Genomic DNA, 60948 nt, shown 5'->3' on the forward strand with positions numbered 1-60948 from the left:
ATCCATCTTTAGTGAAACCAGTTGCCCTCTTCTGGCCTGTAGGCATACATTCAGGCAGAATGCTGTACATAACAAATGAATAAATTTTAAAATATACAGAGAATCTCTGTACTGAAAAGCCAAAAAAATATAAATAAAATATTAAAAAAAGATTGGTAGCACAACTTTCAAGCCAAGTTTGAAGAACAATTTCCTCCGAGACAAAAATCGTCAACAATCACATGAAGAGATGTCAAATGTACTTACTTATTGTGATGAAAATCAAATTCAGGAGATACTACCTCATCCTCAGTTTTGTACAGCTGTAGTTAAAACATTCAGATATTATATAGAAGAATTCCATGGAACCAGAAGCCTTATGCACAGCTGCTGAGCTGTAAATAACGTAGCTACTTTGGAAAACAGTCTAGTAGTTCTTCAATACACGAAGCAGGTAGTTACCATTGATTTCACAGTTTCTAGAGGGGAGCCCATGATGAGGAAATGTGTTTCCGCACCTTGAGCATAAGTGTTGGTAGTGGTATTGTTTATAATGCCCAGGAGACATGCACAGTACAAACTAATGAATACTAATCTAACAGACCATATCCTGAAGTTCTTTCCTGTGGTTTAGTTAAGCATAAACAACAACACATGTGCAGAGGCAACCTTTGTGAGGACAACCTTTGTGAGTAGCTTCTCTTTGTCCACCATAGGGGTGGGTCCCAGCAATGGAAATCAGTACTTGCCTACAACAAGCACTTTGCCTACTGAAAAATTTCTCCTTCCTTCCTTCCTTCCTTCCTTCCTTCCTTCCTTCCTTCCTTCCTTCCTTCCTTCTTTCTTTGCTTCCTTACTTCCTAGTTTCCTTTCTCTTTCAGATTGCCTGTCTTCCCTCCCCTCTTCACATCTCTTCTGCCTTCCACTTTCATCCTCCTTTACTCACTACCTCTCTCCCCTTACATGTTACACCTGTTTCTCTTTGTTTTATGTGTCCATATTTGGCCTAGCCATCCTGCCAATCCCATTGCTTCACCACTCAAGTGATGATACTACAGGTCTGGTCATAACAGTCCCAGTCATTTGGGAGTATTTCTCTACTGTGCCTTCTGACTTGGACACCTGCTCTACATGGGACCTTGCACATACAGCCCGTAATCTGTGGTATTTTGGCTGTTTCCTTTTTTTCTTTTGTTTTAGCAATCAACAGAATGGTTTCCTCTCTTTCTTTTTGTTTTTATTGATACTGGTTGTCTCTATATAGGACTAGATATCATGGAACTTGCTGGGAAGATCAGGCTGACTTCAACTTCACAGAAATCCACCTGACTCTACCTCCCATGTAATGAGACTAAAGGCATTTACCACCTGGCCCTGGCTCAGATTCTTTCACTGGCTTTTCTTTTATGCAGATTTATGATGTTCTGTGGGTGAAATACCTATTCTTACCTCAGTGATGTGTCAATCACACATAATTCAAATCTTCCTTTTGTTTATTCTCCATCAATTCTATTTCTTTCTTAGGTATGTTTTTCTTCCTCTGTGTTTCTGACTTTGTTGAGAGTGTTCTGCTTCTTATTGTTGACTAGCATGTATTGTTTCCAGAAATCATGAGGTGCAGGAGGAATTACCCAGGGCTTGTGTATCATCTGCACTCTCCAAACCACCAGAGATTCTCCAAGGTTCCCAAACCTCTGACAATGGCCTACCTGCCACAGGGGTCTGCTTTCCTTGCAGTGCCTGGCCAGTAAGTCACCAGCTGGCAGCTAAGGTTCTTCCTATGCCTGATGTGCTGGACTGGGAACACCCAGAAGCACCCACTTGAATGGCACAGTGGCTTCCTCCATTCTGCTGTGATTTCTCCCAACATTCCCATCTCATCTGGCTGACATTTCTGAGGAATTCCTCTGTATTTCTAGCTGGCTGTAGACACCTTCTCTTCTTTTTCAGTTTCATTAGGAACCTATCTGTGTAAATATGTACAAATTATTTCTTTTGCAGATTTTCAGAAAGGTTTCTGAATAGTCAGGGGCAAAATACTACTGCTGGCAACACAAGAGCACAACTTCTGAACCAAATTTGGGATGCAGTTTTCAATCTGTAATTTATTCTTAGGAAATGTCATCCTGGTTCCTAAAAGTGAGACTATATCTGAGGGTTTACTTTATTGAAAATGACATCTGCCACAGCTGGCTGTTTAACTCAGTGTGACAGCACTTGCCTAGCATGCGTGATACTCTGGGTTCAAGCATCAGCAAAGAGAAAAGAGACAAGGATCTGAAGTCATAAACCTTAAAGAAGAGAATCTGTCAGTGAATGGACTTCTCAGTTTCAGAACATCTATTTATTTTGTCTTGTACTTGGTCTTGACAATCTCATATATATATATATATATATATATATATATATATATATATATATATATTGATCATTACCCCTTCTCACCCTTTATGCATGGTACCTGTCCTTTCTCACTGCCTCTTTCTCTTTCCTAATTCTGCTGTATAGCTGACTGATCTATAGGGTTTGATCTTACATCAAGTTCATAAGCCACCATGTCATTTTTGGAAGATAGCAGTTTGTTTCCCTTATCTCTTCCTTGAAGAAAGGATTCTTTCCATGCAGTTTGCAGGTGCCATTCCTCAGTGTTTCCTCATATTGAGAAACCAGTCAAGCCCCTGACACAATATAGACACAACCAGCCAAAATGAATAGACAATACTGACAGATATAAAAGGGACCCAAAGGAAAGCTGGGATAAATGATCTGTGCTTTCTAAATAGAAACAAAAACACACCCAGAAAGCTCTGTGTCTGTAATACCTACATCCAAATATATTCAAAGAGTTATTGCATATTGATTGATATTTGAGTGGCAAGATTATTATCTAAAGCTCTTCAGGTAGGCATTCATGGCTCACCTAATTACTTCCAGACTCTATAGCCTTCAACTGTTGATTCCCTAAACATCTGAAAAAAGCAAAATATGCTGGATCCTTTTTACATAAACTATCAACATCCTCACACAGTAACGGGAGGATTTGTAATGTTCACAAATTCAATCACTGAAGGGAAGTTAGTTTATATTTTTGTTGTGTCTCAGTGTCTGGTCTGGGACCTAACTCTGCCTAGGGAAACAGCTGGAGTTTACTCAGAGACCCACTCAGACCTTCCCATATTCAGGTCTTTCCCCCCACATATGCTTCTAAAGATTCAATCTGCTATACATTTGCTAAAGTCATTTTCTTTGTATTTTTCAGTCATGATTTTTGGCACTTTTGTATTGCAATTCCTCAACTGTATTATCCTACACTAGAGTAAATTGAATATCCACAATTCCAAGGCAGCAGTAATTGAACATGTTATATTGCATTTATTGACAATGAGAAAATGAGGATTAACATTCTATATTTAATATAAAACAATCTATATTACATTCTAAAAAATTCAAATACTGAAAACAAAAGAATAGTTATATAAAAGCTATATCAATACAAGTTCAATATACTGACCCATAAATTATACAAAAATTTATGCTGTGATACTGAGTTCGATGGTTATCAGTAAACTTGCCCTTGAATGTGTATTCATTTTAAAAATTATTTGTGCATTCAACTATTGTCAAATTTATCCTGTATCATTTTAATACATGGTTGCAGTGTGATTATGATAAATACATTGCTGCATATGTAGATGGTTTTCCAAGAATCATTTTGTGAATAACTGTTTCATTTCTTGGGAGAATGCTTTTAAAATTACAATGATCATAAGCCTGAATAATGTCACTCATCTAACAGTGAATAATGTTGAACATTTGCTAAAGGTTTCCTTCCACTACGCACAGTATAACAAACCGTATTTATGTATGAGTATTTGTGCATTAACTCCCTCTTGACTATGTCTCTTTCATGAATTTTCAGATGTGCTCTAAGTTTTGAGCTTCTTTTAAAGAATTTTTTTTAAAAAACCCTGTACATTTGTTAGTTTTTATTCCATTACTGATGCTGTGTTGGGTTTGATGATCTGAGCACTCCATGAAAATTGACACATTTTTAATATTGTGAGTGTTCTTTCTAGTATGGATTCTGTAATGATAGTTAAGATGCAAGAACCCAGAAGAGGATTTCCTGCAGGCTTCTCATTGATAAGCTTTCTCTCCTGTATGGATATAGTGAGTTTTTGTAGAGATTGATCCATGGGAAAAGGACTTAGCACATAACACAATCATTAAAATATTAAGGATTCTGACTTCTATGTGTGTGTAGTGCCTTAGAAGAGGTGAATCATGGGCAGAGAACTTGCTACAATTTGTATATTTTTAACATTTTCTCTGTTATCTATTCTTTGATGAACTTGAAGTGTTGAATTATTAGTAAAGGACTTGCCATATACATTTCAATTTTAAGGTTTCTCTCCAGTATGTATTCTTTGATGAATTTGAAGTGTTGATCTCTTAGTAAAGGATTTCTCACATACATGACAATGGTAAGGTTTCTGTCCAGTGTGTATTCTTTGATGAATGTGAAAGGTGGAGTCTGTTTAAGGAACTTTCTACAATCTGATCATTTGTAAGATTTTTTTCCAGTGTGTACTCTTTGATGAACTTCAAGATTTGAACTTTTGGTAAAGGACTTTCCACATTCTTTACATTCATAAGGTTTCTCTCCAGTATGTATTCTTTGATGAACTTTAAGATTTGAGCTTTTAGCAAAGGATTTGCCACATACTTTACAATTGTAAGGTTTCTCTCCACTGTGTATTCTTTGATGTTCTTTAAGAGCTGAGCTATCAGAAAAGGACTTGCCACACACTTTACAGTTGTAAGGTTTCTCTCCAGTGTGTATTCTTCGATGAAGTAGAAGATTACAGCTTCTGGCAAAGGACTTGCCACATACTTTACAGTGATAAGGTTTCTCTCCAGTGTGTGTTCTTTGATGTTCTTTGAGTGTTGAGCCATCTGTAAAGGACTTGCCACATACTTCACAATGATAAGGTTTCTCTCCAATGTGTATTCTTTGATGAACACGGAATGTGGACCTTTGTTTAAAGAACTTTCCACAATCTGAACATCCATAAGGTTTCTCCCCAGTGTGTATTCTTTGATGAACTTTAAGAGTAGAGCTTTCAGTGAATGACTTTCCACATTCTTTACATTTGTAAGGTTTCTCTCCAGTATGTATTCTTTGATGAACTTTAAGATGTGAGCCTGACTTAAAGGACTTTCCACATTCTTTACATTTGTTAGGTTTCTCTCCAGTATGTATTCTTTGGTGAACTTGAAGGTTTAATATTTTAGTAAAGGAATTGTCACATGTATTACATTTGTAAGGTTTCTCTCCTGTATCGTTCCTCTGGTGAACATGAAGTGTTGAACTCTGAGTAAAAGCCTCTTCAATAGCATATTTCTGTCTCCACAACTTTTTTATGTGTATTTTACCAGGGTTATTACTTCCAAACCATCGTGACATTTCTCTCTGGCAAGTATCCTGTGTACATTCTTTTGGGAACATCTTATGAATTTGGTAGCAATACAGAGCTGGAAGAAATGAAAGGCAATTATTGTCTGACTGTGTGGAATTAGGCAAAAATTTTATAGAAATTTATACATAAAATTACAAACGTGGACTGAAGCAAAAAGATGAATAAAAAAGCCTTCAGCACTTCTGCCATAAGGGAATAAATCTCCAATGTAACGAACATGGATAATGCAATTTCATGAAATTTTATTATATTATATCAAAAATTTGTAAGGGTCCTCTGTAAACATGTCATGCAACCAATAACTATAAACATGAATATGTGTAATATAACATGTTAATTGGTTTAATTTAGCCATGCCATTGTGAACATACTGTATTCTGTATCATAATTGTGCATGACTTTATTTATGAGCTAAATAAATGAATGGAAAAAAAAGAATACAAAATCAAACATTTAGTCAGTATTAAAAATTTTCTATTTACTTATAAATTGCATTATTAATTTAGATCAACATTGTCTTTCCAAATACATGAATGATAAAATGACAGAAATGAAAAAAATCGTATATATATATATTTTCTAAAATTGTTATTAATACACATTAAGATGTAGCTATTCAAAGAGAATGATTATTAGAAAGAAAACAATAAAATGATCATGAAAACCAAATATACAGCTGGGCGTTGGTGGCGCACGCCTTTAATCCCAGCACTCGGGAGGCAGAGGTAGGCAGATCACTGTGAGTTCAAGACCAGCCTGGTCTACAGAGCTAGTTCCAGGATAGTCTCTAAAGCCACAGAGAAACCCTGTCTCGAAAAGCAAAAAACCAAAACCAAAAACAAAACCCAAATATACCTATATAGTCCACAGTGCTTCATAATCACATTGTAAATTCTATAGAACTTCCATTTCTTCAGATAGCTAAGAATACATTAAATTGGTAGAAGACTATCTGGATAAAATTCATATTTCCAAAGTTTAGTGAAATATAGTATTTCAAAATAAAATATCAGAAATCGGTCTTTATATGTTAAATTCACTTTTTAAAAAATTTTAATGTTTTTTTATTAGTTCAAATTAGGAACAAGCTTGCTTCACATGTCAATCCCTTATCCCTCTTCCTGCCCTTAAATCCACTATTTTTAAATGTAAATTTAAGTAAAATGTAATTATTTCAATTCACATCAGGCTTATTCCAGTCACTTTCGCTCCAAATGTTCCCATGTTCCATGAACAACAAAATAACCACCATTTGATAATTGTTATTCTTACATATATATTTTCCATATATATATATATATATTATATACTCACCATATGTAAAATCTATAACTACAGAATTATAGTCCGGGGTTTTTCTTAATGTTATAATTTCTCAGGTCTCACCATGTTACACTAGACAAGCAATAATGGAAATAACTCATGGCAGATGGTAATTTTCTTGCTCACATCATTAATTAGGTGCCTAAAGTTCTTTGATTAGGGATTTCACAGACAGGGACACTATCAACTGGGAAACAGAAATTCAGGAACATTCTTCAGTTATGATGGATGGAAAGTCAGTACAAAAAAAATGAAGGAATGAGAGGCAAGTAACACAAAGCTTGTCTGATAATTCCTCAAGAATGTACATTCATTATTTTGTACTTTCTTGCAATATTACACCATATAAATATGTGACATATTAAAGAAATAATGACTTTTAAGGTAACACTACTACACCAAAAAAACCAAAAAACAAAAAAAAAAGGAGAATAACTTTAACCTTAGTACCAGGCATAATAATCTTCATTTAAAGTTACTTGTATAAAATAAATTTTAGTGTATTATGGATACTGACTTTTTTCTTTACTGTATCCATTTAGAATCATACTTAAAACTTGAAGTAGACAACAGAGCAGGCATGGAGAGTGTGGGTATTCTCTATTTTCTCAATTATAGAGGAAATTTTTTGACATATCTCCATTTAGAATTATTATTTTGGTTATTGACTTGCTAAAGTCATATTCAGTTATATGTCAATATGTTCCTCCTACTCCTGAATTTTTCTAATGAAGGTATGTTTTATTTTGTCAAAAACATTTTCTGATTGTAATGAAATGATCATTTAGTCTCTTCCTTATACTTGATTCTCCTGATGCATTATGTAAATTGATTTACTCATGTTGATCTTTATATGTCTTCCTCGGATGAAGCCTTTTTGGTCCTAGTAGATAATGATTTTGATGTGTTCTTGAAATAGGGTTTGCTCTTCTCTGAAGTATGGTGAGGTTCTGTACTGAATCCATCAAGTCATCATTAGTTGAATTTTTATTGCTCCTTTTATTGCGGATATGTGTTACACTAAATTATTTATTTCATCTTGATTTAATGTTTTTCAGATTACACACTAAGAAATTCATCCACTTGATTTTCATACTACACATCTTGTTGGTAAACAGATAGACCTGAAAAGAATTATCCCAAGTGTCTTAGGATAATAACACATGTTTTCTCAAATTTGTGGATTCTAGGATTTAAAATTTTGGTCTCTGTGTTTTCTGTGGGCTGTCAATAGAATTTAGCTAGCTAGTATGGAGCTAATGAGGATGTGGGGTTTTTCTACAGAAAGGATAATTAAAACTAGTATTGTTAAAAACAAAGACAGAGGAACTAAAACAGTATGAAGAATAGAAAGGCTACAGTATCGTAGAAGAGCAAATACGAAGAGGAATAATTAAGACTACAGGCCTTTTGTTGCATAATTAAAATATTATATTTATATAATTATTGAATGTGTGTGAGTAAGTATATATAATTTGATTGTAGTATTCAGAACACTCTTTCTACTGTCTGAATTGGGGATTAAGCTGTGGTTACAGGATTCGAGGGGAAGCATCTTTATACACTATGTTACCTCTTTGGACATCAGGACAAATCTTTTGAAGAAACGTAAGGAACTGTGCTTTTGTAGAAGCTTCTTAAAACATTTGCATGTCTAAAAACAATTTAAATGTCGTTACTAATAGATGTTGTAGTGATGGGGGATGTCCTTCAGTATGCTGTGATTGTTTGTTTCTCTGGTTTTTGTTTATTTTTATTTTGAAAACAATCTTATTTACCTACCAATCCCAGTTCCCTCTTGCTCTCATCCTCCCAGTCTCCTACCTTCTCCCCACCCCACCCCCATCCACTTCTCAGAGGTGAGGCCTCTCATGGGGAATCATTGATATCACACCATTCAGGACAGGACCTATGCCTTCCACCCTGTATCTAGGCTGTGCAAGGTATTCCTCCACAGGGAACTGGCTCCCAGTTCTTATACGAGGGTTAATTACTGGTTCCACTGCCAGCAACCCCATAAACTGCCCAAGGTCCCCAACTGTCACCCACATTTAGGGGGCCTATTTCAGTCTTATGCAGTACCCCATTTGCTAATCTGGTGTCATTGAGGTCCCAGTTGCTGGGTTCGGCTGTTTCTGTGGGTTTTCCCACCATGGTCTTGACCCCTTTGCTCATATCATAATTCTTCCTCTCTACAATTGCAATCTAGGATTTTTATACAGTGCTTAGCTCTGGATCTCTGCATCAGCTTCCATCAGCTACTGGATGACAGCTCCTTGAAGGTAATTAAGATAGTCATTAATCTAATTATAGGGGAAGATATGGTATGCATCCTATGCTTAGATTCTACACTGGGTTCTTTCTGGGAATTTCCATAGTGCTAGGTTTCTTGTAAACTGCATAATGGCTCCATTTATCAGAGTATCACTTTCCTGTTCTCCCTTTCCGTTCTTCTCCCAGCTTGACCTTTTTAATCCCTCAAGTTTCCCTCTTTTTTCCCCTCCCCACTCTTTTACTACCCTTCAACCTTCCCCGTGATCCCAAGTTAGTCAGGAGATCTTGTATATTTCTCCATCAGGGGTACCCATGTATTTCTTTTATTGGTTGACAAATAAAGCTTTTTTGTAGAATGGAAAGGCAGAATTTAGCTAGGCAGCAATACCAAACAAAGAGGTACTGAGAAGGAAGACAGTATTGGGAGATGCCATATAGCCACCAGGGAGGTAGCATGCCAGGGTATCACTTATGTGAGCCAAAACCACAAATTAATAGTAATGGGTTGACAAGCCAAAATTCCAGGACCATATATGCCACCACTGGTGCCTTGTCTCCACCCCCACGGAAAGAGGTGAGTGCCTCCCCACACACTGTGGCTCCCGAACCTCTAGGTTATAATTGCCTGGGGTACATTGAGGGCCCCACCCCTGCCCAACAAAGCCCCAGAGATCTGGGCACAGCCTTCCCACAAGCCATGCCTTCCAGTAATGTATCTGCTGCAATGAAACTTTTGTCCCACCTCCACTGGGAAAGATGAGTTACTGGGAGCACTCCACCCACACCCACACCCACACCCACACCTGGAGGCCCAATGAGCTGGAGGCAGCCTCCTTCCCTGACAAAACATCCAGCACTGCATCTGCCACCAACAGAGCTTAGCCCCAACCCCACTGGGAGAGGAAGAGCAAGCACCAAGACAGAAAGCCTACAAACTGATGAGAAGTGAACAATGATCAATTGTATCATCTTGGGGCAAGGAAGAAATAAAGAGCTGAGTGGTGGTTGTACACACTTTTAAGTCCAGTACTCAGCAGGCAGAGGCAGGTGGAAGTCTGTGTGTTCAAGGCCAGGCTGGTCTATAGAGCTTGAGCCAGCATAGGCTCTAAAGCTACACAGAAAAACCTTGTCCTGAAACCCAAGTCTTCCAACAAAGAAATAAAGAATCCAAAGAATTCCTATAATTCAATGAAAATGAATGCACAACAAACCGAAACTTATGGAACACTTTGAAAACAGTGCTAAGCACTAAGTGCCTGCCTACATAAAGGAACTGGAGACCACTCACACTAAGGACTTAACAGCACACCTGAATGCTCAAGAAGAAAAAGAAGCAAAGTCACCCAGGAGGAATAGATGAACCAGCAAATAATGAAACTGAGGGCTGAAAACAATAAAATAGTAACAAAGAAAACAATACAAAGGATCAATGAAACAAAGAGTTGATTCTTAGAGAAAATGAGAAAGATAGACAAACCTTTATTCAAGCTAACAAAAAGACAGAGCGTATGCAAATTAACAAAATCAGAAATAAAAATGGGGACATAGTAACAGACACAGAGGAAATATAGAGAATCATCAGGTCATATTTTGACAACATACACTCCAAAAATTGGAGAATTTAAAGAAAAAGGAAAATTTTCTTGGCATGAATCACATACCAAAATTAAATCAAGAAGAGATAAACAACTTAAATATATGAAAAACACTAATGAAATAGAAGCAGTCATTCAAAGTCTCCCAACCAAACAAAGCACAGGTAAGACAGTTTTAGTGCAGAATTTTAACAGAAATCCAAAGAACAGATGATACTAATACTTCTCAAATTCTTCCACACAATAGAAACAGCAGGGTCATTGCCAAACTCATTTTATGAGCCTACAATTCCCTTGGTAAACAAATCACACAAAGGCACAACTAAGAAGGAGAACTACAGAACAATCTCCCTCATGAACATTGATACAAAAATGCTCAATAAACTACAGGCAAACCAAAACCAAGAACACATCGGAAAGATCATCCACCATGATCAAGTAGGCTTCATCCCAGAGATTCAGGATGATTCAACATATGAAATCTGTCAATGTAATCTACCATATAAATAAACTGGAAAAAAGAAAAACACATGATCATCTCATTAGTCACTGAGAAAGTCTTTGACAAAACTCAGCACCCCTTCATGATAAAGGTCTTAGATAGAACATGGATAAAAGGAACATACCTACACATAAGAAAGGTAACCTACAGCAAGACAACAGTCAACATCAAGCTAAATGGAGAGAAACTCAGTGTGATTGAGTCCTCTGAACTGAGAAAAAAGACAAGGCTATCCACTGCCTCCTTATCTGTTCAACATTGTGATTGTAGTACTTGCTAGAGCAATAAGAAAACAAAAGGAGATCGGGGGGATACAAATTTAAAAGTAAGAAGTCAAACATTCACTAAATGACAGATGATATAATAGTTTACGTGAGTGACAAGAAAAATTCTACCAAGAACTCGTACAACTGATAAACACCTTCAGCAAAGTGGCAGGATACAAATTAACTCACAAAAAATCAGTAGCCCTCCTATTTATAGGTAATAAATTGGTTGAGAAAGAAATCAGAGAAACATTATCCTTCACAGTAGCCACAAGCAACACAAAATATCTTGAGGTAGCTCTAACCAAACAAATGAAACTCCTGGGTGAGAAAAACTTTAAGTCTTTAAAGAACAAAATTATATTTAATTTTTAAAAATGTTTTATCTTTTTTATTTTAGAGGGACTCATATTTACATATCCATACCCCCATGCCTTCGCCCTCCCATCCTCCCATGTTTGCCACCAACCCCTCCCCCACCTCCTGCCCAGGGATAGTGAGGCCTCCACAGGGGACATTAAATGGTTGATCAATAACTTAAATGAACCTTATTCCAGTAGTTAATGGAAGCAGAAGTAGAGATTCACGGTAAAGCTGAACTTCTTGAGTCCATTTGTAGAGAGGGCGGTATGTATGATGAGCAAATTGGACAAAACCATGTTGTGTAATCCCCCAGGAACAGGTGACCTGAACATGTGGCAGCTCAAGGACTCCAGATGGACAGGTAGGGAACCTGCATGAGAGTGAACAAGGCCCATGAAGGTGGGTGTCAGTTGTGGGATTTGGGTCATATATTGGGCTGCAAGGAGTGGAAGAGTATTTATCTCTAGTGCTTGAACTGGGTTTTTGGAGCCCATTTACTGTGGATGGATACCTTGCACAGCCTGGGTCTATAGGGAGGGCCTCGGTTCTGTCTCAAATGATGGGTCTGTGTTTGATTATTCCCCAGTGTAGGAAAAAGGATTGAAATATAAAATAAAATTGTTTTTAATTAAAATAAAAAGTGAGAAAAAATAGAAATGGGTTAATTTATTAGAGGGAATTAGTCAATAAGAAGCTTAAGTCCTTGGCCAAACAATTTTAAGTAGAGTTTATTAGTTAGATTGGTTATTTCATAATTAACCCTGGGGACCCAGAGTGTGGAGAGAAACCAGTCTAGTAGGACTAAGACCCAGACAGAGAAAAGTCTCCCTCTGCAATTGGTACCAATGGGCTGGAGTAATAGCTTAGATGTTAAAGGCTATGCCCACAACCAAAAATACAATGGGTACAAAACATTTGAAAATAATTTCTACATAAAGCCTAAAAAACAGCGAGGTAGGCACAAATTTTCAGATAGCACGTGTTGCTGTTTGTGATAATATGTGTGACTCCTTTAAGAAATGGCTTCTCAGAGATAGACATCCACAGATATACACTGAGCTGAAATCAGGAATTTAGTTGAAAAGAGGGAAGAATGAAGAGCGAAGGAGTCTGTACTCCTTCTGTGGAGAAACCCACAGGAACAGTTGGCCTGGACAAGGGAGAGAATATCAACCCCAGATGCTGTCTGGGAGGCCAGTACAAGACTGATCCAGACCCCTGAACATGGATGTCAATAAGGAGGCCTCTGCACTCCAGGGAGCCTCTGGTGGTGGATTAGTATTTTTTCCCTTGTGTAAGAAGGGACTTTGAGAGCCCATCCCACTTGAAGGGTTACACTCTGGCCCTGGACACATGGGGAAGGGCCCAGGACCAGCACAGGAAGATTTAGTGGACTTTGCAGAGCCCCCGTTGAGGGCCCTACCCTGCCTGGGGAGTGGTGGGTGGATGGGGTGGGGGGTAGGTTGGGGGTGGGGGAGGAGGCATGGGGGTGAGGGGAGGGAGAGGGGACTTGCATGTGAAACAAGCTTGTTCCCTAACTAGAACTAATAAATAAATTAAAAAAAAATGGCTTCTTCCTTCTGTGGCATTCAGGCTTCAGCAGAACATGGCACATTCCTACCACAATACACCGAGACATTTCCAGGACAGATTTACCTTTTACTGAGACAAGAAAGGTGTATGGGCAGAATGTCACATTCTACTTCCCAGAGTTGGTGGTATGTGTACCTATGCCATATTGAAAGACCAAAAGAGGTGGAGCCATTCATTTGTCTCTACAGTGTAGACAATACCCAAAACTTGAAATCATGTGCCAATCAATAAATGATCTGGTTCAAGTAATGGGTTGCATTATTTTTTGTTGTTACACCCCATAGAGGATTTTGCATTTATAATTATTTACCATCAGGAAACGAATGACTATAACTGAATGCTTAAAACATTGAATGGGGAGATAATCAAATTTGTATTCAACCAGACACTTCAACCCTATTGAAATACATTCATAACGCTAGAAGGTACTATGTAGTATGTAGTCATCAATTTTCCAAGTTAATGATCATGTAACCACATATTCTGACTGACCTACAGATATTCGAAAGAGGGTCACAGCTGTATTGGCAATAAGCAATAAGTCTGTGACTGTCTTAATGCCAACTCCATTGTTGGAACCCATATTTGACACTGATATTGTAGCCAAGAAACACACCAAATTGACCATAGGTCCTCGATAAAAACTACTATTATTCTGTTTAATGGACATGGCATTAAAATAAAACTATATTGTTATACCCATAGCATTGTGCCTCACTCATCCTTCACTAGAGAGGCTTAATATGGAGATTTTTGAGAACTAAGCCCTATCTGAGATTCTTTTATCTTAACCCTCCCATCAGTGTGCAGGTACCTATGAATAAATGGAATAAACGAATGCAGAGAGAACATAAAGGAAAGAAAGGTTAAATGACTCTAGTGAAGCACAAGTTTGCAAACATTGTAAGATCAGGGAACATACAATTACCAAATCTATGACAGCAAGGCCAAAACCCACACAAGTACAAGACAACCAATATCTCAGCTTGCACATTGAAAGAAGATACAAAGTCACAACCCATTGACAAGAACATATGTGTGGTCTCTAGCTTCCAGGAGTAGGAAAATTCCTTTTCAGCTGCTCAACCCCGGGGTATAGCAACCACATTCAAATATTGTGTTCCAATACTTGGCCAGCAAAATCTTCCTCTACTTCTAAAATCTGTATTCTGATCATTTTATAATAGAGAAAATGAAATGGGGAGGTGGAATTGTGACATTGGGTTAGTGCAGTAAGAATGGTATGGAGGAAATAAAAGAAAGGAGATAAATTTGTCAAAATATAATGTAAAACTATTCAAAAATATAAAAACTACCAGAAAAAGAATTCATTTATGTCAGTGATAACTGACATACAGCAGAAAAAATCAGACATATAGTGTACACAAAATAAAGCCACACATACATTGCCAAATTGCTATCGGCATACTAAATGTTATCGAAGCACCATTCTGATGAAATGAGGGAAAGCCAAGAAAAATTCTCTAGTGAAGAATGAGTGAGGCACAATGCTATGGGTATAACAACATAGTTTTATTTTAATGCCATGTGCTAGATGCTAGTATAGAATTCTGAAAGAAATTCTCGGGTATCACATCTAGTAAGAGCAGGGCTGATTGAACAGTAATTGTTGATTTCTCCTCGTTTTCTATTCCACACATGAACCATTGCTCCCTTTCCACTTACCAGGTTCCAAGCGATCTGCTTCCTCCAGTTCAACACCCAAGGTTTTTGTTTTGTTCAAGACAGGTGACTAGCTCTGGTTTTGATTCGGAAAGGCCTAGGAATTAACAGAGACATATGAGAGGTTTTATTTTTTTAACATGAGTGGAAAAGAGTTGGATTGTAACACAGGCATTTACTCAGGGCATATAAAGGAACATAAGGAAAGACTCGTAAGTGAAATCTTTAGTGCATACTTGACAGGTGTTGTAGAATTTTAAGAAATTAATTTTAATTTTGTATACCTTCAACTGTCCTTCCATTACACAATTACACAACTAAAACTGTTGGATTCAAACTGTATTCGCATATTATTGCTACTGAAAGACTACAGAAAACACCATATGGGACTGAGTTAACTGTTAAGCTAAACTAAAAGAACATTTAAGACGATGTAAGAAAAATTGCACTTAATATTACACTCACCAATACCTAGGGATAATTGGGTGCCAGGATTCATTCATAGAAAACAATTCAACATACTAATACAAGTTGTTAGAAAATCCTTTTGTTAATCAACAAGCAGAAAAGAATTTATTCTCACCTACAGAAACCAGGTGGCTATAATTTCCCAACATGACATCTCTGTTGAAATCTCTTTGAGAATTGTCCAGGCATTCCCATTCCTCCACTGAGAAATTGATGGCCACATCCTTGAAAGTCAACTGATTCTGAAGTGAAAATGTTTTCCCCTTGTTATGATGAATTGAGACCTCAATCGCTCAAAGAAATGATTATTTAAAGAACTTGCTGTGTTAACGGTAATCAACCTACAATTTTCAAATATTACATTAAGAGGGAGGATGTTGTGTGACTTTTTAACAGAGATCAAAGTGACAATATCTAAAATCGTCATGAAATTTGTGCCTTCTTTCGCTGATAATTAATGACTGAGGTTTTCCTCAGGAGGAATTAGCTTTCAATATTCATCTCTAATATCAGAAATCTGTAAGTCTTACAGGACATGCATTAATGTAGATAACTCATACTGGAAAATACAAGAGACAAAGAAGAGTAGAAAGCAAGATAAAGCATAAAAATGAAGGTGACAATAAAGAATTTATATTGAACATATAAAATACAAAAACAGATTTTTTTCTGTGAGGAACTATAGTGAATGTTGAGCTCTGATAATGAAGTATTTCTCTGTGGACTGTCAACCTGTCCCAACCTTGTGCATACATTTACCTGAGAACAAGCCACCTGTCAATCCTTTTCTTTATGGATCCTGTCAAGAAGTTTATCTTAAAGTTTTACCTTCCTGATACTATTCTGTGTGTAAAGGCAGCAGCACCTGCATTATATTCTATCACACTCAGGAAAAGAGCTTGAAAATGTCATCATTTGGCATGTTGTGCCCCAGGAGAGATATAAAAACCATGAACTTTTACAGACGCATCAACCCTTAGTTTTTCCTTTCCAGCATTGTGAGCGTCTGTTATTGCAGCAGATGTTGGTTATCTCTAGAACCTGGGTTTGTGACTTCAGCATCCTTCTTATATTGTGCACATGCATTTTAAGTTGAGTCTGGCTGTTAATTAAAATAAAACAGAAACCTGTATTTGAAAAAGTGGGTGGAATCTGAGTGGTAGCCCCAGCTGAAAGTATTTCTTCTCACACTGGGTAAGTAATATACTTGCCTACAGCCATGGCACAGCAGGAAATTGATGCCTCACCAATGTCTCCAAAGAAGCATTCCCTTTGGTTTCCATGTTCCAATATAAAATTTCATTATTTCACAGTTTGGCAGTTAGGCAAATGAATAAATTCTCTCTGAAGTTTCTTTTGAACAGTGAAAATGTGTATTTTGGATTCGCTATCAAATGCTATGTCTACCCAAGCCTAAATACCACATTCTTTCATCCAATTTAATACCTTTGGTTGTTAATGAAGACACTTCCATTCAACTATCTGTTTTTCTTCTTGAAAATTGTATTGTTTGCAAAATCCACATAAATATAAGTACTCTTTGACAACCAATTCTTCATTAGTTCATTTGCTCAAAAACATACTATATGAACATATTATATGATACTACATTAAGTTGCAAATATATACTATATTATCTTGATTTTTTAAGGAGTGACATAGTAATAATTATAATTTCAAATTAATATTGAAATTTTTACACTTCCCATTTTTCTGTCTTTTTTCTTTCTAGGTAGGAAGATATGCAGGGATTACTAATTCCTGTCATGGATATCAGGTTACAGAAGTGCAAGATGGAAATAGAGTATTCAAGTTTCTTTATTCATTGTTAAATTAGTACAGTCTAGATTACTAACATTTTTGTTTTAGAAAAAAGCACAAATTGAACCTGACCCAATAACATTCTGACCTTGGGCCACAAAGAACAGAGGAAGCAGTCTGTATGGCAGATGTTCAGTCTTTACATTTGAATGTCCTAAGATTTATGAGATTGTTAAGCAGTCTTGTCACCAAACAAAAGAAAATCTCTGTGTAAGCACACTTTAGCACTTGGCACACTAAGGACAGACGGAAATGATTTATAGAACAGACAATTTTTTTTGTGTGTAGAATGTGGGGAACGTGCTGTTGCTTAAAATTAAAGTATACAGATTCCCATGTATCTTTTTCTCTGTGTACTTTCATGGATTTGAATTGCATGGTTATCTCTTTACTTTGTGATGGGAGAAAGTTTCATAATGCCTTTCTTCTATCCTTGACTCTAAAACCAGAATCAGGCTGCAAAATATTCTGCTTGCTGGCACCAACAGATAGTCTTCTGATTCAATTACATCCTCACCAGATTTATGTTTTTCTTGGCTTGGCTCTATCGGTATTTACACTACACATCTGGCTGACATGAAACTTAGAGTTCCACCTGCTTCTTCGTATTATGCATGTGCCACCATGCCAATCTCTAAGCTTTTCTTTAATTGGTTTTCAAAAGTTGGAAACCACTCTGTGATCTTGCCCTGAGGTTACCACATAGTTTACTCCACCTCATTTATCTCCTTAAACCAGGACTTAGTTCCATTTTACTGCTTGGTGCTATTTTCTACTCAAAATATAATATATGATATGTGATGTGTGTGTGTGTGTGTGTGTGTGTGTGTGTGTGTGTGTGTGTGTGTGTGTGTGTGTGTGTGTGTTTTCTCAGCTGGTGCCTTTACAATAAAAAGGCACCAGGTATGAACAGTAGATAATAAATAACAGTGTTTCTATAGTCTGTTTTGAGATTTCCTTTGCCAATGGAATTAATTCAAAAATTTTCAATTTGGCTTCAGGTAAACTCTTCAGACAAGGGCAAACCACCCACATTCTTTACTAAAATATTGCAAGTCTGGTGTCTAAGCAACATACTAAAATTATTTTCATTGAAACTTCTTGAGCCATACTCCAGAGTATGGAGCCATCTTCCAGTCTCCTATTGGTATGGCTGACTTTGCAATACTTAAAGCATTCCACTGTATTCCTAACACAAAATACAAAAGTCCAAATTCCTCACTCAAAACATGGTCATGTCTTCTAAAGTAATATCATAGTTGTGATCCCAACTTCTGTCTTAGGGTTTCTATTTCTGTGAGGTGGCATCATGACCAGTGCAACTCTTATAAAGAAAGACATTTAATTGGGTTGCTTACATATTGAGAAGGCTATAGGAAGTGAATGGGCACGGGTAGAGCTTTTATGAAACAACAGACCCACCTCCTCAGTGACACACTTCCTCAAACAAGGACATACCTACTCCAACAAAGCTTTTGTTGGTTGGTAGACTTTTGATGACTGCATCTATTTCGTTAGGGGTTAAAGGTCTATTTTTATTGATTACCTATTCTTGATTTAATTTGGTAAGTGATTCTATCCAGAAAATAGTTGATTTCTTTAAATTTTCAAATTTTGTAGAGTACAGGTTTTCTAAGTATGACCTGATGATTCCCTGGATTTCCTCAGTGTCCTATGTTATGTCCCCTTTTCATTTCTGATTTTGTTAATTTGCATGTTCTCTCTTTCTTTTAGTTATTATATGGATAAAGGTTTGGCAATTTTCTTGAAGAACCAACTCTTTGTTTCATTGATTCATTGTATTTTTTTCTTTGTTTCTATTTTATTCATTTCAGCTCTCAATTTGAATATTTCCTGGTGTTTACTCCAGCTGGGTGACTTTGCTTCATTTGTCCTAGAGCTTTCAGGTGTGTTGTTATTTCTCTAGTGTGACTTATTCTCCAGTTTCTTCATGTGGGCAATTAGTGCTATGAACTTTCCTCTTAATACGGCTTTCAAAGTGTCCTGTAAGTTTGGGTATGTTTTGTCTTCATTCTCATTGAATTCTAGAAAGTCTATATTTTTCTTTTTATTTCTTCCTTGACCCAGGAATGGTGCAATTGTGCATTGTTCAATTTTCATGAGTTTGTAGGGATTCTGTAGTTTGGGTTATTGTTGAATTCTACCTTTAAACGATGGTATTCTGATAAGATACAGGGGATTATTCCAATTTTTTGTGTCTGTTGAAGTTTGCTATGTTGCAGAGTATGTGGTTGATTCTAGAGAAGGTTCCATGTGGTGCTGAAAAAAAGGTATATTCCTTTGTGTTTGGATGCTTTGTTCTATAGATGTCTGTTAACACAATTGGGTCATAACTTCTATTACTTCCTTTGTTTCTTTATAAGTTTCTCTCTGGTGGTCCTGTCTTGTGGTGATAATGGGGTGTTGAAGTCTCTCACTATAAGTTTGTGAGGTTTTATGTGTGATTTGAGTTTTAGAAGTGTTTCTTTTAAAAGCGTGGGTGTCATTGTATTTGGGGCATAGATGTTCAGAATTGAGACTTCATCTTGGTGGATTTTTCTAGTGATGAATATGAAATTACCTTCTTTATCTGTTTTGATTGATTTTAGTTTGAAGTCTAATTTGTTAGATATTAGGATTTCTAGCCCAGATTGTTTCTTGGGTCCAGTTGATTGGAAAATCTTTTCCCAAGCCTTTACTCTGAGGTAACATATGTCTTTGAAGTTGAGGTGTGTTTCTTGTATGAATCAGAAGGATGGATTTTGTCTTCATACCATTTTGTTAGCCTGTGTCTTTTATCGGGGAGTTAAGACCATTGATATTAAAATAAATTAATGACCATTGATTGTGTGTTTTAGATTTTTGCTGGTGGTTGTATAGTGTGTGGATTTCCCCACTTTCTTCTTTTGGCTTTTGGTAAAGTGGAATTATCTACTGCCTATGTTTTTGTGAATGTGGTTATCTTCTGGGTTGGAGTTTTCCTTCCAGAACTTTCTTTATGGCTGGATTAGTGTACAGGTATTGTTTAAATCTGGTTTTGTCATGGAATATCCTGTTTTCTCTATCTATAGTGATTGAAACATTTGCTGGATATAATAGTCTAGGCTGGCATCCATGGTCTCTTAGTGTTGGTGTAATATCTATTCGGGACCTTCTGGATTTCTGAGTTTCTATGGAGAAGTCAGGTGTACTTCTAATAGGTCTGCCTTTATATTTTACTTGGTATTTTTCATTTGTTGCTCTTAATAGTCTTTCTTTATTCTGTATGTTTGGTGTTTTGATTATTATGTGTTGAGGTGACATTTTTTTTTTTAGTCCACTCTATTTGGTGTTCAGTAAGTTTCTTGTACTTTCATGGGTATGACTTTGTTCAGGTTAGGGAAGTTTTCTTCTATGATTTTGTTGAAAATGTTTTCTGCACCTTTAAACTGGTTTTCTTCACCTTCTTCTATACCTGTTGTTCAAAGGTTTGGCCTTTTCATGGTGTCCCATATTTCCAGGATATTTTGTGTTAGGGATTTGTTGGACTTAAGATTTTCTTTGGTCAGAGCTGTAGAGATGCCTCATAAGTGAAGAGCACTGGCTGCTCTTTCAGATGTCCTGAATTCAATTCCCGGCAACCACCTGGTGTCTCACAACTATCTGTTATGAGATCTGGTGCCCTATTCTGGCATGCAGGCATACATGGAGGCAGAATGTTGTATTCATAATAAATAAATAAAATCATTTTTTTCAGATTATTTTATTTGAATTAGAAACAAGATTGCTTTACATGACAATCCCAGTTCCCTCTCCCTCCCATCTTCCCCTACCATCCCCCCAACTAAAACCCTACCTATCACATATCCTTTCTGCTCCCCCGGAGGGTGAGGCCTTCCATAGGGTGTCATCAGAGTCTATCGTATCCTTTGGGATAGGGCCTAGGCCCACCTCCATATGTCTTGGCTCAGGGAGTATTCCTCTATGTAGAATGGGCTCCCAAAGTCCACACCTATGCTAGGGATAAGGACTGAACTACTACAGGAGGTACAGTATTTTTCCGAGGTTTCCTCACTGAAACCCATGTTCCTGGGGTCTGGATCGGCCCCATGCTGGTATCCCAGCTATCAGTCTGGGGAGCAAGAGTTCCCTGATGTTCAGGTAAGCTGTTTCTGTGGGTTTCATCAGCCTGGTCTGGACCCCTTTGCTCTTCACTCTTCCTTCTCTGCATCTGGATTTCAGTTCAGTTCAGTGATTAGTTGTGGGTGTTGGCTTCTACTTCCACCAGCTGCTGAATGAGGGCTATCAGGTGGCCTATAAGTCAGTCATCAATCTCATTATCAGGGGAGGGCATTTAAGGTAGCCTCTCCTCTGTTGCTTAGATTGTTAATGGGTGTCATCTTTGTAGATCTCCAGACATCTCCCTAGTGCCTGATTTCTCTGTAAACCTAAAATTTCTCCCTCTATTATGGTATCTCCATTCTTGTTATCTTCTATTCTTCCTCTGAAATAAAAATCTTTTTTTAAAAAAAGATTTTCTTTGGTTGATGAATCTATTTCTCCTAGTGTATCTTCAATGGCTGAGATTCTCTCTTCCACCTCTTGTATTCTGTTTGTTATGCTTACATCTGTAGTTACTGATAGTCTACCCAGCTTTTCTAATTCCACTATTCCCTCAGACTGTGTTTTATTTTTTAACTGTCTCTAATTTATCTTTCAAGCCTTGAACTGTTGGAATTGTTCACTTGTTTTTTTTTCTTAGCTTTCCTTGTTTTCTTTAAGAGATTTATTTCTTGCATCTTTTTGGTTTGTCTTTTCCTCCATTTCTTGATTTTTTTCTTTGTTTTTCTTCCATTTCTTTAAGGGATGTTCTCATTTTCTCTTTGAGGGTCTCTGTCATCTCCATAAAGGTTTTTTTAAGGTCATTCTTTTCTGCTTCATCTGTGTTGGGATGCTCAGGTCTTGCTGGTGTAGAGTCCCCAGACCCTGGTTGCATCATATTGGTCTTTCTGTTGTTAAATGTGTTCTTATATTGTCATCTTTCCATCCCTTCTTACAGTGGGTACCAGGGGGTCTCTCCTTCTTCTGGTGTGTACAGGTTCATGGTTCTCTTCTGGTGGGTGCAAGCAGGTCCAAAAGTTCAATGCCTCTCCTCTAACCATGCACGGAGCCAGGACTAGCACCACAATGTAGTCAGACTCTGAATGGCTGGGGTTGCAGGGATGGGTTTACTGGTGTGCAGTTGCTGGGCCAGGAGATTCTGATAAGCTCCACTCGAGTTTATTGTATTGTACTTATGTAGTTAATTTAAAATATAATGTAAAATACTATATCATGAAAGCTGTTATTACGTACTTTAAGGTAATCAAGAAACAAAGTCCAGGAAGTACTCATCTATAAAAATCAAATTTGTAGATATGTTAGGTACATTTTCAAGATCCTATAGAGATATATTTTAGATAGATAAATGGTTTTTCAAACACTTCAAATGCCTACAGAATATGGCATTAAAATATTTTGTTAACTATGGACTTTTCCTGACAACGAGACACATCTGCTCCTGGCAGTACCAATTTACATCAGGGATGACAGGCATTGAAGAAACTTCTTATTGAGATTGCTATCCTGGTGTCATGGTTAGCCACTTGGCAAAGAATCCGTTCTTTCCTTTGACTGTTGACAATGTGTTGTGCAGATTGGACTGCATCTCACTTAAAAAGCCTGTTGAACTTTGGAAAAACAAGGCAGTATAGTAGTTCTAAATAGTAGCTTCACAAAAGAGTCTGTGACAAATTATGCTGGATACAGAGAAAAGCAACTGATGAAGTTTGCCAATACAGGCAGAAGAGTTTTTCAACTTTACAGCTTCACTGAGGTGTCTGCTAGATACACTAGACCTGAAGAATAAAGATGTGTGCCCAATGTTTCAGAAAAAATTTGTGTAACTTTTGAGGCAGCCAGATGTCTCTGTCATTTGCAAAGTCTGGGAAGTTGCCTGCAATGCACTTCCTGTTTAGTTAGGTAGTAATAATTCCTTCTTTGGTCTTGGAAGGAATAGAACACTGGATAGTTATAATTACAGGTTATTTTTTTAATTTTTGAAGAAAGGTAGTTACAAAACTTTGGGTTCACCAAGGTAAGTTTGGTAATAGATTATTTTCTCTGAATTTACAAAATGCAAATAAATCCTTACTTGATAATTTTTTATGTTGTATATAGTTTTAGTATATTCAAACTGAAACATTTCTTTTGATTTCAATTAAAACGGGGAACTGTAGAATATTATGTTAAGGTGTGTTACTTCTGTTTCTGCTGTGGAACAGTTGTTTAATGATGTGAAGATGTGTTCCTTTTGCTTATGCTGCATTTGTTTAATGAAGTTGTGATTCTTTGCCTGACTAAAACACCTAATGTTCTAATAAAGAACTGAACGACCAATACCTTGGCAGGAAAGGACAGGAAATGATTGCAGGAGGAGAGGAGAAAGGGGAGAGAAATCTGAGAGGTTAAAAGGAAGGAGTTAGAATAGGAGAGGACACCAGCAGGCAGCCGCTCAGACACATTGAAAGCCATGGACTAAGAAGTAAAGAAAGGTATACGGAATAGGGAAAGACAAAAGCCCATATGCGAAAGAGAAACATGTAGGGAGACACTGTAACCCTGCCTCCTAGTAGCCCCTACAGGTGTGCCTGGCCATAGTAGTCAGGGGAGGTCGAGGATGACTCGGAGAGAATTCTTAAGAGGCCACGAACATGTGGATGCCTCTCTCTCTGGCCATGCTAGCTTGCAGCCTCTGGGCACACTCTGGCTTGTGTTTGGGCTGGTGTTTATCTCAATAAAGAAATCTTAGCCTTACAGACTACAGATCATCTTTGAGTGCACGCAATAGAAACAGGATAATTTAAGTTAAGAAATACTGGCTAAGGTAAGGCCATGGATTTATAAGAATAAACCTCTCTGTGTATGATTTATTCGAAAACTAGCTGGAAGGCCACCAAAAGAGCAAAGAAAACAACAACCTCAATAAGAGCCTCAATTCTCACAGTTTCATGCAATGAACTCTCAGTCTCCTCACTGGGTTTCTAACTCTGTCAAACATAGATTCCTGTAACTATGCTGAAATGAAACTACAGATTAAGAACCAATGTCCTTAAATTTGATTCTTTCTTGTATGCAGGACTAACACATGAGCGATCCTGCAAAATTTGACTTCTTAATGGAGATGGACTCTAACAGGCTTGGACTAGGTGTAGCAGGTTTTGTATGAAGTTGCTTCCTGGGACTATGAGTCAATTTGCTTACTTATTCCATAAATCAAAGATGTAGCAGGCTGTTATCTTACTCTTAGGGAACCTTGATAGGCTTCCACTACATAGCAATAACCTTCTCTATAATTACAATGAACTCCTTGAAAGTTTCTGCCTGTTTCATTACTTGACTGACCTAGTCCCATTTTCTTAGGGGTATTGCTGTCCTCCATGGAGAAGCCTTTTTACACCAATCAACACATTCTCTCACAGACATAGCAGTTTCTGGCTATTACGAATAAAGCCATTACAAACATAGTTGTGAAAGTGTTTTTGTGGTAGGATATAGGAGCATCTTTTGGGTATATGCCCAAAAGTGTTATATCTAGGTGTTAAGGTAGATTGACTCCAAATTTTCTGAGGATTGCATATTGATTTCCACAGTGGTTGAACAAGTTTACACTTACAACAGTGAATCTCCTTGCTTACTGCCATTGCTAACATTAGGTGTCATTTGTGTTATTTATCTTAATCATTCTGACAGCTGGATGACAAATACCTCAATGTAGTTTTGATGTGGATTTCACTGATGGCTAAGGATGGTGAACATTTCTTCAAGTGTTTCTTAGGCATTTTAGATTCCTCTACTGAGCATTCTACTAAGAGATGTATTCTACTATAATCTGAATATTTGTTTTGTTGTTGTCTACTTTCTTGGGTTCTGCATTATCCTGAGTGAGGCAACCCATAAGCACATGGACAAACATGAGGAACTCAATTATAAATAGATACTAGCCGTTAAGTAAAATACAATCCCAGTGATCAGAGTTAATCACTGTAAAATCCATAGATGCAGAGAAGATAAGTAGCAAGAACAGCTTTAGTAGAGTGTGGTGATATCGTCTTTTAATAAATGAAGCTTCTCTGAAGAACAAATGATGGAGCTTGCCACTAGCTAACCATAGAAGTCTACAGGTCTGTACAGACAGACAGGAAGTGAGATGGCTGGCAGAAACAGGAAGTGAATTGGCTGCACATAGATTGGAAGTGAGATGGCTAGGCAGAGAGAGGATATAAGCAGAGAGAAACAGAAACTAGCTCTTTTCCAATGGGAAACGGTTGAGGTAAAAGTGGTTTGGTTTGCTTTTTCTGGCTCATCTCTCAGCATTTTCCTCTATATCTGACTCAAGGTTTTTATTATTCAGACAAAATAAGAACTCCATTTACAGGGCAGATGCATGGATCTCTCTGGGAACATAAAATTGAGATTTTTGTGGGTGCACTAGAGGCAGAAAAGACCAGGTGTGTAAGGAAGGGAACGAGGGAAAGACAGGGAGAGATTACTGAAATGGGGGGGAGGGGCTTTTAGCAGGGATTGTGGAAACAGTGCAGTGTGAACTTCCTGTAAACTACAAGGGTGACCTTAGTGAGGATTCCTAGTGATCAAGAATAGAGAGGCTGAACCAGCCATCATCACTAACTACATAAGGTTCTCAATGATTGGATTGGGACACCAAGCCAGCCACAAAACTTAAGCACCACACTTTTCCTGCCTGCAAAATATGCTGGTGCAAAGTTGGCTCAGATCTTCTGCAGTGTTCAACAAATGACTGCTCTAACTTGAAGCTCTAACTCTGAGAGGAAAACTATGACTGAAACTACCTGGTAGGCCAAGGACTCAGAACTTGAATGTCTTAGAGAACTAGGATAGAACAAAATAAATTTGGTCAAGAAATAAATCAATGAAAGAATTGATTTCTTAGCTATATTCTGCTATAATCTTAAATTGGTGCTTAGCCCAGTTGTTATCATAGAGGATTCCCCCAGTAGCTGATAGGAGCACACGCAGAGATGCCTACCCAAACATTAGCCTCAGCTCTAGGAATACTGTGGAAGTAGTCGGTGAGGATTGTGGGATCCAGAAGGTTTGTGGATACCAGGAGAATATGGCCCACAGAATAAACTGAGCAAGGCTCATAGGGGCTTAGAGAAAGTGAAGTGGCAATCTTGGAGCCTGCATGGCTCTGTGACAGGTCCTTTGCAAACATGCTATGGTTGTTTAGCTTGGTGTGTTTCTGGGATTCCTACCAGTAGCTCTTGTGGTGTCTTTGACTCTTTCGCCTGCTCTTGGGACACTTTCTTCTACTTAGTTACCTTGCTCAGCCTTATATGAGGGTTTGTGCCTAGATTTATTGCACCTTGTCATGATGGGTTTGGTTGATATCCCTGGGAGGCCTTCTCTTTTCTGAAGAGAAACAGAATAGCAGTGGATTTTGGGGAATGGAGATTGGAGAGAGGGCTGGAATGAGTGGAGGTATGGGAAGCTGTGTATTTACTCCAAGTTCATTTATCCACATAACCTGTAATAGCCCAAAAAGCTCAAATTTCCAAATTCTCTTCTGATACTCAAAACAATCTCTTGACTGTCACATTTTGTATAATCAAGAAACTAAATAAGGATTTTCAACTTACACAGAGAGGCACAGCACATATTCCCATTCAGAATAAGAGGAATATGGTTGTATTCATGCCACCAACTCAGGAAGACATCACTTGCTCATGTGCATGTCACACCAGCCAGAATATCAGGTAAGACAGGTCACATTCCCAGACACAGTCTCCCAACAACCCATTTTCTGCCACCCCCAAATCCATGTCCCCACCAACAAATTGGATTAATATCCTCTATTGAAGTACAGGTCACACAAGTCAGAAGATCTGGTAGGCAAACTGAGGCAGAGAAACCCTGCGGGATCAGAGTTCATGCCAGCTATACGAAATATACATTTGTTCCTTTCCTGTGGACTTGCTCCATTCTTTCAATAACCCCTAACGCTATTTACAATCCAATTCCCTCTTCATCTCTGTGTTGTATCTGCCAACAGTAGTGGAAAGCCTGTGCTCAAATGATACACCATCTTCCAGAAGTCCATATGGGCCGCCTGACCACAGGACTCTCCCAGTCTCTCCATACCACCTCAACACTATCACCAGGTTCTCTCCCCTCTTCCCTTTTTACAGCCTCAAACTTTGGCAGATACTCCCTGTTGGAACAAAGACCACACCTACAGCAAGATTTCCAGCCCCGAAATTGGGGTGAGAATCCCTGTTCAACCATAGGCCACACAGATCAGAAGATCAGAGAGCAAATAGAAGCCAAGGAAAAAACACCCTCCCAACAAAGGAAAACTGAGAAATCAGCACCTAGATCCACAGTCACCTCAAAGCAAGATAAACGACACAACCAACAAGCACCAGAGCAATAAGCCACTAACAGATTCCAGCTATCCTACTATAGAAAGCTATGAATAATCCAACACAGTTGAAGCACAATTAAGACCAACATTAAGATGATAGAAGTTCTTAAAGTTGAAGTGAATTAATCCCTTAAAGAATACAGGGAAAGGAAAATTGAGATATTGGAGAAAAGTAATAAAACCGTTAATGAAATTCAAAAAACAAATAAACAGTTGATGGAAATGAATGAATTTTTTCATGACCCGATAATGGAAATTTAAAAAAAGACAACTGAAGGAATTTTGGAACTGAAAATCTAGGTAATCAAACAGGACCTACAGACGCAAGCCTCACCAAATGAACACAAAACATGAAACGGAGAATTTCAGGCTTTGCATGTATGATTTATGAAATGGACATCCAGAACTTCTCCAACACTATGAAAAATCAAACATAAGAATGATAGGAACAGAAGGAGAATAAACTCATGTCAAAGTCTCAGAAAATACTTTCAAACAAATCATAGTTAAAATTTTCCTAGAAAAAAAGTCATAGGAGAATATATCCAATAGAATCAGAGGCTCACAGGAGGGCTGCACCAGGTCTGATGGGGATGACCTTCTGAATATGTTTCTATTATGGAGTTTTGTTCTGAAATTCTTTTCAGTCTCTTGATAGTTTAACAATAACAAAAAGTGTAGTTTTCACAATAAGTTGAATACTTGGAAATGGAGCAAGGAAGAATGCCTTTATGAGCACTATTCTTAGCTAGTAGTACATCTTACTCTGTCTGCAGCTGAAACAAACAGAGCAATATTAGTCAAAGTTCTCTGCTTAAACACAACTGAGAAAAGAATTCTCTGTATGTACTTAAAAAGGAAATTTATCAGCATGTCCCACAAGCTGTGATCCATAATTCAGTAGTTCTTTAATTCATTAGGCTGTATGTCTGAGATTGTCTTCAGTATGTAAAAGAATTCCTAAGCTGGGCTCTATAGAGAGTCAAGGAATGGCATTCCCGGGCAAAGCAAGGGCAATCAGGCAAAGACCACGTGCTTCCTCCTTCAATATACTTTATATATGTAGCTGCCAAAAGAAGATCTGACCCAGATTAAAGCAGGGGTCTTACTTCCTCAAAAAATCCAGATGGATGAAAGCTTTCTGCATTTCAAAACCTTTAAGTAAAATCCCTCACAGGTATACCCTGTGTATTAGATTATTCTAGAGGTAGTCAGTTTGACTACCAAGAATAGCCATCACAAAGGCCAAGATAGAAGAAAGGACAAAAGTTTCTTGCCTGCAGGAGGCAAGGAGATCATAGGAATTATTTCCACAATGTTTTTCATAATAAGGAAGCATGGGAATTTTACTTACAGGGTCTGGATATGTTCATGTAGAATCACTCTCTTCCTAGGCTCAGTTAAAAAATCTACTTCTGAACATGATCACAATGTAACAGCAGAGACATTTAGGGACATTTTCACTTCAAAGTCACACAAGAACATATATAAATTTTAAAATGGATGCAAAGAAAGACTCTGGCTTATGTATGTTTTACCTCAAAGTCTTTGCTGAAAATCAAGGAAAGGGCACTGTGATAGTAGATTGCTTCAGAGCCTATGTGACCTGTCAACCATGATGTGTCATGAGATGCATCAATGTCACAATTCTCACAAAAACAAAGAACAGAGAAAACAAATCTAGAAAACCTCTAGGAAAATCAACCTATCTGCACTGTGGTCAATGCTCTTCATCAGATGTCTCTGCTGAGATTTTGCCTCTTCTATGCAGGAAAAAAGGGAGTTCATCTTAACTATCCCTGGCTACTTTCTGTCTTTGGACTATGATACCACTGTTGAGAATTCTATTATTTTCTTTTTTTAACCTGTTTTTAATTTTAGTTATGTGCATATTTTGCCTACATGGTGTCTGTGCACATTCACTATAGAGGCCCGAAAAAGGCAGGAGATGCATGGACATAGCAAATGGTTAGATTCCATGTAGATTCTAGGAATGAAAACTGGCTCCTCTTTAACAACACACAGTGTTATTATTGCTGAGCCATCTCTTTACTTACACTTTTTATTTAAAATGCATTACTATACATTTTGTTTAAAAGATATTATGTCACTTTCGCCTTTCTCTTTATTGCATATCATCTCAAATACATTGTTCCAACTTTTTCTTTCTAAGTTTGTATGGATGAGTATGCTGATAAATGAAGACAACCTCTTGAGAGTGTTCATTGGTGGTTTTATGTATATGGTAGCAGGACTGCTGTAACAGAGAGCAGTAAAGATTTAAACATTAGTGAAACAGAGTAATACTCAAACTTGTATTTCAAAGATCTCTATGAAAAGTGTTTCACTAGGAGGCCTTACAGATGTCCATGAATTGAATTCCAGGTGCTTTTCATTTTGAGTACCAAACACAGAAGTGGATTAGTCTCCTTTCTGTTAAATGGATAACATAACCTGATACAAAGTAGTTTTTTAGGAAAAATATTAATTTGATTCATAATTTTAAGGTGTATCCCTATCAAACAAGATATTTGCCTCCTTGGATCCCAAAGTCCTACATATATTGTAATATGAGATACTTTCAGATTATGAAATCCTATAGCATTGTAAAATTCCAACATTTAAAATGTCTACAGTATTCTAGGTGTACATTATGTGAAAAAGGTGAGTAACTTCCCACTATTTTCAAAAAGAGAAGAGCAGGGGCATATCAAATAATCAATCACATTTAAGGAAATGAATACAGGAAGCTATGCTCCTGTTTTTAATAATATTCTGGACCCTCATGGACTAGAGAACCCCCATGTTTCAGGCTTTGCCATCCCTGGCACACACAGTTTTACTACCTTGCCTGTCCCATTCCACACCTGGAGTTTACCCTATGTTTCCAGAATCTACCACAACTTCAGGTGTCTACTGCAAGCAGTGTCCTCTCAGGGCTTGTCTGAAGGTGTTTCAAATCTGTTACAGAGTCATCAGCTCTCCATGAGCCCTTCAATCTTGGATTGTCAGTCAAGGCATTGAGGCAGAAAAATCCCTGAAAACTCTAAAACAGTCTGGGTTTTAGCCAGATAGTAAGCAAGGGTAGTTTCTATTCCTTCACCCTATTATATGTTGATTCTATTATTATCTTTAATCACACTGTGTTCATAGTCAGGAGCCACAGAATGATAAATGTTAGTCCTTATTATATAACCTAGTACCAATACCATTTCTGGAAGGGAGAAGAGACTTCTCATCTCAATGAACTTAATATACAAGCTAATGTCTCACAAACATACTGCAAAGAATAATATGATTTAGTTGAGCACTCACAGTTGTGCCTGGAGAAGTGTCCCTTTACTGAATCTAGATCTTACCAAATTGAAAATCAATATTAACTACCACACAAAAATGATATAATTTTCTGTGTAGACTGAGAAAACCTTCCCAGTTTAGTGATATCTCAAATACCAATGAGCCATGTTTGATACCTTTTGAGTATGAATTTGCTTCTTTCCCAGATGTAAGCAGGAATTTTCTGAGGATTACAAGTGCAGAACTGTGAAACTCATGTAGAGTAAGGCGTAGTGCAGAAGTCTTCTCACCCATGTTTTTACCTTATTAAATCAGAATCCCAGCCAACTCTAAGCAGGAACTGACCTATGATCTTGTTACCAAAGAGAAGGAGAGAAAGAGAAAGAGACAAATAGAAGTAGAGACTGAGACATACACAGAGAGAAAGACACAGACACACAGAGTGCTCGAGGGCACGAGAGAGAGATTAAAGGCATGAGGCACCAACACCTGGCATAAATAAATGTATTTTTTTCTTTTCTTTGAATTACAAACAAGATTGAAGTTACATTAATCCAATAAAAACCATCTGTTAGGCTCATGAATTAGTTTAGATTGAATTCTAATGCTGTTTCATGAACTATTGTCTATTTTATTTTATTTATTTATTTATTTATTTATTTATTTTTGGTTTTTCGAGACAGGGTTTCTCTGTGTAGCTTTGGAGCCTATCCTGGCACTCGCTCTGGAGACCAGGCTGGCCTCGAACGCACAGAGATCCGCCTGCCTCTGCCTCCCGAGTGCTGGGATTAAAGGCGTGTGCCACCAATGCCCAGCTGAACTATTGTCTGTTTTAATAAAAAAATCTTTTTTGTTGGAATATAATCTTTATCAATTTTGATGGTTACTATATTCCCCGTGCTGCCCCCCCCCAAACAAAAGCAAAACCTCTTCCCTGAAGTAACACATATCTTGGTTTTTATTCTGAGCTCAATGTATCTCTAAACTATAATGGTTCCTTTAATTTAGCAGTTTCTTTTTTATCTAATATGTCCCAGTGCTTTGTTACCTTTTCAGTAGCATTTAAAAAATGTAAAGTTAATAATCTGTTATTTAATCTATCTGTCAGTCTCAATTGCCCCTTTCTGTTTATTAACGTATCTTTTAAGAAATCTGATGAAGTGTTAATATGAGTAATCTTTATCAAGAAAAAAATCAGAAGACAGATATGGGGGTAAGAATCTGAAAGATCAGGGAACCAGTTGAACATCTGCCAGAGAAACCTACCTCTTCCATTCCTCCATGTAAAAAAGAGCAAGTTTCTCTCTCAGCTTCACCTTACTACTGAAGGAACCAGCTTCCCTTTCGGCAGCCATAATAGCCGAACACGTGCTTGCCATAAACCTGCCTTGGTCACTTAGAGGTCAGATGCCTGTCTCGTGACAAGGAACCCATCAGAAGTTAGTCACTAGAAAGTCAGATGCCTGTCTTGTGACAAGGAGCCAATCGGAAGTTAGCTGGTGGCGCTATGCTTTATGACCCTGGGTGTGCTTTACGGACAAGCGCACAGCAATGACGTAGAGAGCATAGCAAGCACCCTGGGAGGGCCTATGGGCCATAACAACCAGTTGACCAATCAACACAGGGCAAGCCCTCCAAGCCTGGAAACACACCAATCGCGAGCCTGTGCATAAGCCTGTGCTTACCCCTAGACACTCCCCTTACGCTGCCCTATAAGATCTTTTGGGAGCCCCTAGGAGCCGTCTTTTCTAGCCATCTGCAATGGCGGGTGGGTGGAAGACCCGAGCTAACATGGGGTTAGCTCATTAAATTACAATAAAGCCTCGTGCAGTTTGCAGCAAGCTCTCGAATCTGCCTGGTGATTGGGTGACCGCGAACGTGGCCTGGGACCCCGGATACTTGAGTTTTCGGGGGTCTAACATCACTTCCTGTCTCTAATCTCTCCACAGTCCTTTTGCTCCTTCCATTCCTCAAATGAAAGTCTCCATGGAAGCTGTCTCATAGCTTGGATATCTCCAAATCATGTGGTCACAAATGCAAACCAGCTTCATCTCTACTGCTTCATGCAATGAACTCTCACAGACTCTTCACTGGGGCTCTGACTATCCCAGACATGGATGTGTACAATAGTGAAAAGCAGACCACAGCAGAAGAATCCATCATCTTTACACTTTGCATCTTTATTCTTCCCATAATCAGTAAAAACTGGGTGATTCTGCCATGATTTGATGGACTCTACCAAGCATAGATCAAATTTGCTACAGTTTTTGTACAATGTGGCTCCTGAGACAAGGAGTTACTTTGCATAGTCCTTCCATAAGCTAAAGGCTTAGCTAGAGTCTCACAATTGTGCTACATTCCATTACAACTACAGTTGTAGTTGACAGGATATTATGAAAATTGCAAGTGTATACAAGATTGATGTCTAAGAACAATTTTCTTGTTAAGTTTACATATTTCCTTGACTACTAAGGGATCATACAGAGAAATACAAATTGGCCTGAATGCTTCATTGCTTGATGGCGTGAATCAGTTTATCAGGAATTGGAAGGTACATTGTGCCCCAAGAGCCATGGACTTTAGCCTGAACATCCTATGACAAATGCCTCTCAAGAAGGTAGTTCAGGCCAAGTCCAGGGTGCTCTGCACAGCCCTTTACCCATAATATCCTGACCATGAACTCCAGTGTCTGCCATGACTATCAACATTCCCATTATTAATATCCTACAACAAGTCAGTTAAGCACGGTGTAGAGCTATTGCCACTTTTGCTATCTAAAGTCTTGATAGCTTCAATATTCTTCCAAAAGTCAACAAGTCCATGTCCATTACAGCAAGAAAAGCATCACTTTTGAAGTACCATTTTTGTTCCAACATTCTTCTCTATTGCTGTGATTAAATTATCTAAGTAAATGCTACTCAGTTAATGAACTGATTTGGTTATTACCCCTAGGCCAGTGTCTACTTTTATGGGAGTTTAGGAAAACTCAAGTTAATCACTGAAAACACATGGAATCATTGTTTCTTGATTTTCTCTTTTGCTTTCTCACTTTCTTGTACCCAGCTAGCCCTTAACCAGCCCAGGGCCACCTGCTCAGAGACATTGCCAAATCAGTGGAAGTCTTCTTCCCACATCAATCATCAGTCTGCACAATCTTTTTCAGGCAGAAATTAGACATTCTGATCTAAGAACACACTCAATTGATGTTCAATCAGATGATCCTAGGTTTTGTCATGTTGACACCACAGGCTAGTTAGGAGACAGAGACAATAATATATGAGAAGGTTTTAAAAATCCAAATCAATGCCATCACTTAAGCAGCAAAGACTCAAACATGAAGACAGCAACAACTGGAAAACACAAACATGCCAGGAAATGGGAAGACACATTTATGTAATGCATGTTACATAAAGAAGAAAATAACCAAAACTGTCTCTCCACAGCAACTTGCCCCCAAAACAAAACATTTGGGAACTGACAAAAATTTTATGAAGACAAATTTGTGAATGTCCATCATTTTCAACAAAATATAATTAGATTACAGTTATAGAAAATCACAAAACAGTACACAGATTCACATAATTTGCCACAAACATACAACAATCAAAAAGTGTAAAATACTTTTGAAAGAATGAACGGGTTGGTGAGAAAAAGCCAAGAAGTAAGGCAGGAAACATACAGTCATCTTTTAATCAAAAGACCAAAGAAAACTTAAGAAAGGAAAAGTATGATCTTGACCTAGCTCTCTATAATTCTATGTGTATGGAAATTAAGTAAACACAGACTTCACAACTTTCACAAAGTTATCTCAAAGTGACCATTGAACTGTTGTTTCTGACCCTCGAGCTGCTGATATTTCTTCCAAAAACAGAAGCCCCAAGTTCTAGAGCGCTCTCCAGAAATGGAGGTGATCCATTGCTATGGATCAGGAGCTCCTTGTAATTCCTTGTTTTTTCCCCCGGTAAATCCAGCCCCACTCATGCTCAATCACAAACAGCATAGAAGAATAATTTAAAATCTGCTTCCACGGATTATGGCACAAAACGTGGATCCTTTCCTATCTACCTGCCCAACACCATGCACACTTCAGAAATCTCTGTACATCAGAAATTCCTATTATCCCCTAATCACACTGAATCACATCGTTGTGGTTAATTGCAGCACCAACTTACAAGCATTCTAATCAGGTACTGGTGAAAGATGATCCACTTCATTTTTCTACAAGTCCCTAACCTATTTGCAATATTTATACTACAAAACTGAAAATGGAATGTAATATTCAGAACTTCTAGAAACCTGAAATTCAGTTTTTTAATGTTTTGTCCCACTGCAACCAAAAGCAGTGCCCGTATGTTGACACTGCACATTGATACTGCAAGAATTATATCCTCCCATGCAAGGGCTGCAGTGTCTCCAATTAACCAGTAAATCCACATCGGGAGGCACAGAGGACAAAGGCCACTCCCCAGGTCACCACATGAAGCAATGAACCTGCAATCTGGCTTATGGTCCATCTAAATCATCAGGATTTGAAGCAACCCTTCCAAAAGTCACTGGCCCCAGACCATTACCAGCTCTTCCACACATATTGCTGGCTTTAGAGAAAGAGGTCTCAAGAAGAAAAAACAAACAACAACCCTAGAATTTTATTACACACCAGGACTTAAGGTTGGTTGTGACCCTGTAATGCCTCCTTGAGAAGCCTGTCAGAGGCCTGTTTTTGAAACTGGAATGGGTCTAGTGGCTTGTTGTAAATCAGGGGTGGCTTCTTTGTAAAGGTTTGGAGCCAAATACCTGGACAATCTTAGAGAACAAATGTGTATCCTAGCATCCAAACAAGGCTGATGAGCATATACTTAAGTTTTGGGTGTTTCACAGACAGTCCTCCCTCAGCTCAATTCTATTTTGGGAGACATACTATTTCCTAAGCATTGATAAGTCCTTTATATCAATAATTCTACTCTTCTACATTATGACATAATAGGGGACACAACACATGAGATGCCTCTGGACAACCTGAATGAACAAAAATAACTATAGATGGAGATTGCATGTAAATATTAAATGCAAAGTTTTTGAATGTCAAGGAGATACTGGAAAAACTAGGCCTCTCTGAGATAGGCAAGCTGCTTTCCATGTATTCATCAAGAATGTTGAAGTTGACTAGAAAGGTTCTCCTATACACAGCTCCCTGCTCCCAATGCTCTGATCAGATTAAGACCACAGAGCAAAGTTAGTGAAAGACCTCCCGCTAGGTCGAAGAATTTGCAAGAACCGCATGGGACTTTGCAAGACAGGGAATCTGGATGAAGTTTCCTACCCAGATACACAGAGAACCCACAACACTGTCTGCCACACCTCAACATCTGCTTCTCCCCATCTGCAGACAACATTCCCTAGCTCACCATGTTGTGGTTTCCCAGATCACAGAAGCCCTCTGCTCAGCTCCCTGCAGCAGCAACTGCACCACAGCACACAAAACCACTGGCTCCTCAAAGTCAAGCCTGAAGCCTGGTGACAGGAAGTGCCCAGCACCACTTCTGACTGGCAGGTCACATGGAGGGCCTGATTGGATAGTGAGGCTTGAGTGACAAGAGCACCTCCCAAAGGATTAGAGTGAGCTTAGAGACACAATACTGTGGTTCTTGGCCATGTCTCCCATCCAATTATAAAATATTTTCTAGATTTGCAAAGATACACATTTTAATAGCACCTGCCCCTGGCTTGCGTTGCAGACCCTGCTATCTACCTGGTCTCCATAGGAACTTCCCCTTGTCCTCCTGAATATAACTGAAAAGTTTCTACATCCCAATTAGCCTCTGTGAGGATGCAGTAATACAAATCAGACCAAGTCAAAAATGAAGTAAAAAAACAAAAACAAAAACTCGTGTTTAATGGATACAGCCCCCCAGGATGGCCTTCCTGTCCCTGAGGGAGGAGATGGGAAAGGGACACCTGAAAAATCACAAGTCTGGTCTCTTGGAGACTGTTTAAGTACCCTGTGGAATTGTACATGAGTATCTATGGGTGAGAGGTCATTATTTGTCATTACTTGGCTTTGAGATGCATCAAGTTTTGGAGGAAGATGGGGGAGGGGGACTTTAGTGGAAAAATCCACCATACATTCCAGACTCTTTGGTTATATGGAAGCCAGTGGCTAGAATGAAGCATTCACCATAACAATAATTGTCTAGCTAGCTTATACAGCCCACCATACTATGTTAGAATGATTCCCTGTTCCACAGGTGGAAGAGTGCACAGAATATTAAAAATTAAAGAGAGATGTAAGGACACAAAGGGAGAAGTTTGTTCTTTGGTTTCAAGCTGAGATAAATGAAGTAAAGATACGTTCTTCCTGGTTGTCACAGGGACTTAAGACAACCAGGAAAGAAAAGAAAGAACCAGATCTCAAACAAAAAGATAGGTCTCCCCCTCTTTAGAAGGCTGGATGATGGCTCCATTGCTTTCAGTTTATCCCTGAAGCTAGGAGCAAACTCTAGGCAAATTATTTTAATAATAATTAAAAGAGTAGTGTTTAAAGAAATTTGAATACTTAGCGTATAATGGAGCTAGGAAGAATGTGTTAATGAGCTCTATTGTTAGACAGCACATCTTCCTCCATGGGCAGGTAAAAAAATCACAGCTGCATTGTTTAAGGTTCTGTACATTAACGGGATGGTAGATTATCTATAAAGTAGATTTATTAGAATGTTTCACAAGCTGTGGTTCAGGTAGTCCAACCATGGCTTCCTACCAATGGAAAGTTGAAGAATGCAGTAGATTGTTTCTCAGCCTTTAGGCTAAATCAAGGGTAGAATTCAATAGTCGTTCAACCTATACGGCTGGACATGTCAGTTTGTCTCCTTATTCGCAAAAATTTCAAAGAAGTGGTCTCTAAGGCTAGTAAAGGAATGAATTTGGTAGTGGGAGCTAGGGCAAGCTGGCAAAAAGAGACAGCTTCCTTCTTCAATATTGTTTATATATGTTGGCTCCTACCTATAAGTGAAATTCAACTTAAAATTGGGTCCTATTGTTGCTGGGCATTGGTGGCACATACCTTGAATCCTAGCCCTCATGAGGCAGAGGCAGGCAGATCTTTTTGAGATCAAGTCCAGCTTGGTCTACAACTGCTAGTTCCAGGACAGCCTCTAAAACCACAGAGAAACACTGTCTCAACCCACCCCCACCCCAGTACTCAGGAAGCAGAATCATTTGGATTTTCTGAATTTCAGTCCACAGAATGATTTCCATGGCTGCACAGAAAACCCCTGTCTTGAAAAAAAAAAAAAAAAAGATTAAGATCCACCTTTAATCTACATCAGACCTTCTGGTGGCAGTCAGAAAGGATATTGAAGAAAGAAGCTCTCTCTTTGCCTGTTTGCCCTAGCCCTGGCTAACCTAAGTCCACCCCTTTATCAGAATTAGAGCCTACTCCCTTGAGATTTTGTTGTATATTAAGAACTATCTGAGATAATTAGCTTCATAAACAGAACATCTCCTGGATTCTTCAAATTTTTACTGGATGGCAACCATTGTTGGACTATCAGGACCAACACCTAAGATACTCTAATAAATCCATTTTCATAGATGTTTACTGATTCATTCTACCAGTCCTGTTGAGAACCATGAATAATGCAATTGAAGTTTTTTTTTTTTTTCTACTCCCCAGGGAGGACGCTGTGCTTCTAAATACATTTTTCCTTGCTCCATTATTCTCTAAGTATTCAACTTTCCATGAGGACTACTCTGTAATACTATTCATTTGTTAACAGTTTGCTCTGAATTTCAGAAATATAACTCCAAAAGCAATGGAGCATCATCCAGCTTTCTGATGGGAGAAATTCCTATTATCTTGTTTGTGATCTAGTTCCTGGTTTTTTTCCTTGTTGTCTGAAGAACCTACTGTAACTAGATAAAAATTAAGTTCATTTCACCTGACCTAAGTGTGAAGCCACATAACAAAACTGTCCTATTATTTCCTGAAATCTCTTTTTAGTTGTTAATATTTTGGCTACTCTATCACCAGTATGAGAGAAATTCACTCCACTGCACATAGTATAGAGGGCTGGAAAAGTTTGTTAGCTACTTTGTGTTCAGAACAAAGAAGAGGAAGTGCCTACTGAGACCAGGGAGTGGGTAAGGTCTGCTGTTCCAGCCAGATGCAAGTGCTATTGATATGCATATCCCTGCTGCTGTAGAAAAAGACTGGGGAGGAAGGCAGGTTCAGGAACCTTTGTTCTGTGTCTTACAGCACAGTGGAAGCCTATGGGAGAAGCTCTTGTCACTCAGGTTTAACTATGCAATAGGCCCTCCAGGTGATCTGCCAGTCAGAAGTCCTGCTGGGCCCTTCCGGCCTCCATCTTCAGGATTTGTTTTGCAGAGAAACTGTTCTAGGGGTCTTGTGGGCTGTCCTATGTGTGCTGCTGCAGGGAGCTGAGCATAGAGTTTATGGAAAGATGAAACATTGTGACCTTGGGGCTATTATCCCCAGACTGGAAGAAGTACTCAGTGGAGACATGGAAACCTGTGTGGAGGGTCCTCCTAAGGCTGGATGGGAGTAAGTGGCCAGAGGCAGAGTTTGCCATATTCCTGCCTGGTCATGCATTATCCTGCGTAAAGTTTGCCATGTTCCTGCCTAGTATTTCATTATCCTTCATGGTCCTCATTGTCCTGTATGCTACAGTTTATGATCCTAAGGGTCCAGCATGGTCTTTGCAATTCTCTGGGCCAGCTAGAAGACTCTGAGTAGGTTCACTTTGCAGGCTGCACCTGTACAGAGAATTGGGATTGGTTCCATGCTTTGAAATATCCTTGATGACATCACTGTTAAATGCAGTCACCCTTAGGGCTGGTTATGTTGCTATGGTATCTGTGATTCTTTCTCTCCGCCACCCCCCTCCCCATCTCTCTCTCCTACTTCTGCTAGATAGCTGAGTGATCTACTTGGTTTGATCTTATATCGAGTTCATAAGCTACCAAGTCATTTTTGGAAGATAGCAGTTTATATCCTTTATCTCTTCCAGGAAGAATAGATTCTTTCCATGCAGATTACAGGTGTCTTTCCTCAGTGTTTCCTCAAATTGAGAAACTAGTCAAGTCCCAGCTGCAATGTACAACCAATCAGCCAAAATGAATAGACAATACAGACAGATATAAAAGGGACCAAAGGAAAGCTGGGATAAACGATCTTTGCTTTCTAAATACAAAAAATAACACACCCAGGAAGCTCTGGGCCTGTAATACCTACATCCAAATAGGTTCAAAGGTTTTTTTCATATTGTTTGATATTTGAGTGGCAAGCTTATTATCTAAAGCTCTTCAGGTAGGCATTCTTGGCTCATCTAAGTACTTCCAGACTCTATAGCCTTCAACTGTTGAGGCGTAAACATCTGAAGAAAGCAAATATGTTGGATCCTTTTTATATAAATTATCAAAATCCTCACACAGTCACAGGAGGATTTGTAATGTTCACAGATTCAATCACTGAGGGGAAGTTAGTTTATATTTTTGCTGTGTCTTAGTGTCTGGTCTGGGACCTAACTCTGCCCAGGGAAACAGTTGAAGTTCACTCACACATCCACTCAGGTCTTCCCATATTCAGGTCTTTCCCCCCACATATACTTCTAAAGATTCAACCTGTTCACACGATAACAAGAATGGAGATATCATAATAGAGGGAGACTTTTCGGTTTACAGATAAATCAGGCACTAGGGAAATGTCTACAAAGATGACACCAGCTAACTATCTCAGCAATGGAGGAGACGCTACCTTAAATGCCCTCCCCTGATTATGAGATTGATGACTGACTTATATGGCTTCATTCAGCAGCTGGTGGGAGTAGAAGCAGACACCGATAACTAATCACCAATCTGAACTGGAACCCATATGCAGAGAAGGACCAGTGAAGAGCACAGAGGTCCAGACCAGGCTGGTGAAACCCACAGAAACAGCTGACCTGAACATCCGGAAACCCTTGCTCCCTAATCTGATAGCTGGAATACCAGCATGGGACTGATCCAGACCCCAGGAACATGGGTTTCTGTGAGGAAACCTCAGAAATCTATGGGACCTCCTGTAGAAGCCCAATATTTATCCCTAGCACAGGTGTGGACTTTGGGAGTCCATTCTATATAGAGGAATACTCCCTGAGCCAAGAAACATGGGGGTGGGTCTAGGCCCTATCCCAAAGGATACGAAAGACTCTGATGACACTCTATGGAAGGCCTCACCATCCAGGGGGAGCAGAAAAGATATGTGACAGATAAGTTTTTAGTTGGGGGGTGTTAGGGGAGGATGAGTGGGAGAAGGGAACTGGGATTGTCATGTAAAACAATCCTGTTTCTAATTCAACTAAAAAAAGTTGGAAAAAAAGATTCAACCTGTTATAGTCTTGCTAAAGTAATTTTCTTTGTATTTTTCAGTCATGATTTTTGGGATTTTTGTATTGCAATTCTTCAACTGTATTATCCTAAACTAGTATAAATTGAGTATCTACCATTCCAAGGCAGCAGTAATTGAACATGTTATATTGCATTTATTGATAATTAAGAAAATGGGGATTAACATATGGTTCAAAACAATCTATATTACATTGTATAAAATTACAATAATAAAAACAAAAGGATACTTATATAAAAGCTATATCAATACAAGTTCCATATTCTGTCCCATAAATTATAAAGAAAATTATGCCGCCATATTGAGTTGGATGATAATCAATAAAATTTCCCTTGCATAAGTATTCATTTTATTAATTATTTATGCCTTCAAGTGTTGTCAAACTTATGCTATGTTATTTTAATACTTGTTTGCAGTGTGATTATGATAAATACATTTCTGCATATGTAGATGGTTTTCCAAGAATATTTTGTGAATAACTGTTTCATTTCTTGGGAGAATGCTTTTAAAATTACAATGATCATAAGCCTGACTAATATCACTCATCTAACAGTGAATAATGTTGAACATTTGCTAAAGGTTTCCTTCCACTACGCACAGTATAACAAACCGTATTTATGTATGAGTATTTGTGCATTAACTCCCTCTTGACTAAGTCTCTTTCATGAATTTTCAGATGTGCTCTAAATTTTGAGCTTCTTTTAAAGAATTTTTGTTTTTTAAAAAAACCCTGTACATTTGTTAGGTTTTATTCCATTACTGATGCTGTGTTGGGTTTGATGATCTGAGCACTCCATGAAAATTGACACATTTTTAATATTGTGAGTGTTCTTTCTAGTATGGATTCTGTAATGATAGCTAAGATGCAAGAACCCAGAAGAGGATTTCCTGCAGGCTTCTCATTGATAAGCTTTCTCTCCTGTATGGATATAGTGAGTTTTTGTAGAGATTGATCCATGGGAAAAGGACTTAGCACATAACACAATCATTAAAATATTAAGGATTCTGACTTCTATGTGTGTGTAGTGCCTTAGAAGAGGTGAATCATGGGCAGAGAACTTGCTACAATTTGTGTATTTTTAACATTTTCTCTGTTATCTATTCTTTGATGAACTTGAAGTGTTGAATTATTAGTAAAGGACTTGCCATATACATTTCAATTTTAAGGTTTCTCTCCAGTATGTATTCTTTGATGAATCTGAAGTGTTGATCTCTTAGTAAAGGATTTCTCACATACATGACAATGGTAAGGTTTCTGTCCAGTGTGTATTCTTTGATGAATGTGAAAGGTGGAGTCTGTTTAAGGAACTTTCTACAATCTGATCATTTGTAAGATTTTTTTCCAGTGTGTACTCTTTGATGAACTTCAAGATTTGAACTTTTGGTAAAGGACTTTCCACATTCTTTACATTCATAAGGTTTCTCTCCAGTATGTATTCTTTGATGAACTTTAAGATTTGAGCTTTTAGCAAAGGATTTGCCACATACTTTACAATTGTAAGGTTTCTCTCCACTGTGTATTCTTTGATGTTCTTTAAGAGCTGAGCTATCAGAAAAGGACTTGCCACACACTTTACAGTTGTAAGGTTTCTCTCCAGTGTGTATTCTTCGATGAAGTAGAAGATTACAGCTTCTGGCAAAGGACTTGCCACATACTTTACAGTGATAAGGTTTCTCTCCAGTGTGTGTTCTTTGATGTTCTTTGAGTGTTGAGCCATCTGTAAAGGACTTGCCACATACTTTACTATTGTAAGGTTTTTCTCCCATGTGTATTCTTTGATGAACATAAAATGTGGACCTCTGTTTAAAGAACTTTCCACAATCTGAACATTTATAAGGTTTCTCCCCAGTGTGTATTCTTTGATGAACTTTAAGAGTAGAGCTTTCAGTGAATGACTTTCCACATTCTTTATATTTATATGGTTTCTCTCCAGTATTATTCTTTGATGAACTTTAAGATGTGAGCCTGCAGTAAAGGACTTTCCACATTCTTTACATTTGTTAGGCTTCTCCTCATTATGTATATTTTGATGAACTTGAAGGTTTAGTTTTTCAGTAAAGGAATTGTCACATGTATTACATTTGTAAGGTTTCTCTCCAGTACGGACCCTCTGATGAAAATGAAGTGTTGAATTCTGAGTAAAAGTCTCTTCATTATCATATTTATGTGTCCATAACTTCTTTATGTGTATTTAACTAGGGCTATTATGTCCATACCATCGTGATATTTCTCTCTGGCAAGTATCCTGTGTACATTCTTTTGGGAATATCTTATGAATTTGATAGCAATACAGAGCTGTAAGAAATGAAAGACAATTATTGTCTGACTGTGTGGAATTAGGCAAAAATTTTATAGGAATTTATACATAAAATTACAAGCCTGTGGACTGAAGCAAAAAGATGAATAAAAATCTTCAGCACTTCTGCCATAAGGGAACAAATATCCAAATGTAATGAAGATGGAAAATGCAATTCATGAAATTGTATTATATGATATGAAAAATTGATAGGGTCCTCTTTAAGCATGTCATGTAACCAAGAACTATAAACATAATTGTTAGAATACAAAATCAAATGTTTAGTCATTATTAAAAATTTTCTATTGACTTGTAAATTTATTATTAATTTAGATCAACATTGTCTTTCCAAACACATGAATTATAAAATGACAAAAATGAAAAAAATCATTTATAGATTTTCTAAAATTGTTATTAATACACATTAAGATGTAGCTATTCAAAGAGAATGATTATTAGAAAGCAAACAATAAAATGATCATGAAAACCAAATATACCTAGCAAGTCCACAGATCTTCATGAATACGAGGAGAGAAGGTTACAAAATCTCCACAGTCACATTGATAATTCTATAGAACTTCCATATCTTCAGATGGCTAAGAATAGATTAAATTGGTAGAAAACCTTCAGGATAATATTTATATTTCCAAAGTATTGTGAAATGTAGAATTTAAAAATAAATTATCAGAAATCAGTCTTCATAAGTTAAATTTACTATTTTGAATTGTAAATTCAATTAAAATATACTTATTTCAATTCACATCAGTTTTATCCCAGTCACTTTCACTCCAAATGTTCCCATGTTCCATCAAGAACAATGAACTCACCATTTGATAATTGTTATTCTTACATATATTTGTTTTCCAAATATACTCAAATATACGACTACAGAATTTTTGTCCAGGTATTTTGTTAATGTTACATTGTCTCAGGTCTCACCATGTTACACTAGACAAGCAATAATGGAAATAACTCATGGCAGATGGTAATTTTCCTGCTCACATCAATAGTTAGGTGCCTAAAATTCTTTCATTAGGGATTTTACAGACAGGGACACTATCAATTGGGAAACAAAAGTTCATGAACATTCTTCAGTTATGATGGACTGAAAGTCAGTACAAAAAATGAAGGAATGAGAGGCAAGCATACATTATTTCGTACTTTCTTGCAATATTACACCATATAAATATATGACATATTAGGAAGTAATTAATTTTTTTTTTTTTTGGTTTTTTGAGACAGGGTTTCTCTGTGTAGCTTTGGAGCCTATTCTGGCACTCGCTCTGGAGACCAGGCTAGCCTGGAGCTCACAGAGATCTGCCTGCCTCTGCCTCCTGAGTATTGGGATTAAAGGCGTGTGCCACCAATGCCCAGGGAGGAAGTAATGACTTTTAAGGTGACAGCATTACACCAAAAAAAAAAAAAGAAAAAGAAAAAAGGAGAATAACATTAACCTTAGTACCAGGCATAAGACTCTTCATTTAAATTTACTTGTACAAAATAAATATTATGTGTATTGTGAATACTGATGTTTTTCTTTTTGGTATACCTTTGAACTTCAAATTATCTTAGAATCATACTTAAAACCTGAAGTAGAAAACAGAACAGGCATGGAGAGACTGGGAATTCTCCATTTTCCCAATTATAGAGTACCTGTGTTGACATATCCCTATTTAGAACGATTATTTTGGTTATTGACTTGCTAAAATCATATTCAGTTTTATGTCAATATGTTCCTCATACTCCTGAATTTTTATAATGAAGTTATGTTTTATTTTGTCAAAAGCATTTTCTGCATCTAATGAAATGATTATCTGTCTCTTCCTTACAGTCTATTCTGATGCATTAAGTATATTGATTTACTTATGTTGATCCTTACAAGTCTCATGCACTCACCAGACAGAGGCAGATGGAAGTCTTTGTGTTCAAGGCCAGCCTTGTTAACAGAACCAGCATAGGCACCAAAGCTACACAGAAAAACCTTGTCTTGAAACCCACACCCCCAAGAAAAGAAATAAAGAAATTAAAGACTTCCTATAATTCAATGAAAATTAATGCACAACAAACCCAAACTTATGGTACACTGTGAAAGCAGTGCTAAGAAGTAAATTCATAGCATTAAGTGCCTATGTAAAGGAACTGGAGAATGCTCACACTAGGGACTGAATAGCACACCTGAATGCTCTAGAAAAAAAAGAAGCAAACTCCTCCAGGAGGAATAGATGCCAGCAAATAACGAAATTGAGGACTGAAATCAGTTCAATAGTAACAAAGAAAAGAATACATATGATCAATGAAACGAAGAGTTGATTCTTAGAGAAAATCAACAAGATGACAAAACTTTATCCAAGCTAACCAAAAGGTAGGGAGAATATGCAAATTAACAAAATCAGAAATAACAATGGGGACATAGCAACAGATACAGAGGAAATCCAGGAAATCATCAAGTCATATTTTGACAACATGGACTACACAAAATTGGAAAACTAACAAGAAAAGGACAATGTTTTTTGGTAGTTATCACATACCAACATTAAATCAAAAACAGATAAACAACTTAAATATATGAAAAACACTAATGAAATAGAAGCAGTCATTCAAAGTCTCCCAACCAAAAAAAGCACAGGTGAGACAGTTTTAGTGCAGAATTTTAACAGAAATTCAAAGAACAGATAATACTAATACTTCTCAAATCCTTCCACACAATAGAAACAGCAGGGGCATTGCCAAACTCATTTTATGAGGCTAAAATTACCTTGGTATACAAATCACACAAAGGCACAACTAAGAAGGAGAACTACAGAACAATCTCCCTCATGAACATTGATACAAAAATGCTCAATAAACTACAGGCAAACCAAAACTAAGAACACATCAGAAAACTCATCCACCATGATCAAGAAGGCTTCCTCCCAGAGATGCAGGATGGTTCAACATATGAAATCTGTCAATGTACTCCACCAAATAAACAAACTGGAAAACAGACAAACACATGATCATCTCATCAGACACTAAGAAAATCTTTTGAAAAAATTCAACACCCCTTTATGATAAAGGTATTAGAGTGATCAGGGATAAAAAGAACATACCTAAACATAATAAAGGTAACCTACAGCAAGACAACAGTCAACATCAAACTAAATGGAGAGAACTCAAAATGTGACTCCTCTGAACTGAGAAACAAGACAAGGCCATCTACTTGCTCCTTCCCTGTTCAACATTGCGATTGTAGTACTTGCTAGAGCAATAAGAAAACAAAAGGAGATTGAGGGGATACAAATTTGAAAGTAATAAGTCAAACGTTCACTAACGGCAGATGATATGATAGTTTATGTGGGTGACAAGAAAAATTCTCCCAGAGAAATCCTGCAACTGATGAACATCTTCAGCAAAGTGGCAGGATTCAAATTAACTAAAAAAAAATTAGTAGCCATGCCTTTTATAGATATTAATTGGTTGAGGAAGAAATCAGAATTCTCTGTGTGCTCTCTGTTAGTATACAATTCTAAAAGAAATTCGCAGGCATCACATCTGGTAAGGAGCATGGCTGATCACAATGCAGTTGTTGATTGTTTGAAGCATTGTTTCCTTTCAACTTACTCGGTTCCAAGCCTTCTGCTTCCTCCATATTCACCATCCAGGGTTCTTTGTTTTGTTCAAGACAGGTGACTAGCTCTGGTTTTGAGTCAGAAAAGCCTAGGAATTAGAAGAGACTTATGATAATTCATTTTAAAATGATGTGGATAAGAGTTGGGTTGTAACACAGGCATGTACTCAGAGGATATAAAGGAACATAAGGAGACATTCGTGAGTGAAGTCTCTTTAGTACATACTTGACTGATGTTGTTGAATTTTATGATATTAATTTTAATTTTGTATACCTTCTACTGTCCTTCCATTGCCCAATTACAAAAATAAAACTGTTGGATTCAAACTGTATTCACACATTATTGCTACTGAAAGACTGCAGAAAACACTGTATGGAATTGAGTTAACTGTTAGGCTAAACTAAAAGACGATTTAAAAGGATATTAAAAATTGCAGTAAATATTACACTCACCAATATCTTGGAATAATTGGGTGCTGGGATACATTCATAGAAAACAATTCCACATACTTATACAAGTTGTTAGAAATTCCCTGCACTAATCAACAATCAGAAAAGAATTTATTCCCACCTACAGAAACCAGGTTGATATAATTCTCCAACATGACATTTCTGTACAAATCCCTCTGAGAAAGGTCCAGACATTCCCATTCCTCCTTGGAGAAATTGATGGCCACATCATTGAAAGTCAACAGACTCTAAGTGAAAATTGTTTCCCCTTGTTATGATGAAATGAGACTTCAATTGCCCCAAAGAAACTATTATCTAACTAAAGAAATTGCTGTGGTGTCTGTAATCAATCTGCAATTTTTAATGTTGTATATTAAGAGGGAGGAAGGTATGACTTTTTAAGAGACACGGAAGTGTCAAACATCTAAAATTTTCATGCAATTTGTGCCTTTTCTCAGTGATAAGTAATGACTGAGGTTTTCCTCAGGAGGAATTAGGTTTCAATATTCATCTCCAATATTAGAAATTTTGTAAATCTCACAGGACATGCATTAAGTCAGACTGGAAAAAAAAAGAGCCAGAGAAGAGTGGAAAGCAGGATATAGTATAGAAATGACACTGATAATAAATACTTTATATTGAACATATAATAAAACACAAAAACATAGATTTTTTTCTTTTTACTGTGAGGAACTATAGTGAATGTTGAGCTCTGATAATGAAATATTTCTCTGTGGACTGTCAACCTGTCCCATCCTTGTACATACACTTACCTGAGAACAAGCCGTCTGTCAATCCCCTTCTTTATGGATCCCGTCCAGAAATTTATCTTAAAGTTTTACCTTCCTGGTACTATTCTGTGTGTAAAGACTGCAGCACCTGCATTACATGTTACCACACCCAGAGACTGGAAAGCAGGTTAAAATGTCCTCATTTGGTGAGTTGTGCCACAGCAGTGGTACAAAAACCATGAATTTTTAGAGACAGATCCACTCTTAGTTTTTTTCCTTTCCAGCATTGTGAGCGTCTGTTATTGCAGCAGATGGTGGTTATCTCTAGAACCTGGGTTTGTGACTTCAGCGCCCTTTTAAATACTGTGCACAGCCATTTTAAATTGAGTCTGATAACTAATTAAGACAAAAACTGAAACCCGTATTGGAAATAGTGGATGGAATCTGATGGTAACCCCAGCTGAAAGTATTTCAGACTATTAATATGTTAACATTTAATATTTTTTGTTAACCTAAGGTATTCTGGAACTCAGTGTAGATGTGGCTGGTATCAAACTTGCAGAAATATGCCTGTCTCTGCTTCCCCAGTATTAAAATAAAAGGAGTGTGTCACCTCATGTAACGTGTAATTTTATTATTTACTTAATTATGACTGTATGTGTATGCTCATTTATATGTAAGAAGGTGTGCAGGTGTATTGTAGGAAGAGTGTAAAATTCAGAGAACAACCTTTAGTGTTGGTCTTTCCCTTTACCATATTTGAGACAGTGTCTCTAGTTTTCTGTCACTTTTGTGTATATTTGCAGGCTTTCTCCTGTCTGCCTCCAATCTTGACTTAAAAGCATTGAATTATAGAAACACCATTGCAACAGGCTTTATTTTTTTCAGATTTATTTGAATTGGAAACAAGATTGTTTTACATGACAATCCCAGTTCCCTTCTCCCTCCTGTCCTCCCCTACCACCCCCCACAACTAAAACCCTACCTATCACATATCCTTTCTGCTCCCCCTGGATGGTGAGGCCTTCCATAGGGTGTCATCAGAGCCTATCATATCCTTTGGGATAGGGCCTAGGCCCATCCCCATGTGCAACAGGCTTTATAATGTCATTATAATATCTCAAATTCTAGCTTTTTTCTGCTGAGTAGTACTGCATTGTATAAATGTACCACATTTTCTATATCCATTCTTCAGTTGAGGGGCATCTAGGTTGCTTCCAGGTTCTGGCTATTACAAACAATGCTGCTATGAACATGGTTGAACATATGTCCTTGTTGTATGGACATGCAGTATTTGGGTATATACCCAAGAGAGGAATGGCTGGATCTTGAGTTAGATTGATTCCCATTTTTCTGACCAACCGCCATACTGATTTCCAAAATGGTCTTACAAGTTTGCACTCCCAGCAGCAATGGAGGAGTGTTTCTTTTTCTCCACAACCTCTCCAGCATAGATTGTCATTGGTATTTTTGATTTTAGCCATTCTGGCTGGTGTAAGATGGTATCTCAGAGTTGTATTGAGTTGCATTTCTCTGATGGCCAAGGATTTTGAGCACTTTTTTTTCCATATAAAGTTGAGTATTTTTCTTTCAAAGTCTGTGAAGAACTGTGTTGGGATTTTGATGGGGATTGCATTGAATCTGTAGATTGCTTTCGGCAAGATTGCCATTTTTACTGTGTTGATACTACCTATCCAAGAGAATGGAAGTTCTTTCCATTTTCTGGTATCTTCTTTAATTTCTTTCTGTAAAGACTCAAAGTTCTTACTGAAAAGGTCTTTCACTTTTTTGGTTAGTGTTACCCCAAGATATCTTATGTTGCTTGTGGATATTGTGAAGGGTGATGTTTCTCTGATTTCTTTCTCATTGCATTTATCATCTGTATATATTAGGGCTACTGTTTTTTTTGAGTTAATTTTGCATCCTGTTATCAGCTGTAGGAGTTCCTGGTAGAGTTTTTCGGGTCACTAATGTAAACTATCATATTCTCTGCAAATAGTGAATGTTTGACATCTTCCTTTCAATTTGTATCCCTTTGATCTCCTTTTCTTGTCTTATTGCTCTAGCTAGAACTTCAAGTACAATATTGAAGAGATATGGAGAGAGTGGACAGCCTTTTCTTGTTCCTGATTTTAGATGAATCGCTTTGAGTTTCTTTCCATTTAGTTTGATGTTGGCTGTTGGTTTGGTGTATATTGCTTTTATCATGTTTAGATATGTTCCTGTTATTCTTGTTTTCTCCAAGATCTTTATCATGAAGGGATGTTGGATTTTTTCAAGGCTTTTTCAGCATCTAGTGAGATGATCATGTGGTTTTTCCTTTTCAGTTTATTAATTTGGTGGATTACATTGATGGATTTTCGTATGTTGAACCATCCTTGCATCCCTGGGATAAAGCCTACTTGATCCTAGTGGATGATTTTTCTGATGTGTTCTTGGATTTGATTCACCAATATTTTGTTGAGTATTTTTGCTTTGATGTTCATGAGGGATATTGGTCTGTAGTTCTTTTTTTTTTAGTTGTATCTTTGTGTGGATTGGGTATCAAAGTGATTGTAGCCTCAAAAAAAAAAAGAGTTTGGCAATGTCCCTTCTGTTTCTATTGTGTGGAACAGTTTGAGGAGTACTGGTATTAGCTCTTGTTTAAATTTCTGGTAGAATTCTGCAGTGAAGCCATCTGGCCCTGGGCTTTTTTTGGTTGGGAGGCTTTTGATGACTGCTTCTATTTCATTAGGGGTTATAGGTCAATTTAAACTGCTTATCTATTCTTGGTTTAATTTTGGTAAGTGATATCTATCCAGAAAACTGTCCATTTCCTTAAGATTTCCAATTTTGTGGAGTACAGGTTTTCAAAGTATGACCTGAAGATTCTCTGGATTTCCTCATTGTGTGTTGTTATATCCCCCTTTTCGTTTCTGATTTTGTTAATTAGCATGCTCTCTCTCTCTGCCTTTTGATTAGTTTGGATAGAGGTTTGTCTCTCTTGTCGATATTCTCAAAGAACCAACTCTTTGTTTCATTGATTCTCTGTAATGTTTTCCTAGTTTCTACTTTATTGATTTCAGCCCTCAGTTTGATTATTTCCTGGTGTCTACTCCTCCGTGTTGAGTTTGTTTCTTTTTGCTCTAAAGCTTTCAGTTGTTCTGTCAATTCTCTAGTATGACTTTTCTCCAGTTTCTTCATGTGGGCACTTAGTGCTATGAACTTTCCTCTTATCACTGCATTCAGAGTGTCCCATAAATTTGGGTATGTTGTGTGTACATTCTCATTAAATTCTAGGAAGTCTTTAATTTCTTTTTTATTTCTTCCTCAACCCAGGAATGGTGCAATTGGGTGTTATTCAATTTCCACAAATATATAGGTTTTCTGCAATTTGTATTGTTGTTGAATTCTATCTTTAGGGCATGGTGACCTGATAAAATACAGAGTGCTATTGCAATTCTTTTGTAACTGTGGAGGTTTGCTTTGTTGCCAACTGTGTGGTCAATTTTAGAGAAGGTGCCATGTGGCACTGTGAAGAAGGTATATTCTTTTGTGTTTGGATGGAATGTTCTATAAATATCTGTTAAACCCAGTTGGGTTATAACTTTTGTTAGATCCTTTGTTTCTTTGTTAAGTTTCTGTCTGCTGGTCCTGTCTATCGGTGAAAGGGGGGTGTTGAAGTCTCCTAATATAAATGTGTGTGGTTTTATGTGTGGTTTGAGCTTTAGTAATTTTTCTTTTACAAATGTGGGTGGCTTTCTTTTTGGGGCATAGGTATTCAGGATTGAGACTTCATCCTGATGGATTTTTCCTGTGATGAATATCAAATGCCCTTCTTCATCTCTTTTGATTGATTTTAGTTTGAAGTCTAAATTGTTAGATATTAGGATTGCTACACCACCTTGTTTCTTGGACCCATTTGATTGGAAAAACTTTTCCCAACCCTTTACTCTGAGGTAACACCTGCCTTTGAAGTTGAGGTATGTTTCTTGTATACAGCAGAATGATGGCTTCTGTCTTAGTATCCATTCTGTTATCTTGTATCTTTTTATGGGCAAGTTAAGACCATTGACATTGAGGGATATTAATGTCTATTGATTGTTGGTTCTTGTTTGTTTTGGATTTATTGTTGGTGGTGTCATTGTGTGTGGATTTCGCCCTCCTGTTTCTTTTCCTGTTTGGTAAAGTTGGATTATCTATTGCCTATGTTTTTGTGAGTCTAGTTATCTTCATTTGGTTGGAGTTTTCCTTCCAGAACTTTCTGTAGTGCTGGATTTGTGGATATGCATTGTTTAAATCTGTTTTTGTCATGGAATATCTTGTTTTCTCCATCTATAGTGATTGAAAGTTTTGCTGGGTGCAGTAGTCTGGGTTGACATCCATACTTCCTTAGTGTTTGTAGGATATCTATCCAGGACCTTCTGGCTTTCAGAGTTTCCATTGAGAAGTCATATGTGATTCTGATAGGTCTGCCTTTATATGTTGCTTGGCCTTTTTTCTTTGCTGCTCTTAATATTTTCTCTTTATTCTGTAGGTTTGGTGTTTTGATTATTACATGTGTGTGGGGGGACTTCTTTTTGTGGTCCAGTCTGTTTGGTGTTCTGTAAGCTTTTTGTACTTTCATAGGCATATCCTTCTGTAGGTTGGGAAAGTTTTCTTCTATGATTTTGTTGGATATGTTCTCTGTACCTTTGAGCTGTATTTCTTCACCTTCTTCTATACCTATTATTCTTAGGTGTGGCCTTTTCATAGTGTCCCATATTTCCTGGATATTTTGTGTTATGGATTTGTTGGACATGAGATTTTCTTTGGTTGATGAATGTATATCCTCTAGTGAGTCTTCAATAACAGATTTTCCCTTCCATCTCTTGAATTCTATTGGTTATACTCACATCTTTAGTTCCTGATCTTTTATCCAGCCTTCTATTTCTAGCCTCTCCTCTTTCTGTGTTTTCTTTATTGTGTCTGTTTCAGCTTTCATACCTTGAACTGTTTCCAGTGTTTCCTTCACTTGTTTGGTTCTTTTTTTCTTGGCTTTCTTTAGATTCTTTAAGAGATTTGTTTTTTTCTTGATTTTTTTGGTTTGTCTTTTCCTCCATTTCATGTAATTTTTTGCCTTTTTTTTCTCTATTTCTTTAAGTGATTTTCTTGTTTCCTCTTTAAAGGTCTTTATCATCTTCCTAAGATAATTGTTGAAGTCCATCTCTTCTTCATCCTCTGTGTTGGGCTTTTCAGATCTTGTTGATGTGGAGTCCCTAGATTCTGATGGTTTCATATTGGTCTTTCTTATGTTGACTGTGTTCTTATTTTGTCTTCTTCCCATCTCTTCTTCCAGTGGTAATTTCTCCCAAGTCATTGTTCCCATGTCTTCTTTCTTAAAATAATGTCTTGCAAATGCAGTTCTCCTACCAGAAACCGAGGTATATGGTTTTGTGAGTATTTAATAATCATCAGTGCACGTTAAGCTGTACTTATTTACACTGCTGGCTTTGTTTCAAACTTCCAGGACACATTTCAGTTTCTTCAGGGGCACATTTCTATCAGCTCCTACATGAAAATTACTTTTCCTGTCTTAGAATTTTCACAATGTTCTTCAATCGTATGGTCTTCCCAACTGTATGCTAAAATATAGTACCAGAAAAAGCATAGTTATTACGGAAAACGTATGAAATTTAAGTTACTGTATTCAGTGAACTTTAGAACTGTGACTGATTTATTTACCACAACCTTTTTCTCTGTCAATAAAATTAAAGTATAGCATCAATAACCAAGGAGTGGTTGTCCTATTATTTTAAAATATGTAGGAAAATAAGTCTTACAAATATCAGTGAAGTTCTTGCGGGTCTCTAGCTTCACATCTTTGTAGAGATTCTTCTGAGAAGTATCCAACAAAGTCCACTCTTCCCAAGAAAATTCGATATGCACATCATCATACGTCATGGTATTCTAAAATATCACGTACATAAGTGCAACAGAAAGCATGTTACCGACAATGTTATAAATGTATATTTCTGTAGAACATGACTTTAAGATGTGTTACTTTTATGGTATAGATCATTTGTTTATTGAAGTAAATATGAGTTGCTTTAGTTTATGCAGTAATAGTTTAATTATGTGAAGCTGTGATTCTTGGCCTATCTACAACACCTGATGTTCTAATAAAGAGGTGATTATCCGATAGGGAGGGGGAAGGATAAGCTATGGTAGCAGGAACATAGGATACATAGAAGGATGAATCTGGAAGCAAGGATGAAGGAACAAAAGAAAAAGAAGAGAGGATGGTAAGGGCCAGCTACCCAGACACACAGCAAATCATGGCGTAGGAGGGAAAGTAAGATATACATTAGTGGAGAAAGGTAAAAGTCCAGAGACAGAAGGTAGATGGGATCATTTAAGCTAAGAAAAATTGACTAGAAACAAGCCAAGTAAATGCCAGGCATTGATAAGTAATCACATGCCTCTTTGTATAAATTTATGACCTGGGAGGTACCCTCCCCAAAAGGTCAAAAACTAAAGAGCTAAAGGAGTAAAACACGAAGCAAAACTTTGGTGCCCAATGTGGGGCCATATTTCCATGTAAGGACTGAGAAAGCTGAAAAAAAATTATCTCTTTAATGAGTTTCTGCCTAATGGTGAGCTCTTGAACCACCAATACCCCAAGTAGTAATGATTAGTATCAGTTAAAATGATTGCCACAGCACAATCATGCCAATGCTAGAGTTCTAGGAAGGCTGTGTGTAGTTCTTGGTGACCTACCTCTGACTGGGCTGTGAGTTTTAGACTTTGCTCTCACAAACTCAGAAGCAGACAGAGACAATTGGGAGAGCATGCAGAAGATCCATGTGTAGGTTAGCAGGCTAATGTTTGCTTTGGCAGTAAAAAGGCTAAAACACATAAAAATATACACATACACATATGTCACTTCCTGCCTGGATCAGCACTTCTCTACTACATTTCCCAGAATCCTCTTTGACTCCTAGTCCTGTCTAACTTGCTGTCTCATTGGCCAAACAGTATTTTATTTAACAATCAATAAGATAAACATACACAGAAATACTTCTCCCATCACATATATATAGTTACTGATGGTCCTCACAGGATTGACCATAATCTCAAATTTTCTCAGGCACCCTTAAGGATGCCTTCATCCACAGACAGCAGGAAGCATCTGGAGAAATCAATTCCCACATTCCCAAATGTTTCGGGTGAGGGCTTTTGATTATTTGTTGTTTCATGGAAGATTGTTATATTTAGGGAAGCTGCTTTCCAGATATACATCAAGAATGTTGAAGTTGACTAGAAATGTGCTCCTACAATGCTTTGATCAGATTAAGCCCACAGAGAAAAGTAATTGACAGATTTCTGCCTAGGTCGAAGAATTTACATGAACTACATGTGACTTCACAAGACAGGAATCTGACCACAGTCTCACCCCAGATACAGGGAGGACCCACCACACTGTCTGCCACACCTCACCATCTGCTGGCAACATCCCCTAGCTTACCATTTTGTGGTTTCCCAGATCACTGAAGCTCTAAGGTCAGTTCCCTGCAGCACAACTCCAAAGCACACAAAGCACCACAGCACACAAAACCACTGGCTCCTCTTCAAAGGCAAGCTTGAAGCCTGGTGACTGGAAGAGCCTGGTACCACTTTTGACTGGTAGGACACATGGAGGGCCTGATTGGATAGTGAGGCTTGAGTGACAAGAGCCTCCGGTAGGTTTAGAGTGTGCTTAAAGACACAGTATTGTGGTTCCTGGCCGTGCCTCCCACACAAGAAAAAAAATCTTTCTACATTTGCAAAGATATACATTTCAATAGCACCTGCCCCTGGCTCGATTTGCAGACCCTGCTATCATTCTGGTCTCCGAAGGAACTTCCCCTTGTCCTCCTGGACATAACTGGAAACTTTCTACACCCCAATAAGCCTCTGTGAGGACTTAGCAATCCAAATCACACAAAATCAAACTGAAGTAGAAAAGCTTACATTTAATGGATGCAGCCCTCCCAGATGGCCTTCCTGTCCCCCAGAGAGGATATGGGAAAGGAACACCTGAAAAACCATAAGTCTTGCCTCTGGGGACTGTTAAAAAACACCCGGTAGAATTGTCCATGAGTATCTAAGGGGGAGAGGCCATTATTTGTCATTATTTGTTTTTCTGAGATGCATCATTCTAAACCATTAAATGTTTAATAAACACAATTCTTTTCACTAACAGCATGTTTCCACTGGTGGTTAATGTTAAAAGAGGAGCCAGCCTGGCAAATATTTTATATTCCATATAAGCTGTTGTAGTTTAAGAAAAGCATTTCTCAAAAGAAAGACTGCATGTGACAGGGTTCAAACCGAGGGTTGTTTTTATTAGGAAAAGGGATCATAAAAAGGGGAAAGGGAGGGGGGAGACCAGCCTTCAGGGACAGGAGCAGTAGGAGAGAGGAAAGAGAGGCAGAGACAGAGAGAGAGAGAGGAACAGACACAGAGAGGGAGAGAAAAAAAAGAGAGGAGGATGGGAGGTAGGCAGGGCCATTTTAAAAGGGAACATAGTGAAAATACACAGCTGGCCCTCTTAGTGGCTGCAGCTGAGGGCATATCCTGTCAAAACCCCAAGGACATCCCAGTACAGAGGGCTAATCACTAACATCTGTCATCCTAAAGTCGCCATTAGCTTTGGACTAAGGTTATACTTTGAAAAATGTAAATAGGGATAGAAGTTTACAAGTCTAACCATTTAGGCTTAAGGAGATTTACAGAGCAAAACTATCTTTTAGATTATGCCTTATGATCCACATATAAATATGTCATAATACACGATGCATTATAATAAATAGATTATAATGTATGCTGTAAAAGATATATTTAAAAGATATGTCAGTGCTGCAATCCTCACACATGAAAGCACATAGAACACAAATACTAAAAATGGGAAATACTTATGCACACGATGAATGAAGTTCTTAAATGAATAGCTATTCTGAGCTATTCTTTCCTCAGAATAAGAATTCTTTTCCTCTGAGCAAGCTCGCTCAGAGGATAGCCACATTTGCTTCTATTAAGGACCAGAAAGAATTTATTTTAACTAGTCATGACAGTTGTCTGTCTCAGGCAGAAAGTAGAATTTCATTTTTAAGTTTTATTTCATGTATATGTACGTTTACCCATATTTGGATGTGTGCAGTACCTGCAAAGGCCAGAAGAGGGAATAAGTTTGTTTGGAACTGAAGTTAAAGGAGATGGATAGGAACCATGGTTTCTAGAAATATAACCTCTTTCCAATGCAACAATACCCGGTGCTCTTAATTGCTAAGCTCATTCTCTAGCCACATTTTTATTTAACATTTATTATTATAGATTTTTAAAATTATATTGTATCACTTTCCAACTTTTTCCCCTGTTTTATTCCCATCCTTTTTCTGTTAAGTATGTGTGAATTAAGTATGGACAAACATTTCAATACAGTCTGCTGAGTCCATTTCTATTGGTTTTGTGTTATGCTTTCAAGATTGAACATGCTGTTTTGGATATTAAAACAGAGAGATGATTCCTGCCTGATACTATTTGGAACTGATGAAGACAAAAGGTAATTAATTTATCCCTGGGTCCTAACAGGTTTGTATAGAAGGCAAGAGATCTGCACAGCTAAGTAGCATAACTAAGACATATATTAAAGGTTTTCCCATCTTTAAAAGCCTCCCCAAAGCTCAGCTCCCATCTCTCCTGCAATATGGTCAGATAAGGCATAAAAGTTTCTTCAGATTCTCATCTTGAGGAGTCAGTCTTTTCCCACAATGAAATTCCCAGGGAAATTAGAATTTTATGCTGTCTACTGTTTCATTACTTGTTAGTTACAGGGTGAGATATAAATGTCACTAAGAATACCCTTATGCCCGTGAGTTAGGCAGGGACCAGGGATTGATATATTGGAAACTGACAATCAACATGGTCCCAGTGGGGACTGCACTGACAGCTATAGGAGTTGCCCAAAATTAAAGAGTGGAATAACTGGAGGGGGCTGACCCACCATAGCTGAGTGAAAACAGAGTACAGTTTATTTGAGCTTTTCCTCAGTCACAACTGAAGAAAGCTCTAGCATTTGCTCCATGTGCTTCCAAACCCTAAGCTACCTCCCTAAAAATTCTTCTAATCTCCACAGCTTCTTTAAATACCTTATTGTCTAAGCCTTGGAAAGACTTCAAGTCTCAGGATCTCCTTGCAATCTAGAGGTCATCTATAGTCATCACCATTCAGAGCTCCAAACTGAATATTTTGCAGGCATCAGGAAAGCAGAATATGAGCCCATTCAGACAAGAGACAGTGCCTGCAAGTTCCTAATCTCTCCTCACAGGAGGCATAAATCAAGCAGAGGTACATCTCAGATGTGAGCTTATGGTCTCCCATTTATGCCATTTTACCATGTGGAAGACAAACTCACTCTTGTGATTTTTGGTTAGTCAACCATCTTTTAGAAGACTTTTATTGTCAGCTTCTCTCCTGATAATTTATTTTGTACCTTTCTTCATTTTGTGGAGATTTGGCTTTGGAAAATTTCAATAAACACCAAGTTAGTTCTGATACAAGCAATCATATATTTCTTCTGAGGCTTTAGGGCTGAGATAAAGATGAAGCTACATCAGCAAATCACACTTATTGCTATTAATGACATATTCATGTGGATGGATCAGTACTTAGAACACTGGTTGCTCATCTACAGGGACAGGTTTTGATTCCCAGAACCAACATCTCTACCAGTTAAAAGAAAACTCTTGTGAATATTCACATGAGGTATTTAATATTTCTTATGTTATCATTTATTAAGCATTTTAACATTAACATTGCTAAATTATGTTGAGAAAACAGCACATATTGGGAGTATATCATTTACACTTGGACTTGTACTCAGGAACCAGACTAACGAGAATCATGAGTTCAGATGTACCCCCCATCATTTCTGACATCCAAGCCAGGCTTAATATTAAATAAGAAAATCTGAACGGTATTTTAGAAAATATGAAAAACATAACCAGGAACAATAAATTACCCACTTTCAGATAAATACTTATTTGAAAAGTATGATCATACCCTGCCTGATATTAAAACAAACAAACAAACAAACAATAGACCAATTAGATGATGGGGGTAACATTCTATTCATTGCAGCAGAAAAATACCTATCCCTAAGTAAATGTACAAAATGAACAAAAGCCACAGAAAGACTATAAGGACAAGAAAATAAACTTCACTAAATGGATTTGCCACGCATATAGCACACTTTAGCATGCACCTCAAATATTTCAAATAGAGCCCACAATGCATTGATCTACAAAATCATTTCCCACTTTCTGGTTCATGCCACAGCTTACGAAAGTGAGTTCTTAGACCGCTGCTTTACGTGCCATGCAACATTCATGATAATGCTGTATCCCTCTGGAACCAAGGACCAAATTAAATCAATTATAAGGCAGCATAAATATTATAACACAAGGAGGAATGAAAATAATACAAAATCAACAAATTATACTCCTGAATTAATTATTTCATACACTTGAAGAGAACATAAATCCGAAAGTGATAGACTATCATTTAAAAACACTGTGCAAGTGTTACAGCTATGGAGGGAAAGGTACCACAACTGTCACATGTCAGTCTATACCTACATCTGTGAAGGGAAGATGGCCTAGATACCTGCAGCTCTGAAGAGAATGGGATCCTGACTATTGGGAAGTCATGCTATTACTCAATCTTTGGAGAGAATGTATCCTGGACACCAAGGGCTCTGAAGAAAAATCTATCTTGAATGTCCAATGTCATGCTACACATGCAGCTGTGAAGGGAATATATACTATAAACCAAAGCTGTGAGGATAAAAATATTCTGACTGTCAGGAAGTCAGGCTATATGTGAAGTTGTGTTCCAGTGGGGGATGGTCTCCATGCAGGCTGTAGCACTCCTGCTCATCTAAGAGAGAGACCATTACAACTGAACTTTGCTCCACTCTGCTAGGAGAGTTTTCCAGCGTAAGTGTCCATTGCTTCTCTTCTCTTCTCCACTAGGGAGTTTCCATGCAATGATAACAACTTCTTAGCTGTACCCCAGATTGTCACTTCTCTGCCTCACCTGACTACGGGTAAAACTGCTCCAGAAATGTAGCAGTCCACTACAGCACCAGTGAAAATATTTTTATTCTGCTCTTCTCGCCTAAGGGAATTTCCCAGCAGAGGTGTATATTGCTTCTCTGCTACACTCCACTAGGGAGTTTTATATCCACTCTTGGAAAAGAAAGTCTTCACTGAAAATTCATTGAACAGATTCATTTGGGAGGGAGGAATCAAGAATGTGGCTGCCACTATCAATGTGG

At 37.7% G+C, this 60948-nt stretch overlaps 2 protein-coding genes across 2 annotated transcripts; both read right to left on the reverse strand.

Annotated features, from left to right (window-relative positions):
• Positions 1-4540: 4540 nt before the first annotated feature.
• LOC118239326 (zinc finger protein 383-like) lies at positions 4541-5215 on the reverse strand (the record flags this gene model as incomplete). The annotated part of the gene is made up of 2 exons (XM_035449136.1): positions 4541-4925; positions 5010-5215. Coding segments are annotated over 2 exons (591 nt in total), but the record flags the coding sequence as incomplete, so codon positions are not given.
• Positions 5216-42688: 37473 nt separating this feature from the next.
• On the reverse strand, positions 42689-43782 carry LOC113833751 (zinc finger protein 239-like). The gene is given in 4 exon segments (XM_027398657.2): positions 42689-42724; positions 42892-43463; positions 43466-43637; positions 43744-43782. Coding segments are annotated over 4 exon segments (819 nt in total).
• Between the last annotated feature and the right edge of the window lie 17166 nt (positions 43783-60948).

The sequence above is a fragment of the Cricetulus griseus genome, chromosome 9, assembly GCF_003668045.3.
Source record: "Cricetulus griseus strain 17A/GY chromosome 9, alternate assembly CriGri-PICRH-1.0, whole genome shotgun sequence".
Classification (NCBI taxonomy): Eukaryota; Metazoa; Chordata; class Mammalia; order Rodentia; family Cricetidae; genus Cricetulus; species Cricetulus griseus.